Below are 72,089 nucleotides of genomic sequence, written 5' to 3'. Positions count from 1 at the left end.
AGACCAATTAAGCCGGCCCTTATTGGAACACAGAGGTATGATGCATAAAAATAATTTTCATGTGCGTTCACATGATTGCGAAAAGTGGTCCATGACAAAAATTGTTTTCCTCGTTATGTTGCTTGTGTTATTTATTCAGGTCGAAAAATATATGGATCCTTACCTTCGAGAAAGAATAAACGAATACATTGGAATAGGATCATCAGACCAAGTCTCGCTAGGATGGAACTATTTGATGCAGGAGGTATTTAAAGAAAGTTATTTATTTAACGTGGATTTTACTGTTACGTATATCTGATTTAATTCATATTTATTTTAATTTAATTGTTTTCAGTTTTAAACCTTTTTATTCTATTATATGCTATTATAATGTAAATTTATTCACTGGAGATGATACTTCCTTCATGAAATGGTTTGACCTTGACTGTTAATTTGTAAACACCAGGTGTTGATCTAAATTCTGACCTTGTTTCAAAACTTGAAGCAACGATTGTAAACAAGTTCTATTTTTGTTTTTAAAATGATTGGTCGTTGTCAAGGTCATGATGGGGCTTCGGGTTTAAGATGTAAACAATTTTGGTTTTTTATTTCTAGAGAAATGATTGGTTTTCGTCAGGGTCACACTGGGTGGACGTGATATTTGACAAGTATTTCTTTCTATAAACGTCTAGAAGACGATCACGTGACCCTTGTTTATATTTTAGAAAACCCATATAACCCATGTTTTGGAGAACTAATTTCAGTAGAAGTTGAGCCGTTAAAATGTTCGTTTTCTGTTGTGCTGTTTGGAGTTATTTCAAATTACTTGGTTTGGAGTTATTTCAAATTACTTGGATTCAAAAGGGTTAATTCTGTTATTTTTCTGGAAAATACGTGTGGTCATGTGAAATTGATGAACAGGGACAGTTTTTATAAAACTTTATTCAGCTATCAGAAACCGGAGTGATAATCCTCAGTTCTACAAGGAACTGTAGAATTCAACGCTACAGATTTCACCATACGTCATCGTCTTCCATCTTGGATTCTTCGCCGGGATTCGAACTTGAAATCATTTTGTTATTAGGACTTCAAATATTTATTCGTGGATTATTCTTGGATTATTTTTGGATTTGATTCTATAAAATCGTAAGTTCATTTTTTTCTCCATTTTAACAGAATTTTGCCAGGGAAATAAATTATTGTATTTTTAAAAGCTTGTTGTTTTCACTCTTTCTTGTTTAACTGTTTATTTGAGCCCGAGCAAGTGACATAAGAGTACTAAGGTTATAATATTTCATACTACTATGCTATGCAAAGAGGATACAAGAGTTTAAACTTAAATAATCCTAAGATAGAACCCGACTATTGTTCAGTAAGCCATTCTCATGCCGGCGCAATGAAACGATTAGAGCCGAAAGAGGCACCAACCTAATGTTTTGCCACTGTCCTATCCCTGTCACTTGTATATCCCAATAAAACTGATTTCTCGAAATTGCGTATAAATGAAACTCGTACATCACTGAAGACTGTTGCTAGAAGACGATATCAGGTTCTTGCTGTGTGGCGATATTACTGTGTCATATTCCTGAATAATTCCCGAAAATGTTTTCAAAAGGATAGTATTTCAGTTGGACGACTGTAATTCTTTTCAGTCCCTGTATGGAAGAGTTTACTGACCCGTTGTAGATTAAGTATGTAGTATGTAGATGAGGAATTAGAAATAAAACAACAATTGGAAGTACTGGAATACGCATGTCATTGATTTCATTAACATCTAGTTACATTTGCCAGACAACCAAATATTCTAACACAGAGACGGTCATTCATATACATGTTTAAGATATTCATGCAGTGCAAACTGGTTGCAGTGATTATCTATGCCTTCTTCTCCTAATGTTTCTGTACAATGACAAAAGTAGTTACGTTACAATTTTATGGTGATGAAAAATTGCAATTAGAAACAGAAACATTGATATTATAAACTGCTCAGAGGTTAGTTTATGTCATGAATTCTCAGAATATCGTTGTACGGGATTTATCAATTATGAACGCTTGGGTTAAGTATTTTACCGTCTTGAACTTTTCTTACGAACAGTACCAATTGGCAACTTTGATTATCTCCCCCACCCCACCAATAAACCTTACGTATTACTATTTTCTGTTAAAAAGATATATATATATATATATATATATATATATATATATATATATATATATATATATATATATATATATATATATATATAAAATAGCACAAAACCCCATATAGATAATTATAAACAAGGATTCGGTATATTTTAAGAACTTAGTAGTGTTGCATAATTACAATTAATTGGTGCACACAGAGTGCAAGGTATATTTTTTTTTCCAGTGAAATGCGTAAGATAGGATGCCGTTAGATCTCAATTCATTAATAAAGAATTTGGTTCTCTATATTTAAACTCATTTTAATTTATTACATTTTACTCGAATTAAGCATATATTATATAATTTAAATTTATCCAATTTAAATTAGAGATGGGAAGAGAAAGAAATTAACACAAACATGCAATTTTCTTTAAATTGTGTTATTCGAAAAAATATATCAGTAACATTATTTATTTTACGTCTGGTTTTTCCTTTCAAAGAAAACAAATGCAAAAAAAAAACATACCGTTAAAGAGGAAAAAACACCTATAAATTTCGGCTACTTTATAAATGTGGATTACAATTTTTGTATGTTTATTAATATTATTATTTCAAACTTAATGCGTAATATTTGAATTTGTCAGATATATATCTCATCTTATGTAGTTTGCATGATTTTACTTGATGTGGTGTTCATATTCCTTTAACTGTCCTTTTCGGCTTGTGCTTTATTTTGTGTGAACTTTTTTCTTGTTCATGAGTGTAGTTCTTCAGTGTCCTACCGCTGTAAAAAAACAAGTTTTTCTTTCCGAGGATAAAAATATGAATTGAATGATTAAATTGGATGCTGACTTCATGTAACTGTTAACTGACAACTTTCATTTCATTAAGAAAAGGTGCACTGTTTCACTGGAACAAAACATTTTGCAGATTTTAAGTTATTTTTCAATGTGTTTTATGGAGTAAATTATAAGTAATCCAATGATATTTATTCAAAGCTTTGTACCCTGGGAAACCTAGAATATACTTACTCGATAATGCAATTGGTTAAGTGATGTATTTCCGTTATGTTTTTTGTGGGTTTCGTTGTTGTTGTTGTTGTTAGTTTCATTGCTGCGGTGTAGAATCACCATTAGATTTCTTTTATGTGTCGTCTTACGTTCAACAACATGGAAAATGTCCCACTGGATGTTGCAAGATACTTCCCAGTCTACTATGTATTGCTGTGGAGGAAATGATGGAACGTATACAAGTAAATAGAATATCTGGCAAGCGGTAAAATACTATTAAGCCATCTACCTATCTGTCCATCTCTCTGTCTATCTATCTATCAATATATCAATATATCTACCTACCTACCTACCTATATATCTATCTATCTATCTACCGACCTACCTACCTATCTATCTTTCTATCTATCTATATGTCTGTCTGTCTATCTATCTATATATCTAATTATCTATATATATCTATCTATCTCTCTATCCATCTGTCTGTCTGTCGATATATCTGTCTATATGTCTGTTGGTCTATATATCTATCTGTATATCTGTCTATCTATCTATCTATATCTACCTATATCTATCTATCTATCTATCTATCTATCATCATTAAACATGTCACGGTGTGTCTAGATATCGAGGACAGCAGACACACACACACACACACGGTTATGTATAATGAGCGAAATAAGTAAGTTTGACAAAAGAACATTTGTTCTCCATGTATATTTAATTTGTGTACACCCATAGATATGAAAAAGCTAGCGATCATTATGACACGTTAAGCGTCGAATAATAATCAGGATTTTCTGATGTGACAATGAGACGAGATCGAACAAGTGAGATCAAATTTCTATGATATTGATTATTTTGTTAAATACCTATCAATTTCCAGATAATTTATTAAAATCACCATATAAAACTGAAACAAAAACAAATCCGTAACATTTCAAAACCGATAGAATGAATTTCATCCTAAATCATGAACCGAATTTCAGCTGATGTGCGCATAAATATCGCAGTTTACGAATGAAGCGCGTGAAATCACAGTCATTACCACTGCAATCAATGTTAGTAACACTAATTATTTAACGCATGGGAACAGATGACCTTAATTTGAGATTTGCAATTACTCGGCAGTTCTAAGATTTTGCATGTCAAGTGAGGTTAGGTATTGTTGTTCATTCTTGTTCAGTCGTAACCGGGAAACATCGAGTAAAAGTAGTCCTAGCCTCTTGTAAGAGGATGGTGATACGGAATCGCAAAACGAGAGTATAAAAAATGACCGTACAGTTCTGGCTCATTTGCATAATACACACACACACATACACACACACACACACACACACACACACACTCACACACACACACACACACACACACATATATATATATATATATATATATATATATATATATATATATATATATATATATATATATATATATATATATATATATATATATATGTGTGTGTGTGTGTGTGTATATGCATGTATGTAATACATCTATCGCTGTTTTACTCAACATACATACATACATACATACATACATACTTTCTTCGTGTTGTGACAGGCCTTGTTTTTTAATTTTAAATTATACCTCACAGTAGGTTTTGTAATAATGTGGTACGACTCTATGGTCTTAAACTAAGTAACAGAGAGAGAGCAAAAACCAACAAGTTTTGTAAAATTCAACAAAAAATATATTTCCCTAAAATACAAAGTGACTATTTTGAAACAACTTAGAGTATTGTGAGTTAAATCCTAAATAGTCCTAAAAGCTCTATCACAAATCCCAAACGTATACAATATTACAAATGAATTCCAGTGGTGTTTCATATGAATTCCAATCTTGAAAGTGCTGATGCACCAATAGACTAGGATGTGTGCTTATGTGGCAACAATCTTGATATATCACAATGATATCAATAATATCGTTGAATGCATTCACAATAATCCCAAAATAGTAATTTAGTCCTAAGATCAAAGAGTACTTTGTAATTCCAGTGAATAATTTAAATAAATAAATCCTGTAAAATATTAACTGAAACACAGCTTGAACTGATGTTAAGATATGAAATGAGTAACTCTAATATAATCACCCTTAATATAAAACCTAAGACACAATTTGAGGACCAGGATGAGGATCGTCTTACCGGAATTTCCATCAAACAGTAAATAATGTCGTTGCTAGAAAATTCCAAGGTCAGAATCATTGCTCTATATAGAACTCAGTCCTAGGTAAACATGCTAACCAACAAATTGTGATCTTAATATATAATCTACAATCATAGACAAATATTAGCTATGTAAGGTGTTGTTAATCAAAACAAAACAAATTTTTTCAGTTAGGTCCAATTTCTACCCTCAATTGTAGACAAAGGTCAATTACTCAATATAAATTTTAAAGTTAAATATACATAACATATAATAATGGACGAAAGCCAACACACAATACATGTTAAATATACATAATAAAATGCGAATTACATTTGCGAATATCGTATCTGTATCTTACTGGATAATCGTGAAACTAGAACTTGTCATCTAGAGGTATTGGACTTGGGTGCCTATTGTAATCCCTTGTTTCGATCTTAATAAAATCTATTGTGCTCTCCCATACAGAGAAAGACACAAGGAATATTTGATGTTTATGTGAAGAACGAAATTAGTGCAATATATGTGTTACACAACACTGTATTGACTTTACTTGCTGCATTGGCTACACAGCGACCGTATCATGTACTATGTAGTCAATATCAATATGTCAAGATTTAACACATCAACACATTGTTGCTTCAGTTTACGGAGAAAATATTAGATAGTGAAAGAGCAAATTATATGAAAGAATAGTAGTACGCTTGATTTAAATCTTTTAATATTAATTTTAAATGTACATCTCATATGTGAGACATTTACAAAGAGATATTAATCGGTTGATTAATTGTTTTATGTATTCAATGTGACATTACTACACGAACGAACGTTTAGGGCTAATGCATTAGGACCAAGGGTTCCTACCTTAAGACACACCAGGATTCGAACCTGCGCACCCACTTATTGCTGGCCAGGCATGACTATTACTAAGCACTTCACAGCACCCCTACCCCCAGCAATTAGAAAAACATATAGAAAGCAGTAAAAACATAACAAAGAAAAGTGCATCGCATGCTATCTAAAATGCTGTTTAGATAATATTGTCATTAAAATACAGATATTGAGAAGTCCTAATAATATCAGTCCTCATAATTGGTTTATAAAGTATTTTTTATCAAGATTAAACTAATACAATTTGCATTTAATTATGGTTAAAAAGAAACAAAATTAATTAAAAACAGAAAACTGAGGAAGCAACATCCAGTAATCTAGTAAACAAAAGAAACAAAAAATGCAACAACAACGGTAAAATATTGCAGCACAAATCATCAAAACACTTCCATTTGGGATAGTGTATAGAACAACAATTAAATGTGTTACCAAAGTATTGTGCAGTTCTTATTATAAACTATATCTCCAGTTCAGATATTTTTGTTTGCTTTTGCAATTACTGTACATAAAAAGAAAAATTGCAAAATTGAACCTTCAAGGAACTGCCAAATAGGAATTTTGTCGTTAGGTGAGTTATTAAAGTAGATTTTGTTTTACTGTGTTTTCGCCATGTTTTAATATTGAATTATCAATATATTTATTGTGCAAAAAGGAAAGTGTGTAATTAATGCTATATTTGCTAAAAGTAAACATAAAAAATCATTCTATAGCACATACTAAACGGCTAAACTATGTACTGATATTTTTTCTCTTCAAAGTGAGAGTCTATATTTAATTCAAAGCAACGCATGGATTTTACAGCAATGTTTTAAATACTCCTTACCTTTCGCTTAGAACAAACCAAATAGTGTTTGTATTTAAAAGTTATAATTTTAAAATATATGGACATGGTCGTTTCTTAATTTCTTTTCCCGAAGTTTCCAAAGCAGTATTGATTTCTTATTAGCCATTTAAAATAACAATATTGTTGCAATATATTGCTAATGAATTACAACTTTATCGGGGGAACACTGATAACCTAAACGTGTTTACTATCAACAGCATCATTGGAACCAATGCCGCTGCAACAGGAACAGGTTATTCAGTCGACAGTACCGACCCAACATAACATCCTTCCCGGATATGGTTCTCTAAATCCATGATCAACACCATCAACACGACAACCAGCACTAGAATCAGCGCCACCACCACAACTGTAATAAAATCAACATAATCGATACAGCAGAGCTTCTATACCATGAATTTACCACCAACTACAATACAACATCAGCAGTGCTACCATTATCACAACATCAATCACTACCAAAAAAAAAACAATTACATCCAATAATACAATCAAACGAACTCACAAAAGCAAACGAATTATCATGCAGCCATTTGTTCCAGGAGCAGCGAGACCTGTGCTTAAATATTTATAATGTTGTGTCAGCAAGATGGAATATAACTAATCGTTCATGTTTTAATATGTAAAATACGATGAATGAGTTTAATTTTGAGGTCTCTCTTCAATTAGGACGCACATGCTATATTTGAACTTAACTATGGGCTGAACCCGATAACGATGTGTTTCCAAGTGACTAAATCTTGCCAGTTCTTGTTGGACAAATCCTGTAAATGTTTTATCATGGCTATTATGGCATGTGCTTTTGTTGTGTTCATCAATAACACAAAACGTCTTTCGAAAAGTCAGCTGCTTGATGTTTCCAAGTGTCGAATCATACACCTTTCCAGCTACGTACATTAGTATGTCGTACATTTTTTGGTGTAACCTACTATCTGTGCAACATCGTGAATCTTTTTTTATAAAGGAGGACGCAGCCATACTATTTGAGTTGTGGTTGGAATTCTGGTAAACCATAAATGATAAAAATATAGTACGTACAGGAGAAATATACATCTTTAATATTGTATGGTACAACCAATAATATTCACATGACAGAAAGCACAGTTTATATTTTCTTTCTTTCAATAGTAACACACGGCCTCGTTTTCATAGTCAACTACGTCATGTTTCCAAGAGTAGAATCAATGAAATTTCCATCCATGTACACTTTTTTCAGCAGTACATATGTTGGTGTAGCCGACAGGATATGCGCACCTCTTGGGAAGTATGAAGAATAGATAACGTACGATAAATCTTGCATGTAAATTTCATAAACATGCACACACGCCATACGCAAGCACACACACACACGCACGCACTCATGCTACTCCATGATGATAAAACTACGGATTTTTTCCATAGGGTTTCCGATTTCGTCTCCGGACAGATTCATAATATTAAACCTACTGATATTTTTAACAGAATTTTCAATTTTATCCCCAGTCACCTCGCACCCCACACCACCCCCAACCCACACACACTTACGAATGTTAATACTATGGAAAATAATTTAATAATTTCCCATCTTGTCTCAAGAACGTCCCACTACACTACTTACGTGTCGTTCTTCATGCAACAACACGCACAAAAGTGCTTTCGTTTTTTATTCATGCCCCAAGACCATTGTTTGTTTTTGCTATTTGTAATGATATTATTCATTTATGCTTCAAATTATGTGTGCATATTTTTACCGGTTTCATTACGCGATATACATTCGTTACGCTATTTTATTGCTGGATTTGCCGAGCAATGTTTAGAAGAATAGCTTTAGGACATGATCCTACAGACGAAAGAAGACGGCGTAATAAATACTTATTCGCATGCCGTACTTTAACCAACTATAACACCTAAGAATTTCCATCTCTTTAAAGAAAAATGGAGAAATGAATGTTATCAGAGGTCTGTTGAGTAGTTCATTATTTGAATAACGGATTGAATAATTCGGTCAGTCATTAATTTAATTATTTTACTCTCTCCTGTCCTATTGAAAGCAAACAAACCCAAAATATTCTATGGGCAAGCATTTTGATGCTTTTATTTTTCACGAATATAGTTAAATAATGAAGGTACTTCAAAACAAAGATTTTATAGCATTAAATGATCATGTTTGAAAATAACAATAGGTACGATAACTATGTGAGCTTTGGTCTGTAATATTCTGACAATTAAACAAAAATGCACAGAAATGTTATGATGAAAATCATAAAATCTGTACTCAGATAGGTGTCAAGTTGGTAATAATAATAATAATAATAATAATAATAAAAGCATTCGTACAGCTATGAAAAGTTTTCACAAGCCTTTATTATCATTCTGTTCATAGCTGTATATTACTAAACACAGACAATTAGAAAATGCATAAAATGTTACTGAAAGTCTGTCATATACAAGCACTTAGAGCTCTCTAGATAACATATACATGAGGCATCGAATCATTGATGAAGACGTTATCACAAGACGTATATTGGCCTAAATGTAATCGTTAATATATTTTGGGTAATTGGCATGACAATTTGTTTTGCAGCCGATGAAAGAAAACAGAAGAACTTAACACATAAACGGGATTTATATTACACTACTGTCCTTAATTTTAGGCTGCAGTTTTTCTTCTAGTCTTTTAACTTTAGTCTGAATAATTAAAAATCATGTGATATTTTTATTTCGTATCATTTCCCACTTGTTCAGTCCATAAAACTGCTCATTTTTATATAATTTTATTTTATTTTATTGTAATGTCCTATTGTCGGACGGAGACGTTTTGCAAGGGAAATAACTCATTAGAAAATTTAGTAATATTTTAAAATTAGCCTCCCTTTAAATTAATATTGATTTCCTGCAGTAAGTATTCGTTTATGGCATCTAATGTAGCCTCTGAATGTAATTTAGATTCTGAAACTAAATAAACTACAATTATACTAACTAATCATATAGTATAAATGAATGATTGTGATTGGTTACACTATAGTGGGTGTATAATGTATATGTTGTAGCGGAAACTCCATTGGCTACACTACCCAGAGTCTCGATATTCTAGAGTTCTTTATGATAGGTCGTTGTATTTGGAGTGATACCCTGCTGAATCTGTCTGAGGACTGGCGCTCCAGAATGCGACAGATTTCTACATCAGGCGAGTTAGCGTCTTATTCCTGGCTTCTTTTCGCCAACTGAATCACTGACTGCTGCTCTGAGTCGCTGAGTCATTGAATGTGTGTCCAGTGGTAGCCGACTGTGTCGTCGACAAGGTCGTGGTCACTAGGTCGTCGACTGGATCGTCGTCTGTGTCGCCGAGTCGCCGACTATGTAGTTAACTGTGTCCTGAATTGCGGACTGTGCCGCAGAGTCATCGTTGACTTGGTCGAAGAGTCGCCGACCGGGTCGCAGAGTCGCCGACCTTTACATAGACTTGGTCGCAGAGTCGCCGACTGGGTCTTCCTCTGGTCGCCGACTTGGTCGCAGAGTCGCCGAATGGGTCGCCAACTTGGTCGAAGAGTCGCCGACTGGGTCTTACTCTGGTCGCAAAGTCGCCGAACGTGTCGCAGATTTGGTCATAGAATCGTCGACTGTGTCTTTCTCTGGACGCCGACTGTGTCTGCGAGTAAGTCGTGGTCACGCATCGTTACTAGCTCAAGATCAACAGAGAGAGAGAGAGAGAGAGAGAGAGAGAGAGAGACGAACAGTGCGAAATTATGAGAGAAGAGAGACCTTCAGTACAATGTGTATTGTCGCAAGATTTCTGTATTTATTGGACGAGCCTTGTAGCGCCTGTATCCTGGTCGACGAAAGACTTTTCCCTACACTTTTCAGATTCCCTGGCCTGGCCCTTTCCAATCCAGCGAAATACGACCAAATATGCTTGCTCTATTGGGTGGTTATAATAATTCACTTGCGGCTGGGGGGGGGGATGCGTCTTCACACAAAACCGTTTGATAACACACCACCATTCGAGCCACAGATGGCACGTATGTATACTCAGGCGGAATCACGTGCCCCAAACTAAGACGCCAGATGGCACTACAAAGGCCGCTAACATTAACGAAACGAAAATGACATTAACAAAACGAAAATTACAGTCCATGGGTTTTTCTTCTTACACTATATTTGTGTGAGAATTACACACCCACATTAGTGGAACCAATCATAATCATTCATTTAAACTATTTGACTAGCTGGTATATAACCTGCAGTCATATTTAGATTATTTACTGCCATATCTTGATCTGTTCAGTAACTACATTTTTTGCGAATTGTTTCAGGCTATGACTTATTTGAATTTTATGCAATTTCCGTAAGTCCAGTTACTAAAAGAATATTGTTTATAAAAGATTGATAGTTTTCATATAGATAGATAAAATATGCTTTAGATATTTGCATTTTTTTTGTCCTTGCTTATAATGTTTTTTCTTTTCATTCATTTTGCATTTTATCCCTGTAACTGAAGGAGAAAGATGAATGTTTCTTTTGTATATGTATGGAGTTGATTTCTTTACGGTATATATGATTCAGATGGTTGTGTCTAAAATTGTTATACAGAGCCATGTTATTAATAATCTGATAATCCACAACTATATGCTTTTTTTGCTCAGGAATTTATACTTTTGTAAAAAAAAAAAGCTGGAAACACAAACATTACACAAATGATCTTCAAACTGTTGTGGATTAGGTGTTGGAAAAAGTGCTCTACATATTGTTTACAGGATATACATTTCACTGAAGATAAAATATGGTATATGAGAGATCAATGCAGTTTCCAATGTCGCTTTAGTTGCCATAGGTCCAATTCAAGAGAAGTCTGCATTTTATTTAATATAACTTTTGAATATGATATAACAAAAATGGCAAAAGGGATCCTGATGGGAATTTAACTACACTTGATATAAAGATGAAATTATTTCTCTCTAATTATTATATATTGGGCAAACAATGATTGTCCAGATATTACAATAGTATTAAAGATATCATAATAGAATACGAAAGTGATTCGAGTGTCATTTATGGCGATTTATATTTGCTAAAGATCTGGAATTAGCTGCTATAACTATAAAGATGTACTGTTAGAAATATAGTTTGGAGTACGAAATATATTTTGGGCTTGTAGACCCACTTACAGAACAAAATGCATATATAGAGAGATATAAATGGAGAAGAAAAAAAAAATATTTTGAGTCTCTCATGCCAAATGTAGACAAAAATAACAACTGATTCTTCAAGTTATAGATCTGACCTTTTTATGATAATCTTCAACCTTTGAAAAAATGATTTGAATAGAGGTAAGGGTTTCGGACATTTAATAACAGCCTTCTGGAAGATGCTAAATATATAAATGGAAGTTAAAGGATAAAATTATAATATGTTTCATTAGAAAATGTATCAAACAAAAATATGTGTGTGTGTGTGTGTGTGTGTGTGTGTGTGTGTGTGTGTGATTTGGATTTTTAACGTAGCTTTAACAATTTTAAGTCATATCGCTACGATGTCTGCAGTGTGGCAGTTCAAAGTGATATGTAGCACTGGGGCATTATACCACAGACATGTAACATGATGTCCCACCAAGTCACATTAACCTGACACCAGGCCGACCAGTCCTAACACTAACCTCTTAATGCTGAGCGCTAAGTGAGGCAGCTGTTAGTACTATTTTTGTAAGTCTTTGGTATGACTCAGCCGGGGATCGAACCCACGACCTCCCGCATCCGAGGCGGACGCTCTAACCATTAGGCCACCAGAGCGGTTACCAAAATATATAGTAAAACTATATCGGACAAGTTATTTCTATAGGATTTTTGGATGTAACTTTGTGGCAAAACCATTTAATATATTTTATTAAAAAAAAGAATTGTAAAATTAAACAGGAACAAGAACTCACTCATGAACTCCAGTCTTCAAAGGATACTAAAACAAAGGAAAAATAAGGTAAATTTCGAGGAAACATCAACCGGTCAGAGGCAAAATGAGTGGGGGTGGGTACCAAAAGTAGCACTTTTGCCACCTAGAAATTAGAAATTATGTGTCAAAAACACTTACAAAAATAACTAAGGATTAAAATGAAATTTTAACAAATTAATTTGATGTTGCCAAAGAAGTTCAAGCTTTTTATGAAGAACTATATCAATAGGTACATGCGATAAAGGACATTGATTAAGATTAAAAATTATCTTCTAGACAGAGGCTTTTGATTGTCTCAAAAATATAAAGAAAAACAATAAAGTCAATGGTTTCACGGCAAATTTTGTAAAAATCTTCTGGATCCATATTAGGGCATTTGTAGGCAGAGAAATTAGCAAATCATAATCAGCTCGATCCTTTTCAAGGAATTATAACTTGTATACCTAAGGAATATAAACCAAAACGGTATTTACGAAACGTCTGCCCAATACGATTACTTCGTGTTATCTACAAATTAACATCAGGATGCATTAACAACAGGATACAGTCAGTACCGAATGGTACACTATCTGTTGACCAAACTGGATATGTCAAAGGAAGATGCATTGGTGAAAATACGACGATTACATGCGATATAATTGCATATCCCTGATGAATTGCACTTGTCGGTGTCTTATTACTAACTGACTTTGAAAAGCCTTTGATTCCACTTTTTTGTAGACAAGGGAAAATCGTATGTTAGAAATGTTAATAGGTGTTAAAAAAAAGTAATAATATAATTTTTAGCCCAATGAACACAGTAAAGTTTGGAGTTTGCCAAATTTAAGATATGTAATGAAGCCGCACAGGCCTTGATATTACAATGTTATAATTCCACAAGGGGCCCGGAGTGGCCGAGTGGTCTAAAGTGCTCACCGTTACGGATCACCACCATCTCACCTCTGTCTGCGTGGGTTCGAGTCTCGGATTCGGCTAATGTGGTTATGTGAGAAAGCTTGCCAGTAGCTTCTCGTGGATCGGTGGTTCTTTCTGGGGTTTTCCCAAGTTCTTCCTCCACCACTGATACTGGCCGCCATATATAACCTATCTTGTACTGAAAATGGCGTTAAACTCTACAACAACAACAACAATTCCACAAACCAATAACGGGAGTACAGTAATTTAACCGCGTCATGTTCTATTTCCAGTCTGAAACCAAATGAAAAAATTAGGGTTTATATTGTTACATTTGTATTTATCAGATTATAATAAATGAATTTTATCCTAAACAAGTGTTTTAACTTTAGATTAATGAAAACATAGTGCAGAATAGGGCGGCCCATACTAAAGTTCTTCCTGCGAAGGAAATTTTCTGGGATTTAACTTTGAAAACGGTAGATCTAATGTTAGACATTTTCTAGTGACACATTGCAATGCCAAAATAAGACTACCCCATGCATAAGGTAATATTCCTGACATACACAAAACTAACTAACCTCTAGATTTTATATAATCAATGAAATTTAATCTATTCTTAAATATTGCGTACAAAAGTTACACCGAAGGGGGAGCATGATGTCTACGAGAGGGGGGGGAGGGGGAACAATTCAGCATCATTAATAATTATTATTATTATTGAAACAAGCCAGAGAGGTTTCTTCACCGAGCGATTTCAACTCTAGCGTGCATCCCGCTATTATTCATATGTTTACCCAGATTCCAAAGACTTCCATACAACTACTGTTACAAACTGGAAATATCAATTTGTCCAAACCATAAATATTTTTACTCTAATTAAATCAAAGACCACAAATATTACAACTTCCCAATTGTCTATCAACCTCACAACTGCATGGTTTTTCCTTATTAAATTTCCTTAACGTACTGTGATTATTTCACGCTGTGAAACTATACAACTCAACCACCTAATACAGCAGCTATTTTTACTACGCCACCTTAGGCCAGTCAAATCATGAATTGAAGCCACAGTTCGTCTTTAACTCTACACCATATTTATCACCATAGCAACAATAAACGGCACCAGCCAACGACGGAACAGTCACTTTTCGTTTATTCCATTGTATAGTTTACAGTCTTCAATCATAAATATTGCACCGGGAGTCACTCAATCAATTTACACAATTCAATTTTAATAGCGTATACTGAGTGATAGGGATACTCATGAGGTACTGACCTGAATTCACCAAAAGTAAACATGACGTCATGAGGTCTCACTAACACGTAACGTTTGCTCCTAGTCAATTGTTCGTTCTGAGGATTATTTCCTGAGTACCGACCTCCCATTATCAAACAAGTAATCACAAAAATCTAAGAAATCCTTAAAATGGAGTACTATAAATTATTATTATTATTATTATTATTATTATTATTATTAATTTGCCATGTATGAAATATGCGTGACATGGAAATAGCACTATGTACCCGAACAAGAGTCCTGTTTTAAATAATGCCAAAGTTTCATTCATCCTGTTCATAAAATATAGCAATGGCTGGTTTTGTTTGGTGAACCGATAAAAAGTAAATTTTTTAAATTCCCAGCAAAACAAGGAAACAAGTCTTCTAAGCTCAATTGCAGAACAATAAAACACTGCGACAATTAAATCCTTTGAATCAAAGCGATATGCACTCAGAATATTTACCTATTTAGAAATTAACTTTTTCTTCTGTGATCGCGTTTCCAGTGCATATAAATTAACGAATTTTGGAATCACGTTAATGATAGTCTTTCTTGCTATTAGGTTTCACTGTAATATTTATGTGTGCTACTTTCAGAAGACACTAACATCAGGCAAGCACCCTTATATATTGTATTAAGCGGTAACGGGTTATGGGTTGGATTGTGCCAATTATTGTATTAAGCGGTAAAGTGTTATGGGTTGGATTGTGCCAATTATTGTATTAAGCGGTAACGGGTTATGGGTTGGATTGTGCCAATTATTGGTTCAGGTTCAACAAAATGCAAAAAAACGTAGACATTTCAATAGCAAGTCATAATGAGAGAGAGAGAAAGAGAGGGGGAAGGAGGGAGGAAGGGAGAGAAAGCAGTATTAACAATCATATTTAATACTTTATAGGCAGTCCTAATATTAAAAGCAACACTGAGAAGTCTACTCTACCTCGTCAAACCATTGTCTTACCACCTGAGCGTCGCAGGGTTAGGCAACCATAGCGTTTATCTATGAATCTCGAGGCACATGTCCAAAATTCTGGTACGAAATTCTTTTCGAAATCGTTTCCACATTGAAGAGTCCACAAATATAGACGATATACAATATATTTGGCAGGGTATAGCATTTTGAAGAATGATAAAATTACATTATGAACAATCAAGATATATTATCCATATCCGGCCAGGGAGTTAACTGACACTTTTTAGAAATTTTAGAGGTTGGATCTTTTTGCATACCTTGCATGTGCAGACATTTAACAAAATATATTGATATTGTATGATTTTTCATTGTGAAGTTAAAACAATTGATGTATGTCTGAGCCAAACAGTGTCGCAGGATGCAGTTACACAGTGCCGTTGTGGAAAATCAAAATTGAATACCAAGCGCAGACGAAAACATATCGTGCATATCACGATACTTTGTAAAGAGTTAAAATAACCCAATGCAGGGTTTAATTATTTATGTGCATAAGGCAATTCAGACCATCCTTAACTCGTTTGAATATTGCTACCATATCGCAGACCCGTCACCGACCACCTGGATTACGAATACACAAGACAAAACAAAATATCTAATGGCCGCACCAAACGACACCAGTGTTCATTTGTTCCTTTAATGATACCACTGACATGCACATGAATGAGTATACTCATGGTAAACTCTTCCAGATATACCGAAACATTAGATATTAAAATAGTATTTCCTCTAGATAGACCCTGACTCGTGGCGCTGAATGATTCACACTCCACATGCATATATAGGAATACAGATTAGAATCAACATTTTGGGGCTCATCCTATTCAATGGTCTTAAAATATTATGTTTAAGAAGGTTTACTGGTATGTAGATGAGGCTGAGAAATAAAATTGAAATGGAATCTTCGACTAATAAGTAATGAAACTGATTGCGTGCATAACTGTACAAATGCCACCTGTACTGGCTCACTTTATTCAGATTATTTCTTCAGACGGTAATTATATGTTTGGAATAACATTTCGTACCTCCTCCGTTCTGAAAAGGTCAAAGGTTCCAACTTAAATACCACTAATTGTATAGATGAGTTTTTGTGATTACTTCTGAAAAAAGTTTTAATTTCTACAGTATATTGGGATCACAAAGTATTACCAATCCAGAGTATGTGTTATCTGCATGTACGTATTCGTTCATAGCATTGTTATTTGTTAATAATTATTTGTTTGGTTATTGGGATCTGTTTTGGGAAGATATTTCGCAAAACGAGTAATTATCTCATCAGAATGCATACTTTATAACATACAATATTCACGAGACTTTTTGGTAGCTTGGATATATTTCGTAACATGTACCCTCCTCATTTTCTTAACACGACGACTTCTCGCAATATTTTCACGTGTAGATGTCTGGTCAACTGAGGTCGAAATATTTGTGAGTATTAGATGTCTGATGTGATGTTAGACACCCTGACGTATTACAAGATAGATTTTCTAGTGGCATCTGTGGGATACTAGATAGTTTTGTTTGCTTATAGTTAAAGTCAGACTAATGGAGAGAAGATGCATACACGTAACTGGAATTCTACAATAGGAAATATGATCAGATATTGCTTCAAGTTTAGGTTGCATTTACACTTGAGATGGCATTGTTCTCTATGAGTCATTGATGTTATATTGTAACCTGTAGGACCTAATTTTATGGTGAGTGGACTATATTTCAATAAAGAAGGATTGGATCTTCCTATAAGTGAGTAACATATTTATCAGACAGAGGCAAATAGCACTGAACATTGAACTAGAAAATCAATGTTTTGTACTTAATAATCTAACATGGACGAATAACAAGTATAACATTGATTTTGTGATGTGTTCCTACCCAAGTAGGAGTCATATATATATATATATATATATATATATATATATATATATATATATATATATATGTATGTACGTTTCTTATGTTACGTGTTTAGGCTCGAATAAACAAGAATCCAAGATGGAAGGCGAGGACGTATACTGTATCCTTTGTGGTGTTGGAATGTCTACAGTTCTGTGTTATTCACAAGAAATAACCCGGTGTTTAAATTTCCCCATAAAATTTAATGAAATGTCTTTGCCCAATAATTCTGTTTGAGCAGTCATATATTTCCAGAAAAAAATGTATTAATCCTTTTGAATCCAAATAATTCGAATAAACATTAAAATAACTCCAAACTAACAAAACAAAAGAACATCTTTATGTCCCAATGCTTTTTAGCCCGACTGAGAAAAATCTCTATGAACGATGATTATACAGTAACTCGAAACGCAAAACAAATTCCCGGATGAGGGTACACTTTCCAGAACCTTCGAGAAGTATTTACGTATAAAAGCACGTAGTCTCAGTAAGCATCTATTTTGGGAAAATGTAGGAAATGCTGGCGAGTATACTATTTTAAAAATGCACACACGAAATTAACTTTTTCAAAACATGGCGCTACCTTATGTTCTCAGATAAAAACTATATCTTCTTCAAATTGGTATTACTGTAACGAATCGGTTAATCAAATTATTGTCTGATTATGTCCTGTATAGATCATTATTACAAACACTTATATATATATATATATATATATATATATATATATATATATATATATATATATATATATATATATATATATATATATATATATATATATATATATATATATATATATATATATATATATATATATGTATGTATGTATGTATGTATGTATGTATGTGTGTGTGTGTGTGTGTGTGTGTGTGTGTGTGTGTGTGTGTGTGTGTGTGTGTGTGTGTGTGTGTGTGCGCGTGTCCAATTTATGCCTTGCCTATTCATGTGACCTAGCCCAACCAACGAAAAGTTACTTAATTCTTCTGGAACCGTCAAAACCCCATCAGCAGTGAGAAATTAATCCTAAGACGTCATTTAGTCTTATTATTAAAATTATTATTAGTAATTGTCAACAAATACGCAAGCATCTATTTATAGATCCTATGTAATTTTACGCTCTTAACGGATCATATGTCGTAGGCAAAATCCAGCTGTAGATATAATGTACAATTTACAGCCATATATAAAAATTACGAACATTAAATAAAGTCATGTACCAGGAGTTAACAAATATAGATATACTTAACATAATATTAACGGAAAATAGTATTATTATTATTATTATTATTATTATTATTGACTTGTTTTAAATTTTTGTTTGGTAAAGTTTAAGTATATAAGAATCGCACTACGAAATTGGTGTTAAAACGTTTCTTTCTGTAAACATTTTCATATTGAATTGTGCACAATTGATATATGATATGTAAGTTAATTCGGCGGAGTACTGCATATTAAACGATGACGGTACATTATCCATATCAAATAAGGTAGTTGGCCCTTTTTAGAAATATTTTTTTTATTATTTTACATTCGCAGGAATCTAACAAAGCCATTGATATTTTAAGACTGTGCTTTCTGAAGATAATAAACTGGTTAACGTATCAGGCAGGCAATGTCAGCGTTGGTAGTTAAAAATATTTTTAAATAAAAAAAGGTTGAATACCAACTGCAGGCAAAAACATGTTCATGTCATGGGAGTTAATAAACAAATAAATCAACCAATCAAAGACCCCGATTTTTCACTTCCCCTGAATACTGATAGCACTCACAAGCCCGACCACGTGGACCTATGTACAAGACAGAAGGCGACATAGGACGGCCGCATCAAGAAAGACGTATGTCACTATCAGGTGCATTACGTTAACCATGTTTTCACAAACCTTCAAAGCCCACAATAAGGTTTGTATTCGCACTAGTGGACCTTTTGCTAGCCTACTCCATATGATAAAATGCCTTCCAATGTTTCGTAAACTTCAATATTAGATTATATTTTGCTGAAATGAGATAAAAGAAGACCTGACTGTATGATTAGGTGGGTACTTGTTAAACAGATAAGAAGCATAAGTGTAATGCACGTGCTGCAATTACTGAACACTGCTAGACAATCAAACTATTTTAATCTTTTCGAGCTCCTCCTATTAATTTTTCTTAAACTATGATGATTTAGGCATTTACATTTATATAGATCACAGTGGGTACTGAATTTGAAACGGAATTCCTCTAACAATTTCTCACATTTATAACGTAAACGATGACACATTATCTGGGGCTTATAATTACGATTACATGTTATTTCCCTGAGGTATTTTTGGGCTTGATTTTGTCTTCTCATAAAAATGCTTAAAGCGTCTCAGTCTGTCCTGGGCGGAAACAAAATGAACTACCCTTGGATTACAAGTCCGACATTTTACCAAACGAGCACCAAGGTATACACGGTCCGTCTCCACGACTTAAAGTTGCTTGTCATATCGATCAAAATTTAGAGTTAGTAATAGCAAATTGTTTTAGACCTATGTAGCGAAGGTACAAACACGTACTGCAAATTAGAAGAATTTATATCTTGACAAGCCGGAGAAGAATTTACTTATCATTTTGTGATAAGGAGGAATGGATGATCTTAAATTCTTTTGAGTTGTTTTTCCTTGGTGTTCCGGAAATTTATGTCAAGCAGGAATGGTTAATCTTAAATTATCCCAAGTTGTCTTTCTTTATCGTTGTGGAAAGTTGTATCGTGGATATATATATATATATATATATATATATATATATATATATATATATATATATATATATATATATATATATATATATATATTCACTTATAATGGTAAGAATATATAGTCCTCAAATAGTAATTTATGTCTCAAATATTGATTACCACTTCCACCAACGATAGTGCAGACCAGCACATTTAACGATTGTTCTTTAGACATGTATTAATAAGTTGAAGTTGTAGTCAATAATGAAAGTTAATATTTTTTATATAATACTGTAAATATTTTCATTTTATATCAGAGACAGATAATATCAGATAAAAAAAATATATGATTTGGTTTCAGTTTAGTAAGAGTGAGTGAGTAAGTAATTTGGATTAATCGTTATATGAAAAACAACACTAACATGTCCTCTCTACCTCGCAAAAGTATTCAATTTTTTGTTCCTTTTTCCTTTATAGCAAATTAGAGTCAATAGATAAAGAAACACTTGTAGAATCAATCTTGTAAAATTAAATTAGTAAAGTCGCACCTGTTACTGCATAAATATTTTATGTATAAACCCACCATACTGCAAAAGTATTTGAATTTGGTATGGCAGGCATAAGTTTTGTTTATGAATATTGACTTGTATTAAATTCGTTATTGGTAAAGATTATGTATAGAATGGTCGCATTTCCAAACTTTTGTTCAAGATATTCTTTCTGTAAACGTGTTCATATAAAGTGAGCACAATAGATGCATGATATATAAGTCAGTTTGGAGGAGTATTGCACATTAAACAATGACGTCACATTATCCATATCAAACCATTTAGTTAGTTGGCTCTTTTAGAAATATTATTTTATTATTCTACATGCGCAGGAATCTAGCAAAGCGATTGATATTTTATGAATGTGTTTTCTGAAGATAATAAACTGGTTAACGTATCAGGCAGGCAATGTCAGCGTTGGTAATTAAAAATATTTCTAAATAAAAAAGGTTGAATACCAAGTGCAGGCAAAAACATGTTCATATAATGAGAGTTAATAAACAAATAAATCGACCAATCAAAACCCCTGATTTTTCTAAACTAACGACAATGCAGACGATTTTTACTTCCTCTCAATACTGCTAGCACTCACAAGCCTGTTCCCGACCACCTGGACCTATACACAAGACAGAACACGGCATCGAACGACCGTACCAAGAAAAGACCTATGTCACTATCAGGTACATTACGTTAACCGCGTTTTCACAGACATACAAAGCCCACAATAAAGTTTATATTCGCGCTAGTAGACCTTTTGGTAGCCTACTCCTTATGATAAAATGCTTTCTAATGTTTTGTAAACTTCGATGTTAGATCATAATTTGCTGAACAGAGATGAGAGAAGACCTGGCTGTGAGTTTATGTGGGTACTAATTAGTCACATCAGAAGCATAAGTGTAAATACATGTGCTGTACTTATTGATAACTGCTAGACGATTAAACTATTTTAAACTTTTAGGTCTCCTCCAACTCGGTGTTTTTAAATCATGCTGATTAGGCATTTACTGTTATGCAGATAGTACTGGATACATGAATTTGAAATGGAATCCTCTACTAATAAGATATAGAATTTCTTACATGGATAACTAAAACGGGTGACGTGGACTGTGGCTTCGTCTTAAGACTACATCTTATTTCCCTGAGGTCTTTTGGCTTAACTTTCTCTAGACATAAAAATGTTTCAACCTGCTCAGACTGTTCTGGGCGGGATCAGAATCAACTACCCTTGGATCGAAAGTCCAACGCTCTACCAAATGAGCACCACCGGTCCTCCACGCTAATATAAAATAAAATGTGCAGGCTTTATAAAGTTACACTGTCCACCTCAAAGACTTTAAAGTTGTTTGTAATATCGATCAAACATGTCCAGAGTCAGTAATAACAAATTGTTTTGGACAGATACCTGGCTAGGATAGAAACATGAACTTCAAATTAGAAGATATATTTTGACAAATAGGAGAAGAAATAAAATGTTGAGGGTTTACTTATCATTTGTGACAATCAGAAATGGATAATCTTAAATTCTCCCGAGATGTTATTCGTGGATGTTGCGGAACGTTGTGTGGTATATATATATATATATATATATATATATATATATATATATATATATATATATATATATATATATATATATATATATATATATATTCATAAGCAATTTAGAATTTAGTGATTGAGTGTATATGAGAAAGGTAACAAAGGTTAAGACGATGTCTAGGAAGAAGATGAAGAGGCGGTGAAGAAAGAAAGGAAGGCGTAGAGTAAAAAGTAACAAAAACACAATGATGATAATGACCACGATGAAATTACAAAGGAGAATCATATCGATAAATGAACGAGTATCTATGGATGCAGAGGGGATATGTAGGTAGATACAATATCAGCAGAATCCCAACATTATGACTTTCGGTTTGCCGTTTGAACGCAATAGACTATGTTGTGAACACAACTAGTCCCACGGTTGAAAATGGATAGGAATGAAATTTTGTAAATGATATGGTCGTTTTTTTTTTATAGATATTCGTATCGACAAATGACTGTCTGGCCACAAGTTTTACTGGATTCGTTGCCGTTTTCATCTTACAGCGGAATCGATTGTATAACATAATTTTTTAAAGCAGTTAAATCTAAGAGATTTCAATGGATCACCATGGGACTTTGAAATTGCTATGTTCATCGTCTGAAGATGTACATATCTCAATATCGATCTGCTCGTGCATTGTTTGCTACTGCTATTGTTCCTTTGGACTTGGAGCTGGATGTAATGTATAATAGAATTTCCTGAAGGTAAAGGGTCTCGCAGTTTTCAATACATATCCAAAATACTGTCTGCACGCTATGGTCGTCATCTGAAAATCCGCGTTCCGGCAAGACATTAGCTCTCACATTATGTTCGAGTTAATGCAACTCTTTGTCTTACAGCTTTTGCCTCTACCAAACATTGTTAATGAGACTGTCTTCTTTCTTCAGATCTTATGTTCATTATATTCTTCTTCTATATTATCGTCATCATCATCATCATCATCATCTCATTATTATTATTATTATTATTATTATTATTGTTATTATTGTTATTACAATAAAACTTGATTGATAACATCAAAGGGAAAATATCGATGAATTATTTTGATAATATAAACATTGCATCTCAGACCTCTTTTGTATGAAGACTTATTACTAGCTTGTTGTAGTTTTGTTACGTGCGTGCAACACGACTGGCTCATAAATTTGTTATTCTAGTGAGATCTACCGAACCGTGGCCTCGTCCTATTGGGAGCAACCCGTTTCATCCAACACTTCCGGTTATATCAAATTAGGTTCAGCGAAAAAGCATTGGACAATCGTTGAAATCTTAGATTATTGTTACGATAAATCAAGGTATATATCAAACATAACACAGCATGATGTACCATTCGTACGGTGAACTTTGAGTGGTTCTTTCTTTCCACTACTCAAACATTTAGGGAAAACATCTGACCTAAGAAAGACATGGGCGCAATGAAGCATTTTTTATCGTATGGAAGAAAAATTGCACTGACTTCGAACATTTTATTTGGGGTATGTCTAAATCTCTTATTTAATTCGTATTACTTAAAATAAAATGATATTATTTCAAATGGTCTCGTTTAATCAAGTTATTGTGTGACCTCCAATTTCATATATTGTATTTATTGGTAACTGAAAATCTTAGTCTTGTATATTTATTAATTTTCTTTATGTTTTGATATGGGAACGTAATACATATTTCCATAATGTTTACTTGCATATTATCCATACAATATCGATATATGACAATATTCATCGGGTCTTACTATCTGTATGTCTTTTCCCTGCTACTTATGTATATATTCTCCTCTCTACAAATAAGAGCAAATATTTATAACACAATTTCAGGTCCTTTCATTAGCAATGGCAATAGCCGGATTTGTCCTGCGATTTGGTGACCAGTCGGTGAATGAGGCAACCCTGCAGAAAATCAAGGACAGTGCAAGAGATGCCTTCGGTATGAATCGTTTAGTGTACAATGTGGTAAAGGAAACATATACTGAAGTAGAACATGCATTAATTTTTAAGATCATTTTTGTGTAATATCAGTAGTTGGTAGCAAGAAATTAAAGTTTCGTATGGAGTAATAAATTTTCAAACTGGTCAAGTGGTACACATGCGCAACAGTAGCAAAAACAAAAGTTATTGGTACATTCCTTATTGTGGTGGCAGAAATTATAAATATGGCTGACACTAATGAGTTTGTCGTTTGTCTGTTTTATCTGTGCAAAAAATGTGAGATTACTGAAATTATTTAATTTTAAACAGCAAGCTAAATTTTCAATATTCGTTGATGAGGGAAATTAAATGTCTTTATGGGATAGTGTATCAAAACAAGCAAATAAATCATTACAAATAAGGAAACTTATCCAGGTCTTCATAAAGATGCTATATTATTCATCCATCACAGTGTATGATACGTTTCCGGATATTAAAAGGAACTTGACTTTCAGAAACTTTAAATTTACGTCTAGCTGCACCAATGAAACTATTAAATTATAAATAAAACCATGCTATTTTATAATTATTTATTACCAGGTGTATATGACCTTTCCACCAATAACTTCCAGCCTATAACAAAGAGCGTGACGCAAGCATTTGGAATTTTCCTTATCGTGACTGGGGTCGTGTCCGCCCCACTCGTAGTGTTCGGATTTTATACATTTCTGCGGAAGAAGAGGAATTTTCTGTTTGCGGTAAAAGAAGAAAGATATTGATTCATCATCATCATCTTCTTCTTATTATTATTATTATTATTATTATTTATTATTATTATTATTATTATTATTACATAGAAGGAAATTAGATTTGTGTCATATATAGAGGACAGGTTGCAAAGCCCCAGTTATATATGATGAAGCAACTATTTATCTATGGGATACGAGAACACAGATCTTTGCTATGGTTTTATTCCGATTTGTAGGAGAATAATATAAACATATTTTTATCTAAATTTTTTGTTGTTTCTTTTATATATGATCCCCTTAACGCAAGGAAGGTACAGTTGTCATATATATATATATATATATATATATATATATATATATATATATATATATATATATATATATATATATATATATATATGTGTGTGTGTGTGTGTGTGTGTGTGTGTGGTGAGAGACAGACACATAGAGAGAGACAGAGACAGAGACATAGAGAGTTATAAGCAATCTAGAGTAGGTTTATGCAAAATTAGAAATTAGTGTATGTACGATTACAATTAAGCCTGTATAGAATTGTGTACATCATAAAAAATTTCATGCTCCTCTTAACGGAACCATTCATCAAGAGGCTTATTATTGGTCATTCTTTGCAGTATGTAATAATCCTTGGATGTCTTGTGGCAGCTCAATTCTTTGTGAATTTTCACTTCCTGAAGAGTCCAGAAACTGTAAGTAAACGACATTTCGTACACAATTTTATTTTAAAATCCTTCACTGTGCAAATTATTTTAGTGTGGACAACGTCATGCAAGATAAAATAAGATTATGATTCTTTATTTCAAAATCCTTGGTCCATGGATTTGATAAAATATATACCTCATTTAAAATAATCTGTTACAAATCCATATCTAAGTTTTAAAAAATGGCTACAGTGTATAAACTCCAAACATTTTTTTCGCATGATATTATTGTCAGCACTGAAACAAGTTTTATGTAAAACAGTGAGTGCCTTACCAATCTGCTAAACTACAGTCTGAATATACCTACACGTTTGTTTGTATCCCATGCCCACCGATTTCAATAACGGAAATTTTTAATGTGATAGAAAAGTGCACATAACTTAGTCAATTCGTTCATTTTTTTAAAATTTCTAACCTGAATATGACCAGAGAGACCCTAACACTGGAATTCTCTGCGCCTTTCATGCTTAACGGACTTTTCATGCTAACACGGCGCCATGTAGCGTACGATATGGACGAGTTGATTTCCTCAGACAACATTGTGACGTAGTTCATCCTATTTGGTAACTGCGGATAATTCCATAAATTACCATAACGTTGAGAGTTTACAGTTATATCCCTTTGCACTCATGAACATAGAAATCACACCGCTTGTTAAATCCACGTGAAAGAAAAATTTGTAGTTGTAATTATTTTCTTTTGCTTGATTCGACATTGTAAATATTAGAAGCAGACGACATTGTGTTTTCTTACTATGTACATACATGTGTATTCGTGCATACACATCCTCGCTGAAAATGGACTTGTCCAGAAAGTGGAAATGACTGGCGAGCAGTGTTGTCATATGATAACGGTGTTAGGGTCGACCTGGGCATAATCAGGTTTGAAATAATAAATCAATAAATGAACTGACCAAGTTCTGTGCATCTTTTATCTCATTTGATCTTAACGTTTTCTAACTCGGATCGGGGGTACAAACAAACAGACGGGAAGTATATTCAGACTATAGGAAAATGTATGCTACATAATTATTTCAAATATACACTAATACATTATACTCTCTGTTTCATACTTTCTGTCTGCAATAAAATCACGCATTTTCTCAACAGCTCATTTGAAGACATTTTTACAAACATTGTACCGGCACTGTTCCATCTATGTAGGCATAATAAACATCGTAAGCTAGGACTATAACGTAAACTTACTGATTTCGACCATGAGTATTACAACGTAAACTAGTATTGACCATGAGTGTTACAGCCTAAACTAGTATTGACCATGAGTGTTACAGCCTAAACTAGTATTGACCATGAGTGTTACAGCCTAAACTAGTATTGACCATGAGTGTTACAGCCTAAACTAGTATTATAAGGTAACTGTACTTATTTCAACCATGAGTAATACAACGTAAAATAGTATTATGACATAAAAGTACTGATTTCAATCATGAGTATTACAACGTAATATAGTATTATGACATAAAAGTACTGATTTCAACCATGAGTATTACAACGTAAACTAGTATTATGACATAATAGTACTGATTTCAACCATGAGTATTACAACGTAAACTAGTATTATGACATAAAATTTACTGATTTCAACCATAAGTATTACAACGTAAACTAGTATTATGACATAAAAGTTATTGATTTCAACCATGAGTATTACAACGTAAACTAGTATTGACCATGAGTGTTACAGCCTAAACTAGTACTGACCATGAGTATTACAGCCTAAACTAGTATTATAAGGTAACTGTACTTATTTCAACCATGAGTAATACAACGTAAACTAGTATTATGACATAAAAGTTATTGATTTCAACCATGTGTATTACAACGTAAACTAGTATTATGACATAAAGTTACTGATTTCAACCATGAGTATTACAGCCTAAACTAGTATTGACCATGAGTATTACAGCCTAAACTATCATTATAAAGTAACTGTACTTATTTCTACCATGAGTAATACAGCGTAAACTAGTATTATGACATAAAAGTTACTGATTTCAACCATGTGTATTACAACGTAAACTAGTATTATGACATAAAAGTTACTGATTTCAACCATGAGTATTACAACGTAAACTAGTATTGACCATGAGTGTTACAGCCTAAACTAGTATTGACCATGAGTATTACAGCCTAAACTAGTATTATAAGGTAACTGTACTTATTTCAACCATGAGTAATACAACGTAAACTAGTATTATGACATAAAAGTTACTGATTTCAACCATGAGTATTACAACGTAAACTAGTATTATGACATAAAATTGCTGATTTCAACCATGTGTATTACAACGTAAACTAGTATTATAACGTAACTGTACTTATTTCTACCATGAGTAATACAGCGTAAACTAGTATTATGACATAAAAGTTACTGATTTCAACCATGTGTATTACAACGTAAACTAGTAATATGACATAAAATTACTGATTTCAACCATGTGTATTACAACGTAAACTAGTATTATAACGTAACTGTGCTTATGTCTACCATGAGTGATACAGCGTAAACTTGTATAATAACATGAAAGTACTGATTTTGACCATGAAATGCGTTTCGTAAGAGCAATCTGTTTTTATTTATGTTTATATTTCTATTCTTGTTGCAGTGTGATTAAATAGATGCTCTTTTAGTTCCGATTTCCTTAAAAATATCACCAAACTCTAAAAGAAAACATTTTTACAGACCATCAGAAATCACTTGATTTGTAATTGTCATAAATTAGGTAAGAACCATATTTACGGGATTTGTCTGTATTAAAATAGATGCTGATTAATGGCAAAATGTTTTCAAAAACAATGTACGTTTTTGAATTTACCAGTTATGCAATTAACCTGTTCAAAAATGTATTGAAATTATTCTTATACTTGCTAAGAATAATGCGGAAAGTCACCAGTGCCAACACTTTGCTTTACTCCCATTTGATCTTATCTCTACTTAGGTGCAAGAAATGATGAAACCCTATCTTCGTGAAAAAGTCAACGAATACGCAATGATCCATTCACCGGACCAAGTCTCGCTAGGATGGAATTATGTGATGCAAGAGGTTTTTGGAAACAAATCTTCTTAATTCTATCTTTCATCTACTTTAAGGTCGACTGAACGAAGAGTTGTCACAACTCATGCTACGAATGTTAAACGGCGAGTTTAGATGTAAAGTTGTCCATGAGGTGGTGAAAACGGGAGAATCAAGCAATATACTCTCCCACGTACATCTGGATCAATCCAAGGACAATATAGACGCACAACGTATATTTTGTCCCACTGCGACACCCAGACCCATTAAAAAATAAAAATATATTGATTTCTTCCTGCATGGAATGAAACTCCCCCGTTACTATGATCTGTTGCAACATAGCACGATTATACTTTTAAACTTCTAGGCTCTTTCTGTGTTTTAGAAAGCTGTCTCAAGGTGCCAAACTTTCGATAAGGGAAACAAAACAAAGCATAGTATAAACACAACAACATTTATAGCATTGAAGATATTGGGCGATTTTCAAGGATTGCTGTTGAATATATGGTTATAAACTTTTGTCTGCAAATTTGTTTTGGTCCATGTCGAGTTTTTGCTTACAGTATTTACTTACCTGTTGCATGCAAAAATCATTTCTCTTTGTCACAGATCTTGGTACCTGAAGAACAAACATCCGTTTCAATGAAATGCATGATATCGCTTCTAAGTCTTGACTTAAAAATGTGTTGCAAAGAGTGCATTGTATTAGTAAATCTAGAAAATGCCGTTACACAAGGCTGGTAATTCATATCGATATTTTAAATAAATTAATTCAGTTATTCTTAAGAAGGTTACAGCGTTTATATGTGTTTGGTCTCCTACAGTCTTTTTACGATGGCAACTTATTCACCTTGATATTTCTGATAATAAAATATAGAAATTAAAAACCCATTATGATCAGTATCATAACCTACAGTAATAAATTATTAGTTATTGTTTTCAAACGGGCCTAAGTCTTAAAACCGCAGTCTAATAATCTGAGAGACTTTGTTCTCTCTCTGATCAAATGACGGCTGCATAAGCGTATACGTCAGTGGCGGAGTGACGTCGGAGGAGACTTGCGTCAAACACGTAACTGTACTTGTTGAAGCTAAGGATGACATATCACCTGAGGTACTGTCCAAGTTCTTTGAGTTTATGGTGTTTTAAACTATTTTATTAAGGTGTTAAAGTTGTCACATGTTTGGATGAGCTCTATACATTATATATGCACATTTGTAGTTACAAAATCTCGGAACTTTGGCTTAAACTTCTAGAATTAAGAGCTAAACTCGGCAGTGTTATATAACCCATGTGACCAGGCTCTTGCATCGTTGTATGTGGTAGAAATGATAGAGAATTAAAGAGAAGATATAATGACCAGAAAAAAACAACATTTTTGTATTTGTAAACATGGTATTGAGAAAAGGATATGAGATATTAATGTTTGCTTTATGTAGGGCCACAGTTACTAGAAAAGCCAATTGTGTCGATTCGACGATGTACATTTAGGCATAGAGAACTTGAAAAATAAAACATGGATTTTGAAACATCACAGATTTAATGCTAAATTCGTTTCCTTCCAGTATCAGTGCTGTGGAGTAGATTCATCGGCTGACTTCAAATCGTCTGCTTACTATCCTTCGTACTGTCCCTATTATGGCGAGTATAATGCTGTACCCGGCTGCTGCCGAACTCTTCCGTCTTCGTATTCTCAGTCGAGGTGTTATTATGATTCACTGAGAAAGTATTGTGGTGGAAACTCATATGACACTAATATGTGGAAAGATGTAAGAACACACACACACACACACACACACACACACACACATAACCTTATTATGAATTCTCAATGAAATATCCATGGATTTCTTTTCAAATTCAAGTACTCAGGCCTATTCTTTCGTGATTGTTATTGTTGTTAATTATAAATGCTCTGATAATACACAAATCATTTTCTAATATTAAGCATTTTTTTACATTGGTATTCATCATCATTATCATTATCATACTTTTCGTCCAAATAGTGATCAAAAACAATTCTTACGAAAGAAGACAGAAACAGGTTCATTTAAAGTGACTATTCAAAATTATGCATGGTATTTTTTTTACAGACAGTAATGATGATACGCGAATATTTGCAAAGTAAATCTCGAACATATTTTATATTTTTTAGGGATGTTCGACAGCCTTTCTTGGGTTTTACTACACAAGAAACATTAAACTCATATGGTCAATGATAGCTGTTGGTTTGATTGATCAGGTATGTATGCTTGGAGCAAGAATGTATGGTTTAGGTTCAACGCTTATATTCTTAATATATGTTTTCAATCAATTACTGCAGTGTCCTTAAAATGATTTGTTAACTTTAATCGAAAATTGAAATCAGTCTAGAGACAGTATGTATGTATGTATGTATGTACGTACGCATGCATGCATGCATGCACGCACGCACACACTCACGCACGCACGTACGTACGTGCGTATGTATGTATGTATGTATAGCTTGGAATAAATGCGAGTATATACAAGAGATAAACACCCTTCATTGTGTTTAGAATTAGGATGAATGGAAATGTGTGTCAATCGGATGTAGAAAATGACTTGACTAGATAAAACTTTTAAAATGCATCGTGATATATTGCTTGCATGAGTCCAAATTTATTTTCTGAAATTGTTGTTGTTTTGTTATTTTACGTGACTTGATACATAGTAAAGCCATTTATATAAATTGTCTTGTTTCCTCGTACATGGTCACACTGACGGAATGTAACAAGTCTTACATGGACAAAGCTGGATCCTACGACATACAACACTGACGGAATGTAACAATTCTTACATGGACAAAGCTGGATCCTACGACATACAACACTGACGGAATGTAACAATTCTTACATGGACAAAGCTGGATCCTACGACATACAACACTGACGGAATGTAACAATTCTTGCATGGACAAAGCTGGATCCTACGACATACAACACTGACGGAATGTAACAATTCTTGCATGGACAAAGCTGGATCCTACGACATACAAATGTGGGATATGATACTTGATGAATGACAATGCACAAATAGGCAAAACAAATGGTGGAAACTTTCGCGTCATAAAATTAAATTGCCAATTTTGATGTGATAATCCAAATGGATAAATTTTTGTATTACAAGCATAAATGTGTTTCTATGCGGTTCATTACCGGAAGGAAATATCCTCCGTATAAAGGCCAAATTTTAATGAAACAATCGTTTATTTGTCAGTCGTTTGCAACAGCGCTTTTATCTCAAGGGAGACAACCACTATTACCAGCGCACTGTTTTAGTACAATCTTCATAGACAACAATGGCAGCTAAGACAGTTATATTCTATCAGTAAGTATATGTATGGTCCCTTAGTTTACCGGCTGATAGTGTACGGACTTCAAGATGATCATAACATTCCGTACACGTTTGCAAATAGCATGTTACTAATAATGCCCGAGAGTAAAATATTGCACCGTTATATATTTCACGGGCAGACCAGGGTCGAAATTGTCCTTCCAAACCATACTGTGAACGATCAGCGTGGATACTGACTGATCGACAGCAGGTCTGTGCCAACGTCGTTCGCTGTAGGGCTCTCGTTTGACGCATGTGTAAATTCGCTAAATAAATTCACCTCTGTCAGGTAACTTACTACTTCACCAATATATTATGTTTCAGATATTTTTGTTTGTGTTCGCCATTATTCTACTCAGAAAGACAAAATGTAAAGTTGAACCAGCAACCAATCCCACAAAGGAAGTCTTGACAGCAGGTGAGAGTTCGAGGCAGATTTTGTTGCATAGAACAGACAAAAAATATCCAGAACCTATTCCTCATATTTGTTCGTAAATGCATGCTTTTATGAAGACGTTTCCTTTTATAGAAAAAAAACAACCCAAAATAAAACAAACATTTTATCAAGCATAATTACTTGTTGAATAATTACTAAAAATATAATTAAATTAAGCAAGATACACTTTGTAATCCAAAACATGCATTTATTTGACAATAGTATTGTAAATGCTACGGAAATTTCATTTGGTCCAGCTATCAATCAGATAGCGATTTCTCCCTCTTTCAAACTTTTCATTTAATAATTTTAACATTTATTTATTTATTTCTGCCTCATGTTTCGTGAGCAATATTGCTTACTTACGATTCAAAATATTGTCTAAGCAGTTTATAAATCTATTTATTGATTACCTATTATAGGGGACACTCAGACAACCCAATATGGATTACAATCAACAGCACCTTCTGCCCCAGTGTCCTTGCAACAGCAACAAGTAATTTCATCTGCAGCACCGACTCAGCATAGTTTCCATCCCAGATATATACCTCCAACTCCAACATCAGCAGCAGCGGCACCACCATCAACGCCACAACAACAACCAGCAATATCATCAATGTCACAGACTCAGCAGAGCTTCCATCCCGTGTATGTGCCTCAAACTTCAACAACATCAGTAGCAGCGCCACCATCACAACCATTAATGCACTTAGCTGTACCTGCCCAATCTAACCTTTATCCCATGCAGCAACTCCTCCCAGGAGCAGTGATGTCTGTGTCTACATCTCACGACAACGCCCGCAATACGATGCCAAGTACATATATTCCCATGACGACTTTGCAAGGCCACACTACACAAGCACTGTTTCCGACACAGGTATCTCCAGCCGCGCAGCAACAGAACTATGCACCTATGACTCTGGCAAGCAACGGTATGCAAGCACTACCTCAGACACAGGCACCTCCAGCCGCGCAGCAACATAACTACGCACCTATGACTCTGGCAAGCAACGGGATGCAAGCACTATCTCAGACAGAGGCACCTCCAGCCGTACAGCAACAGTACTACGTGCCTTTGACCTTGCAAGGCAACACTATGCAAACATCACCTCAGACAATTTGACCTCATGCCACACAGCAGCAGAACTATGCGCCTTTAACTACGTGGTAAGCCATCTTGTACATAAAACACTGTTAGATCAGACTGTGTAGGGGAAAAGCTGACTCGGTTTATCTACCAAAGAGCTTCCATCAAGGGAACAAAGAGAGACAGAGAGAGAGAAGGAGAGAGATATAGAGACAGAGAGACGTTGATATTCTGTTCTTACATGTATTGTTGATTTTTCCTTTTATTTCTTTCCTCTTTGCAGACTGAAGTAGCTGAGAAGATGATTGTTATTGCTTGGAATTCTAACAATTAGTCACTTATGATTGTGGGATAAAGCAGATTCCTTGCATGTACATAAATAAGTTGAAGTACATTAAAAAGCCATTGCAACGCAAAAAAATCTTCCATTAAAAAATTGTAATTGTATATATTTTTAACCCTGTCACTTTACCCTGATGTTGATGATATAAGACGGGTTTTCTCTCTAAACATTTGAAATATTTGGACACTTTGTATACAGTCCGAAGTCGTCTACAATTATTTGGTTCTTTTTTGAACATTCAAAGTACATCCCAGGTTTGTACATACTGAATTTTAAATTGTGCGCCAAATTACACGTACGAAGCAATATTGTTGTCTTCCATTCAAATGATACTGTATACATTTGCCAGAAAATTTTAGTCTTCAGTTCAATAGATACTGTATCCATTAGTTAAACGAATTACTGCGTAATTTATAAGGGTACAAAAGCTAAGGTATTGATGAGTAAGCACGGGCTCCTACAATACAATACAATAGGTATTATGCTCATTATTTTATGGATACCGTAAGCTGTATAAATAATTACAATTACAGTTACAATTACAATTTAGATATTCTTTAAGCTGAAATGTTTTTATGTGCACATCGAATAGAGCAACATATACCTACCTACTTACCTAAGTACCTATCCTTCAGCCTGCCTACCTACCCACCTACCTACAGACATCCATACCGACAGACAGATAAACAACAGACAGACATATATGCATACATACAATGTTATTTTTCTGAAGAATCATCCAGCACATTTCATTCTAACGAGTTTAAGAAAAAATAGATAATCTTTGATGTTCCCTTTCCATTCTTCTCTAAAACTATAATCTTTCGAAATCAGTTTTCTTTTTTATTTAAAGCCAAATTATTCGTGTCTATATAATAAAATATGATGGAATAGTTTAATTGAAACTTTTCTCTGTGGCATTTTAAGTTCTTCTAGCAGTGACATCTATGAAATATTACCTTGACCTTGATAGTAAGCCAGTGCCTATATTCTTTTTGCATTTCCATGTACTAGTATTCTTTATTATTTTGTTCATTATTTACTTTTAAAAATATGGCAAATCGCTAAGACTAATAGACATTAAATTATTTGTAAAATGGTCTTATTGCTCCATCCCAAATCGGTGGGGAAAAAGGTCTCATAAATTCTATATTTGAACGACAGGTCCGGAAAACTCCATCCGAGAAATATATGGGTGAACACAATTTAATAGCTAGGCATATTTATATCTTTTCTCTGATGTATTAAAACTAAACTCAATGTCGCTTAAAACAAACAGACTTTGTTTTGTCCTACTAAACAGTATTCTTTGTACACTATTATATACTAGACATTTTCAAATATTTTCAAGGTAAAACTTACGAAAGGGTTTACAAATTCGGTTATATTCTTTCTACAATGTGAATCACAAATTAAATGAATTTAATCTCATGTATTTACCATAAGCTTTTGACAGTCGTTTGTATTCCTGCAAACTATTAAAATCATAAATTATGAAGGATAACTGATATAAATCACCTGTATTTAACACATATTTGCCATTACATTTAACACACGGAATATGTCACAATTATAAATTTTACCATTACATGTTTAGCTTTATAAGGAGAGACACATATCATATTTGAGCGTATATGAATTTATTATTGGCATCATTTGTCTTACAAAAATGTCATTTTATATGTAATTTTTATTGTTGTTTGTTTGCTTGTTGATTTCTTTCGCAAATGCATGTCTCGTCGAAGATATATTCGCTTAAATTAAAACAGAGCTGTATTATCTCAGACACCAAAACAATAAGCATAGTCACGTATTTTATCTCAGACACCAAAATAATACGCATAGTCACGTATTTTATCTCAGACACCAAAATAATACGCATAGTCACGTATTTTATCTCAGACATCAAAATATTACGCACTGTCACGTATTTGACTACGGTTTGATCAAACAAAATTATAGCTGTTTTATATGTAAAATTACCACCTTTCTATTTCATTCTGAATAAACTGTATTAACTATTAAGTGCCTGCTCTCTCTCTCTCTCTCTCTCTCTCTCACGTCATTTTGCATGTTACTCATCATCCCCTCCCTCCAAGAAACGAGAGTTGTCAATGTCATACGATTCGATTTCAAACTGTACGTCTCGTTTTGCTTTATTTGTCGCCATCGTTGTCTTAATTCCTCTGCTGGAACGATGGATTAACGGGCATGTATCTAAGTTCATATGTATGTTTTTCTGGTTACTTGCATTTCTAAAACATATGTATGTCTTGACGGATGAATGTATACGTCCTGTTTTTATCATCTACCTAGGTACAGAAAATTTAGTAAGGTTCCAAATAACCGTAATGTCAATATGTTTTCCACTTTCTACACATCTTTGGTAAGATTGGTAAACCACAATTCATCCCATGTATAAGTCTATCCAAGAAGAAACGTATGACACTATTAAAATGATATTATTGTGTGATGCTCGTTTTGGAGAAAGATTTCCCTGTAGGAGCACACTATCAGAAACCAGCCCGGTGAAGTCTCATTGTTTATAAAAGGTAGGACCTGTGTGGCGGAAGCGAAAAAATGAAAATGATTTTAGGTTCAAGCCTACCGTTGCAAATAATTGACAACTCAGTAGGTTTCCTCTGTACAAATATATTGTAATATTTATGTTTTGTTTCGGTAATTAATTTCAGCCAAACAGCGAGCTACTCCCATTATATTCATTAGGAATTTTAATATACAGCCCCACCTTGGCAGGTTCCGGAGCTCGTAAAAAAATTAGTTCACCGTGACCTAGACTCAAGTTTTACTTTTATAATACTTACTAATATCCAACAGCTGCCCTACCATATAAATCTCGCAGTCAACGTTCTAAAGATATCAATAAATGTGCTATTCCGAGTATACCACTCCCCACCCTGGCAATAACCATTCCCGTTATAGAAATACATTTGAGTGAGCGATACGATACTGTGTGTGTGTGTGTGTGTGTGAGAGAGAGAGAGAGAGAGAGAGAGATGAGTGAAACGGAAACTAGACAGGGAATAAGGAAAACACAAAATACGTTTGACTGATCAAATGTTTTAAAAACAGAAGACTGACTAAGAATATACCAGTTAAGAGATCAAACAATCACGTATTTCAATTTATACATTAGTCTGAGGTTCTAAATGACTAAAAAGCAATGGAGATTATAAAAATGGGGGTTACTAAATGGACCGAAATGCACATTTCTTTCAGTAATTAGGTCTCAGAGCGACTTTTTTTTCAGCCGCGTGGCAGATGAAGTAGATGGAGGTTTGTCAATGTCACCGAGAGAGAAGACAGTGAATACTAGAAGAAAAAGCTCAAATTATTGCGCTGAATATGGATTATAAAAAGCTGATAAACACTCAACAATATTTTGCCCAACATCTTCAAAGCATTAGTTAAAATACATGTTTCAGAATCTATCATGATTTGTTATTATAAATAGATTTGTGCTGTGAGAGTAACACTCTTTGAGTAACCTAGAAATAATTGTCTTTACAGGGCAACTATTTCACGCGTGGATCATTTTTATAAATTAACAAATAAGTACAATAGGTTTTTAACTTGAGCAAGGTAGTATCATTGCCGTGCAATTGAGAACAAGTAATCAGACGCCTCCGCATAATCATTTTCAGGGGGAGGGGACAAAAATGTAGTGGTTAGCTATTAAGTTTTAATTATGTAGGCAAAAATATGTTTAGAGGTGGAATCGGGATGGTGGTGGTGGGGTTGACAATTCATTTAAAACAACAGTCAAAAGGTAAGTTAATGGCCTGCAAACTGAAGCTGCGTATCCTGCCAAACGGTGATATGATAACATTGCCAGTTGCATATAGCCGCCTATCTACCTGAGTGACACAATAAACCAGGTGTTAATAGATGTAGTTGTAACAAGCAATTGACTTGAGAAAGCCATCAAACCTTCAACGCGTTGTTTATTTATGGACACATAGCTTGTTATTTTAATAATGTATTTATTAGAAGTTGGGTGCTTTCTTACACATTGATTAAAATGATGCTATCCAGCATAGTGCCCAAAAGGGTGAAAAATTGGACAAAAAATATTTTAAATATTTAAAGATAGATGCTAAAAATTATCATTATTAAAAAAATCCAAATTTAATCTTAAATAGTTTGTTTAGATAATTTGGTCAAACTCTCACTTCTTTTAAGTTTGGTCAAACTCATTTATTTTCAGTTATTCATTTAAGTAGTTTTAATTGTCGTAAGGAGAAGACTTCCTTATTTGGTACTGTAGTAAATTTAGAGTATGTGCACTTGGTTGTAGTGCCCCGTTTTAAGCAATTCTTAGATTTGTGTGATTACTTGTTTGATTATTGGAATTCGGCGCCATGGAAATATTCCTGGCCCGAACTAAGGAGCTAATGAATAGGAGCAAACGTCACAGAGTGAAGTGTTAGTGTGTTTCCATGATGTCCCGGTTCACTAGTAGTGAATTCCGACCAAAATCGAATGAATGTCCCTGTCGTAAAATAGTACATATTAAAATCTAGTGGTATACATTGGTAGCGTGACTGCAAGGACAGTACTTACGGTATTAAACCGGTAAATTACACAAGGGAATAAATAAAAAGGGACTTGACAGACACCGTTTATGTCGCCATGTGGGCGAAAATGGTGCAGTTATATCGGCGAAATGTGCCTGGAAAGCATCCATTGACTGGCCTAAGGTGGCGGAGTTAAAATAGTTCCCATTGTTAGGGAGTACTCATATATGTTCTAAGGCTTGAACGGTTGGTAGTACGGAAACATAATGAGGCCAAAACACGCAGATGTACGGTTGATAGATAGTTGGCAGTTTGGTTTATCTGTGGTCTTGCATTAATTAGAGGAAAATTTAGGTATAGAATGGACACGTCGGGCTTTCTGATTTACAACTGAGGTTGAAGTCTTTGGAAAGTCGGGGAAACTTATGACTTCTAGCGAGAATCGCGCCAGGGTTTGACAACCGTTCGGTCAAGTAAATACCCGTGTGCGTGTAACAGTATTTAAGTGTACATACATGATCGTCTAAATTAGCAAAGGTTAAGAACACTTTAATTGATAGTCCTGACAAGTTTATTCTTAACAGTAACTTTTTTTACATCTAGTAGTTTTGATATTTTATATCCAAGATATTACCTAAAACTTACGATTGTAATTTGACGCCATGTTAGAAATAGTCTTACTAGTAATAGGTTTTAAGTGATTTAACTATTTTTCTGACAAATACACTAGCTTTCACGAGAAAAGAAACAACGTATAATTACAAGCTCTTGATTATCTTCCGTATATGATAGGCTATTTTAGTATCGTCATCAAGAAAAGTTTTCACGAGAAAAGAAATAACGTATAATTACAAGCTCTTGATTATCTTCCGTATATGATAGGCTACTTTAGTATTGTCATCAAGAAACAACGTGTATTTACAAACTCACTATGCATATATTTGGGCATGCCTTTGTTGAACTATTAATCTCGATCAACATGCAATTTACATTAGGCTGAAATTATGCTAATGTAAGGATCACATCGTTCGTGCCTTGCTAAAAGCAGACAAATAATTGGTCCGGTATACAGACAGATAAAATTTGCTGTGTTTTTTCAAATCGCATTGTGTCAGTCGATACTGAGATCGACTCTGCCGAATTTAATGATATTCTATCTCCTTCGTCAGCACATTTCAATACATGAAAAGAATTTCTTGCCAAAAATTCAGAAATAGGATTCTTCTATTCTGTAACTTGGCCAAAAGTGTATAACATTAATTAAACTATTTTTAGACAAATACATCATTGACTTTACCATTTCAAAAAAAATAAATAAATGTGTAATTAACTATCACAAATCTCACATCTACAATGTTTTAGTAGTCTAGTGTAGTTACTGAAAACATTATTATCCGGAAAAAAACCTCAGTCAAATGTAGTTGTTAGGTCATGCGTGAAAAATCATCCTTCAAAGCCCGCTAAAACGCAAAAGGTACAAAAGACCCCCGAAAAATAACAGCAAAAAGATACATAAATAATATAAACAAACTTCTGCAACAAACCTAACAAACAAAATTACAAAAATAAAAATAATAAAAAAAAAACAGCACTGAAGCATGTAAACCTCGTTCAGTCTCATTCGAAAAAATTACATCCCACCATCATTACACAAATACAAACAATTCAAACAACTCAAATTACACCCCACAATCATTACACAAATACAAACAACTCAAACAACTCAAATTACACCCCACCATCATTTCACAAATACAAACAACTCAAATTACATCCCACCATCATTACACAAATACAAACAACTCAAACAACTCAAATTACACCCCATCATCATTACACAAATACAAACAACTCAAATTACATCCCACCATCATTACACAAATACAAACAACTCAAATTACACCCCACCATCATTACACAAATACAAACAACTCAAACAACTCAAATTACATCCCACCATCATTACACAAATACAAACAACTCAAACAACTCAAATTACATCCCATCATCATTACACAAATACAAACAACTCAAATTACACCCCACCATCATTACACAAATACAAAGAACTCAAACAACCTCTAAAACAGAAGAAAATCTGTCAAACCATTCTAAAATGCAACGAAAATCACATAAATATTGTTATTGTCTTTTAACTTACAAAATAAATTCAGAATAAACGCCTACAATGCCTAAAACGGCTCATCATAAGACCTACAGACCTACAGAACGCACAAAAGTTAATTTTATTGTACTTTTGCGAGACCGAAAATATTATCTTTTAATGGATGCAAAAAACTCGTTCTCGACAAAAGTGAAAGCATACAGATCTCGGTTTAACTTAGAGACATTGATCATTGATCTGCATGTAAATTCCCAGACACCTGAGACAAACATCTGATAATTGGTTTACATTTATGGAGAATTGTCCTTATTTCGATAGCTCCATCCTCAGGGATGCGATCAAACATTTAAAAAACAACACAGAATACCCTGGACAATGTACAAGCATGAGACTATTTCTGTCTTAAGTAATATTAAGGTTTCGTTTGTTTATTTTCTTTACCTGACTCGGTAATGATGGAGAGCTGATGAAGCAACGCGAGAGGTCTAGCTGAATGAGATTACACAATTCGGACGTAATGTATTGCCCCGATTGTACCGACCACTGTTCGTTGAATGGTCGTTTAGTGCGTAAGCTAAATTTAATTTAGTAGCGTCAATCTAATATTTTATTCTCTATCTAAAAGTGAGAACATTTTAAATGTGTGTTTTTGCTGCTTTAAAGTTGCATCAGTTTTCACACAATTTTGACTTCGACCCTAAGTTTAGTTCAGCAATGTGGGAAAAAAGAATAACTTCATAACGCGATAGCGCTATATGAAAATATTCCACATATTTTATTGTATCCTTGGATGGAGTTTGATTTTATCCCACACGGATGTATATGAAGGTCACACTATTTGGCGAGGTATGGGATAATAAGGAAGACATTTTGTGGGCCGACAGTATAGTTTATGAGTGATGTCTTCGGTGATGACTCTTTCTAAATTTCAGGAACTGAATAAAAAAGGAAAATTGAAAAATGCAAGCATGTTTCTTTGTTTGTTCTGATTTATAACTGTTTGTGAATATTATATCCTCGAATTAAAAATAAAAAATCGTTTACCTGATTTAGAAATAGGCGTATTCAATGCCTTTTGCGTCCTTATTGGCATGCCGTCTCTCCAAAAGGTAAATCCCGGTGTTTTAAAAGCGATACACGGCTAAGAGAAGTCCACGATTTTTGCTTTTTTGTATGCATTGTGTTAGTTTAGTAATATAATGAACAGAATTAGGACGATATATCTAAAAATCTTTATTTCCATATTCTTGTTGATAAAAATGACACGTATGCCAACATAAATCCAGGTGTGTGACTAAAAGAGTTGCTGAACTCGGTCATTTTGATGCCATCATGAACATGTACATTTTGTCCGTATAATATGTATAGCTTGCAATAACTTACTGCATCATTATGCCATATAATGCCAGACCACTTGATGAAAAGGGCCGTTGGTGAAGATCCATCCGAAGTACATATTTTGTTGGCTTATGTTCACATTTGAATGTGCGTATTTCATTTTTCTCGTGTACGTTAATAAATCTATCAAAGCATATACTATATAAGACATAAGAGGGTTTAAAATACTAAGGTATTAAAATCTTCCAACGGGTCATTTCACTTTCTAACTTAATAAAATATTTTGAATATCGATTATCAATTATTTAATCAATATTTTCAGGTATAATGGTCCAATAGATATAGACTTTACTGTAGAGTAAATTAGTTATATTTGATGTCAGTGTATTGTTTTCATTTATTTTAACGTCACTGAGCTTACCTATCTATAATTCTACGACAATACCGACAACAATTTGCGTTCTATTTTACTGTGTTTCTTAGAGCTCATTTCATACACTTTACACACACACATCAATCAATCAAGCAACAAATCAACCAGCCAAACCTACCAATTATAGCAACATGCCAAGAAGCGTTTGTAAAGATGCAAAATGTAGTCATAAAGCATAAGGACAAAATTAAATCTAAAATAAAATCAACGACCCTCCAATTCATTTTCAACAATTAGCCTTAGATGATCTTTCTGAAAGTCTGTCAGAGACTCATATGAACTTAGAAAACGAGAAATCCGATTCAAGGTAGATAACTCTCGTTGCTTTGTCACAGATGCCAGACTTTTATTATATAATTTTCTGGAGTCAAGTTGCTTGGAGTTTGGGTCCTTCACGTACAAAATTACAATTCTTCCTGAAATCGAAACATTATGCATTAGTTCTGAACTCGTTACTTTCTAGATAAAAATACAACTGCTAATAATATTTATTATTGTATTTGAAAGTTACTATTATTATCTTGGCTATATTTTGGACTGCACAGCAAGACTGTTGAAAGCAATAGAATATTTATTTTTAGTATTGATCAGAATTGTTACAGCTCCATTTACACCTCCATTCCATCAATTATGTAAATATCTTCTAATAACATACCAATTTGTTGACAGATGGTATTTAAATCTTTGTGAATTGGTATATTGTTTTGATATGATTCCAATATGTCAATACTTCATGCATACCGTCCTCATTGAAATATAAATTTGATAAGCAGGTTGGTGATACATTTGTATAAGTAAATGCGACATTCTTTACAAGAGAACAGGCAACTGCTCTACATTATGTGTGAGCGGATACTGTTCTAGACACGTTATTCCAAAGAAAAAACGTCTGAGATATCATCCGATATTAATATTACTGATTTACGTAACGTAGGCAATACTGAAAATGTAAGTGTTGGATTCATATTTCTTTCACAGGGAATAAAGACCACAAAACCTTCTCAAAATCTGCTCTTGTGTAATGTAGTAGTCATATTTCTAACAATTAATTAGATGTAAAACTAGTCAAATGAGTAATTGACCATTTAACTATGTCACACGAAGAATCATGACTTAAAATGGCTTTCGACTGTCTTGGTATTGCAAATTTTACTGTCGGAGATTTTATGTTCTTCTAATCAAAAAGCACGTTGCCGTCACAACTCCGTTATAGTGTATGTATGCGGATAAATTATTTTAACTTTATGTCCGAAAGTTGTTATTTCACATCTCCATTTGGGTAACACTAAAATTACATTTGATTCAAAGTTTTTATAAGAATTACATGTTCAGAATGATTTCACTTTGGTTTCCATTTCTTGTTTCTGCTGTCCAACGCGTCAACCTTACGTGCAAATGTTATATCATTCTCCACCATGTAGTAGAGGAGTTTCGCTTTTATGTCTAACATGCAAAAGCTTGATGCGTCCATAGCTTTGAAATGTAATGTAAGAATGTATGAACAAACTATAAGGCACGATTCGTTCAAAAGATACTAATGCCGATAAAAAAAAACAAAAAAAAGCACAAAAACATGGGAAAAAAGAAAGATGGATGATGTAAATTAAAAAGAAAGGAAAAGTCAAAAGAAACAAAATTCATCTGAAGATTTGTACCTACCGCTCATTTTCTGTATGACCTGAACTGTGGTCAGCCTGAGATCACCAAGTCCTAATGTAGGGTCCTCAATGATGACGTTTCTAATGGACAAATGAAATCTTACTTATAATTACAAATTTGTGTTACCATGGATTAGGACTACGCAGAGACTGAAACATTGTTGAAATATCCGTTGTTTTCACTTTTACTTATTCCTTTTAATATTACATAATCAGAGGCGTAGCGGGGGGGGGGGGGGGGGCAGGGGGGTACATATGTCCCCTGGCGCCAAGGTACAGGGGCGCCAAAATGAGGCTTACAACGTTACATTATAATAAGTAAACAAGGGTGATATTCAAAAATGTGATTAAACGGGGAGGGGGCTGGGGCGCCAATTTTATAGTTCGTCCCCGGGCGCAAAATATCATAGCTACGCCTCTGTACATAATAGAAAGTTCTTTGCAATAAATATTCTATTATATGACCTAAAACAGTACGTTTAAACATGAATGAAAGAGCGAGAATGAGAAAGAGTGTCTGATTGGGGACACAAAGAAACGATTAAAAGTAACTTAGATGAGCATTCATTTATTATTATTAGTAGTAATAGTAGTTGTTGCTGTTGTTGTTGCAGTCGTAGTAGTAGCAGCAGTAGGAGAGGAAGAGGAGGAAGAGGAGCAGCAACAGCAGAAACTGCTACTACTACTACTATTACTACTACTACTACGATGACGACGACTTCTACTGCTACTAATACTTCGAGATTATAGTCATTATAGTTAACACAACAAATCTCGACCGAAAAGTTCTCTAGATTTTGACTGGTGTCAAAACTAAAGCCAGGATGTGTACTAGAAAGAATTGTTGAATCATTTTGCTAAACAGAGACATAAGCCTTATTTGCATACCTCTCGTTGAAGTCTACAAACAAAAAGTAGAGGGAGACCTTCGGTATTTCCAAGATGTCTTCGTGTCTCTGTATGACGAATCCCACAAGTTCCTGATTTAGCTGTTGAGTAACAGACTGGGTCATGCGCATGTGCAGTTGGTGAGTCCCCTCACAGAAACTAATGATACAGAGTTTCTTTTCTAAACGAGGATGGGTTTGCACTTTGCTCAAGATTCTTCCTGCGGTCTGCAGTGGAAACACATATTAGTAGCTATGTAAAAACATTCATTTTAGTACACCATATTTCAGAACTTTATAACTTAAATGTTTAGTTTGGAAAACTGACAAGAAAATTTTATATTAATTTTCAAATATTATGATCAACGCAGAAGTGGTACGGTACTACTACTAATGTTATATATGTGTGTGTGTGTGTGTGTGTGTGTGTGTGTGTGTGAGCATGTGTATATGTTCATGTATATGAGTAAATTGGTAAATTCAACAGTATATCTGTTATGTTCATCCTTTGTTCATTCAAATGCTGTTTTATCGTATTCTCGATTGCTTTTCAGGTAGAAACATTGTACTATCAAATTAATTTTGAAAATAAACCATTTGGTCTGATAGGTATGTTACTTACATTATTCTTAGTAGGGCGAGAGATAAACTACTTAACATCTTTATACAATTTTTAATAAAAAAAACACATTTGTAAGACTGAATTAATCATTGAACACCCTTCACAGTCTTAGACTGTATGTACAAAAGTGTTAAAATTGACAGTAACCTATACAAGAGAGCCCTTGTAAAGTATGTTATGAAAGTGAATCATTAAACTGATGCAATGCATAAAGTGGCCCGTGCAAACTACAACAATGAGTTTCACATGGTCAGGACGATATAATATACAAAGCATCCCGTTTTAGCTTTTTCAATGAATCTCAAATAATTAATTAGAAATAATATGGTCTGGTCGGCAGAAAGCATGAACAAGTTCCTTTTCTTCACTAAAATATTTCTGATGGGCAATACTTTATATCTCAGAGGGAATTTGATGTTTCCTTCTGAACAGTGATGTAGATCTTTATTATTTTTATGATCTGATAGCTTCTGATCTTGTTTGCTGTTTATTTACCATTATTCGTTTTCTTAGCTTGATCTTCGTCTGACGTATGACAAAAATTTCACATTCACACATATCAATGCATATATTACGATGTTTGAATTGCAATCAATGTCCTGTTTAGCTATAAATATATTACCATTTTTAAATGTCATCCAGCTTTCTTTCGTTATGCTAGGACATGTTTTGCATCTCTTCTACCATATTTGGTTACCCGGGAATCTCTCTCATGGAAGTGAAATTTAAACTTGGAAAGAATTTTTCCAGCGTGTGGGTTATCTCTTACTATTAATAATTTTCATTTTTTCCAAACCATTTCCATTTTACCACTTCGTCGAAATAGACATTCACGTGTTCGTACTATCGGGACCGGATTAGTGCTCCGTGGATTATAAAATGTAATTGAAATGTAAATATTCTGATCATTGCTAGAGTTCCCCTTGAAATGTAATTATCCTGATCATTGTTAGAGTTCCCCTTGAAATGTAATTATCCTGATCATTGCTAGAGTTCCCCTTGAAATGTAATTATCCTGATCATTGTTAGAGTTCCCCTTGAAATGTAATTATCCTGATCATTGTTAGAGTTCCCCTTGAAATGTAATTATCCTGATCATTGTTAGAGTTCCCCTTGAAATGTAATTATCCTGATCATTGTTAGAGTTCCCCTTGAAATGTAATTATCCTGATCATTGTTAGAGTCCACCATCCTTTTTTATGATGCAGCTTTGAAAATATAAGGCTTAGAACTTGAATGTTTTAATGCGTGTGAAGAGTATATGGAGGATGAGAATGAAATACACTGTAAAGTCGTAATGACGTCACTGAGCTATACTGAAGCCAATCAAAATTACTACTTGAACCGAAATGTAGAGACAAATTCTTTTGAAGAATAATAATAGTCATGGTCACGATCGCTCCTTGTATTAACTATCTTAACAACTTTTACGGCAAAGTCATTAGCCCATACGTGACGGTTATAAGCACAAAAATAAGAAATTAAAAGGAACCAAAACCAGATGACCAACCAGTGAAATAGCTATGGGGGGCGGGAGTGGTGTACAAGAATTTTTTTTTAAAATGTCGAATGACTATGAAATTGGTTGCATGCTGGAAGTAGATATATAAATATTCAATTAGCTTAATAACTCTTTCAAACACTTGGAATTAGTTCCAGGGAAATGAACTCCTACGAAAATGATTTAAGAGTTAGAGACGTTGTCAATAAATTATTGCATGGTACGATAACCAACAGTACCAAAACTACTTTAATTTACCGATTCCCCGCACACACCAAGTAAAAAGCAAACGTTATTCGCCTTAGAAATTCACAGCTTTTACATGTCAAATCTAAACCAGAGGAAATATTTGTTTTGTTCACTATAAGCAGAGGTTTCACTCCTAAATGTGTAAAGTTTGAAAACAAAAAAACACAGAAGAGTGACGGGAGAAAGCAGACTTCAGGCACAAGAAGAACGTTTAAAATGTATGCAGAGAAAACTACATATGTTTTAATATCATAAGAACCTTCATTTACAAAGAGTACAAATAGTGACGATGAATTAGTACAGGCGAGTATTATCAAAAGAAACAAAAACAACAAAAAACTTGCCATTTGTGGATTTAACGTTATATTTATGCGCATAATTTGTTTTTCGTATGACTTTTACTACAAACAGTTTAACATGAACCAACAAGATCACATTATATGCCTGCCCTGCGCTTAGCAGTGCCCTCTCAAGGCGCGTAACACTCTCAATCAACTTGCAGCAACCTTTATTTTATATTTAGACTTATCGTGCCTGTGACTTCGGAATTTCCACCATATAATCTGTTAGTTTCCTTATAATCGTTATTGCAGACCATCACTAGAGTTTCATCAAGGCACTGGCTCGGGAACATAAGTCATTTTAGAAATCGATTTAGTTTTACCCACGGTGACCTTGACCTCTGTCCCAACAATCAATAGTCCTCTGCAATACCGTAAGTGCAAGTCCTCACAAACTTCAGTCATTGTATGTGGTCTAAAACTAAAGTTTTTTAAGCAAAAACGTACATTCTTTCATTCATTGTGACCTTGACTTCTGACTATTTTGACCGCAATCTATACATGTTTCTGTCATGCCTCACGCGCAAGCTATACGCAAAGTTTGGTCTAGATCCTTGTTGTCGAGTTAACTGTTTCGTGCAGAACTCATTATCCCCCCCCCCCTTCACAATGTAATTGATCATTTGAACCAAAAAATAAAAAGAATCATTTCTTAATAAATAACTTCACAAAGTATGGAAACTGTTGATGCTTGATTACTGGATGTATTTTACAAAAATTAATGTTTATTCTTTCTTTCACGGTGACCATAGCCTAAGTGATTTCTAAATCGACATGGTTCTTCCTGAGCCCAGGTGCAAGCCAGCGATACAGTTTGTTACATACAGATCAATAACAACTCGATTTACTGACAGGAAACGTAATTGAAAACAGACGGATGGAAGGCCCGCATAACATAATAAGCTCCTTGTTATGGCGGACGTACGAAAACTACATAGGTGTCAGAACGTTAATGACTGACAAAGATTCAATAGGCATCTTTATGGAGATTAAATCCCATACAGTGGAAACATAAGAACACCTCGTTCCATGACACTAGTGCCTATAAAAAGAATGAAATGGTTCGTATCCCCCAAATGAGCAAGAATGTTCCTGGACTTAAACAATCGTGTGGGTTACGTTTACTAATTTGTTCATTCAATACCTACAAACACGAAACAAAAGTTTATAAATAAATACAAAATGTGTAATAAACAATAATCTACAACCGAATATGCAAAGATGATATTTCAATCATAACAAAAATTGTCAGAAAATGGGTTTATGCAGGACAAACGTTTATAAAATGCATAGAATAAAAAGAAAGTGGTCGAATTGTTGGTCTTCAACTACAGGCGTTGTTTGGGGTTGTTTTTGTTGTCAATGTAACTTCATTACTCAACCGATAGGCAAGTAAAATGGAAATTCGAGACGTATTACAGATAGTTTCTTCTGTATTGATTTAGCTCATCTACAGCCTCTCTTTTTACATCATATGTGATGAGATCATTTACCATGGATACGGTTTATATAGATCTACTGTTCTTGCTGCAAAGAAATAAAAACAGACCTAATATTCTATGCAGATTCCTTAGGATAGAGTTGTACGTTTCCACACTCTAAAAGACTTCATACGTTTCATTTTTTGCCCACCCTAGGATGTCTTGCTCTTCCATATTGCTTCTTCCTTCTTTCTAGTTACGTGTTTTCTTAACTCTTTATATATGTTGTACTTTCCATCATAAAAAGAAGACAAAGGCTACTCTTGGCATGCGACTGCTACTGTGTTGCAGATGCTACTGAATTGTCTGATCGCAGATGTTACTATTTCATCATGTTTTAACAACTGGTTGTAGAGACCATTTAGTGAACACTTTACACACCTATACCTGTCAGTTTTTTGCAGGCACTAGTACAAGCCATATGAACGATTATGTCTAGAATTATTCCAACTAAACCACGTCCAATTAATGAAAAATATATAGAGGCTAAAACCGTTCCCGTCCTTTTCACCACATCACAGCTTTTTATGCAGCTTGGTATTTATTTCACGTGCTCAGTCCCCCTGACCAAATCAGTTTTAATCTCGTTAGTTGTTTCAGCCTTTAGGATGTAGCTGCGAAGTGTTTTGTAATTTTCAGCTATTTACTTTAATGCAAAACACACACACACACACACACACACACACATATATATATATATATATATATATATATATATATATATATATATATATATATATATATATATATATATATATATATATATATCAAAGAGACATTGCGCTGTCGTATTTAGAGCATTGTGCTTTTGTTTGCTTTTCTGAATAGAAATGTGATTGTTCTTCAGTTCATAAGTACTCATTTAATGTGTTTGAAAAGAGCGTGAACATTATCACGGTCTTTTGACCAACGACAACAGCATTATTTCTCTGGCTGTATTTTGCCCATTCATCGCTAGTTAAATTCATAAGAAATGGTCCAGGTTGGTGGTGATGATGTTGATAATCCAAGGTCCGTTAGCTGAAGATGGAAAGGTAATAACTGCTTAAAATAAAATATATGCTGTTCATACTGCAAACTATGACCTTCGTTTCTAGGAGCAAGGTATAGTACATTTGAAGATGTTGCTCCAAGTGAACATGCTGGTGTTTCATGCCACGTATTCGACTTGTGCAAGGAAGACATATAAGAAGGCTTTGTAATAGGATAGTTATAATATCAATTAGAAAGAGGTAACATTGGAATAAAACACGACACTCTGTTATGAAACACCTGATGGTAACACAGTTCCAACTTTGAGAAAATGAGACATACCATCAATGCTAGCATCAAACACGATAGTTAGACGGAGTGCAAGAAGGTTTTAGCCACATTAGGTTTCAAACAAAACAAGGCGATAAAGGGTTGTTACACATTGACGTTGTTCCGTCTGGACAACACACCTACGGTGAGGAGACACGTTCAAAATATCGCTCTAAAGACAATCAATCGTATAATATGCCAAAATAGAGATATGAATAATATCCTGTAATAAGTTTTTCTATGAATAGTTAAGAGCAGACTAGACATTGACGAAATCCACGGAATAATTCACTGCGGACACATTCTACACGCAGTAAAAGGATGATTCACTACACAAGTAAAAATATCGTTGAGGGTAAATGCTGAATAAAATGTCAGTTTGAAAGCGAAAGATGTCAATTTGAATGTAAACTGGTATTCGAACATGGTAGGGCATGTTGTTTTGCTCATGCACAATCATGGTAATTCACTTATTTTGGCATTAATGGATCTGATATTAGAATTTCTGATTGGAAGTCTTAAGAAAGCATCCAAACGAAATCCCAAAACAATTCAAGGTAGTTCAGGTATCTTTCGAAAGATCATCGTCGCCAAAGAGGTCTCCTGGATAGAGAACATTAAAAGTGAGGTCTTCTGATAAAAATATCGTTGTCTGAGATGGGTCCCCAAGGCACACTAACAGATGACCCTCGTCGCCGTAATCAATACTTCCATAGATGACCATCAAGCATCTGGTGTAGTCTTCTACAGGAAGTGCAAAGTAATACAAATAGAGGTACATAACATAATTAAAAAAAGTATACTACTGCATTTCCTGCAACCAATATATTATTAATATAATGATGGACTTGATTATTTCTAAACCGCCATGAAACATCTGAATGTCCAAAGAACGAATCGCTTGAGAAGATATGACAGTAATAGGCATTTATCAAAGATCGACTCTCTTCTGTGTGTGTGTGTGTGTGTGTGTGTGTGTGTGTTTGATTTTGGATTTTTTTACGTAGCTTTAACAATTTGTCAGTCATATCGCTACGATGTCTGCAGTATGGCAGTTTATAGTGATGTCTAGCACTGGGGCATCATACCGCAGGCATGTAGTATGATGCCCCACCCAGTCAAATTATCCTGACACCAAGCCGACCAGTCCTAACACTAACCTCTTAATGCTGAGCGCCAAGCGAGGCAGCTGTTAGTATTATTTTTGTAAGCCGTTGGTATGACTCGGCCGGGGATCGAACCCACGACATCCCGCATCCGAGGCGGACGCTCTTACCACTATGCCACCGGAGGGGTACTTGAGTAGATGTGATACTAATAGACATTTATCAAAGAACGACTCGCTTGACTAGCTGTGTGTGATCTGGATTTTTAATGTAGCTTTAAACTTTTTTCAATCATATCGTTACGACGACTACAGAGTGGAAGTTTATATCAATGTCTACCCCTGAGGCATCATGTCACAGACATGCAGCGTCATGTCCCACCCAACCACCGTCCTGACACCAGACAGACCAGTCCTAACACTAACCTCTTAAGGCTGAGCGCCTAGCGAGGCATCTGTTAATACCACTGTCATGTCTTTCGTATATATATATATATATATATATATATATATATATATATATATATATATATATATATGTATGTATGCATGAAACGTGATACATCTGTGTTGATATAATATCACCTGAAATTTAGTGCAGATAACTTTATTTACAAATAGCGGCTCTCAATCGTCACATTTAAATTTTTGCAAAGATAACAATAGACACACGATAATAGAGTCTAAGCACGTTTTTTTTTGAGTTTTAAAAGAAAAATAGAAATGTCCGTTTTTGTTTGACAATCAACCATGTCCGTTTTTATCTGACAATCAACCCCGTCTTCTGCATTACTAATCCTTCTCGCGCATAACCTGAATGATATTTCGTAACATCACGCTATACAAGGCAAAGATCAGTGACCCTGTTAAACAATCCACAAAATTTCAAAGTAATATTCGCGAGACATGAAATTCATGAAACAAACTGAATAAAACGATATATGAGAGCTACTTCTGTGACTCATCTTGGCAAATACCACGCTTACTTGCTGAGCATATATCCCTCTCCGTCGACACGACCTTGAAAGGGAGGCCCCAATTCAAATTCCGTTATATTTGTATATATTGTGCCATCGTGCCATTCCTGCATGTTTCAATTAGTCAAAATACATTAAAAAATTTCACTGTAACTCCATCGCTTGTATATGTGATCTTGGACCCTCAGCTGGTTATAACATGACAATTAAGTATTAAGGTTGGTGAATCTGCATTTAGCATTTTGGGAGAATATAGGGCTACGACGGAAGGACGGACATGGGGTATCACCATTTGCCTGCTAAAGCGTATTGATAACTGTAATTTGTTAAACGCATTAAATATGTACTTTCGTAGGTACGTAGATACTATTCTTACCGAATATGGTGATGGATTCTGATTTGCTCCATCGTGTGCTTGTTCGATGTCAACATTCTGATTGATACACCTGTGGGTGTCCCTTGTCGAATAAAGGTAAATAATCACCATGACAACTAGACTTGTATTGATCATGATTACAACTATCATGGACCCTGCAAAGAAACACCAGTATTATTACATCTGACATAAAGAGGTACAAGATTTGATTAGATGATTATAAATCTAGTCGCTGAACGTGAACTGTGGGGATTTTCAATGTTGTTTTTTCATAGTGAATTCAAAAGCTATTTGAAACATCTAATAATCTTCTTCTTGGGCACAGGGCCACTTAATCTTCTGTTGAATTTCATTAGAGATGAAATGGAACGTCGTTTGATACAAATAGAACATATAAAAGTGTGACAACTGATTCTTGAAATATGTCTGTCTGTCTCTCCCTATCTCTAACACATACATACACACACACGCACACACAGTAAACGATACATACAGGCACCAATACTTCATGATCTAATCACACGTTAAACCGACAGAAAAGTAGCACAATCCTATTTTGATTTTATCAACAATAATTGTTGAAATCTCAAGTCATTTAACTTCCTATTAACATACCTTTATGAAATATGTTCTCCATAATAAAATCTTTGGCCTTGTTCAATACAGTGGTCTCATTAGCTATATGTTTTATCCTATTGCCAAGGGTTTCCTCAGACTGCTTCAAGCCAGTTAGAATTTCTTTGTGCTGGGACAACTGCATCGCCACTTCATTGTTGTTCTTGTCGTGAGACTCTGACAGTCCCGCAAAGTCCTCTTTTAAATTTTGTACAACTGATTGAAGCTTAGACATTTCCGAAACCATCTCGGTATTTTTCTTTTCCAGATCTTGTGACTCTCTCTCTTGTTTCTCCTGAATGTCATGGACTTTAACATCTATTTCAGTTTTCAACTTCAGAACGTCATCTTGGAAAACTTTCTGCTTATACTCGTTATTGGAGTCTACATGACCAAGCAGATCAGTTTTAATATCTCGGACTAGATTATCGAAATCCTCTCTTTTAAAAAGGTCAGCAATGTCACTTTTATAAACTACCAATTTCTCTATCTTTTCCTCAATGCTTTCGAGCCTAAATTTGATCTGTTTCATCTCTTGCACGCTAGAATTAACCCAGGACAAGCATTCCGAAAGCTTTTCTCTGAATTCATCCGGTTTCTGAATGTGTTCGATATATTCCGCTTTAGGATGCTGTGTAGGACAAACGTGGGTATATAAAGCTATGCCGATGGCGATGATGGCAATGAATAGTGAAAGTCCGTTGATATTGCTGCGATTAAGGAAAAAAAGAAAATTGTTTTATTTTCGAAATGCATACCGATCACGTGATCTGCACTTTAACAAGTCATCTAAATACTTTAGAAGATCAATATATTTAGTAAGCAAAAGTCATCTGCGTTTGTGCTCGAGTAGAGAATAAATATAGCTACATATATTAAAAAATACACCTCACTCGTCAAACTTATAGTTTCATATGAGATGTTAGAACTTACTAACTGAGTTTCTATGCATTATTATTGCCGACTAGAATTATCTGAATCTGAAACCAACATCGGAAGGTTTAAAATTATATTTTTCAAGAGCCTATGCAAAATATGTCCCTCAAACAAACGCCTGAGAATTTCATTAAACTGAATTTTATTCTGTATGTTAATACAATAAATTTGCAACCAATATTAAAGAGCATCCCTCGAGTATTTAACTCTCTTCTTCTAACTAAAAGAGGAACGGATGGAGGCTTATAACATGTGCACTAAAATAGATGCATAACAGAGAAAGGTTTTGCTTTAAATATCCATAAGAATGAGTAACTATGAAATTGTAAACATGTATCGTTTGGAATTTGTAACTGTACGAAACCAGTAGTGTTAACTATGTGTAAGTATCGCAAACTGTTTTCAAAACCAATACGCTTTGACCAAGAGCCATTGTGGTTATAAACAACAAAGTCTAGTGGACGATGTCAGGAGACACTTGAAATTTAGGAATAACTATATGAACAAAAACAAATTCCTTTTGGAGTAGGACAATTCAATTCAAGTCAACAGCGTCTAACATATAAAGTCATATACTCCTTTATAGTTAAGTATATTTTTATTCAACAAAAAAAAATAAGAAAAAAAAAATACATGAAATATTGATTCACCACATACATTTATTCCTTTTTTTTTTTTTTTTTTTTGATCATATGTATGCATCTGGGTCTGTGTTTGTGTGCGAGAGAGAGAGAGAAAGAGAGAGTGGGTGTGAGATACCAAGAAAGATAACTCGTACAGCCTTATGTTATCGATTATTCTGAGACTGTTGATTGTCAGACACCATGTTTCATACATAATTTACTGCATTGCAACTACATCATTTATTTTCTTATCATTATTACATTTAAAGCAAACTAAATCTTTTAGTTTTTCTTGATATTTTGACGCTTTGCTCTACAGTAATGGCATAATAAATGCGAGGAGTTCAAGAACAGTTTTCACGTTTTATTACTAATGTGTCCATACCAGTCGCGCTGGTCTTAACAGCTCAGAAGAAATATACTAATATGTATTAAACACCACTAAGAGATGTCAATTCTTGATGATGATGATGATGATGATGATGTTGATTAATTGAACACAGCCATTCATTATGCATTACTTTCTTGCCGTAAACAGAAAGAATTGTAAAGCTGGGACGATAGTGTTTGTGTAGTGGAAATCAAGTTACAAAACAAGAGTACATCGAAGGGACTGACGCTCTACTGACCGAAGACAATTTCTAGGAATCCGAGATAAGACCGTTGCTTCTACTTAACTGTTATTTTCTTAACTATCTCGGATATTCTTGGTTTGCCTATATCAGTGTAACCATCAATTCAGAAGGATTAACGATACCAACAGTTTCAAGATGGTCATCGTAACAGCCATACTGGACAAAATATCGGCACCAATTTCATTACGAACCAACTCGATACTACAAAAAGTATTACTGTACACTCCCCATGTTGATATGATCATATATTGTGGAGAGAAACATTAAGATTTTAAATAGGTATGTTGGTGAAATTCTCCTGTTGATATGACGATCCATGCAAAAGAAGTACCAGTAAGAACATTTTCAAGATGGCTGCGTTTGCGGCCATATTGGATCTCCGAGCAGCTCTATTTTCCTTTAGTCAGAAATAGTACCTAATGCGATTAAAGCGTATGGTTTGGGGGATTCAGGACGAAGCATGAATTTATTAGAGTACTGTCTCCCCAACAGCAACCTAAACTATAACATCTTAAATCTTGATGGTCGTATAGGGGATACAAGCTTTCACTTGAGACAAACCAGAAATTGTGATAAATACATGTCAAGTTTCATGGCAATTCTCCAAGTACTTTAGACGGAATAGTGATATCAAATCTGTGCTAGCGAACAGACGGAACAAGGACAAATGGCCAGGCCACAAGTTCCTCTAGTCTATGACCTTTAGAGCTAAACTATATAATTTAAAATCACTTAACCTACTTAAGTTCCTATTAAAACAATCATTAAGGCACAGCTAACTTTGGTCAAATCTACCTTTCCTTCCGAAACACTTTATCCTTTACTGCCTCTGCTGATTGTGAATTCTGATCATTACTCAAATCAGGTATATTTCCAAAATTTACATCGTTTTTCTCTACATCTTGATCAACTTTCTCTCTCTGCAATTTTGATTCCTCTCTTTCATGTACTTTGCCTTTCTCTGGTAGTCGCTCAATAAGAGATTCATTTTTCCCACGTGACACAATATCTGTCTTTCCACCACGTGTTCTAGTCAAATCAGGTCCGCCTTTTCCGTGTGTAGCAACCAGTGACGGTCCACTTCTACCACACGCATCATTCACATCATCGTCATCATCGCTGTACTCAACGAACTTTTGTGACATTGCAGCCAGCTTCTAGATATGTGTACTGTCTAAATGAACAGTGTTATTCCATGTATATCCTGAGAACATTCATGTCGAATTTATGTAAACAAGTATGTTGATGCAAGTAGTCCCTGCTACTCGCGTAGCGATACACGGTTTTCGCCTGGTACGCGTTAGACAGAAAATAAAAGTAGAACGGGAATTTCCATGTAAAATACAGGAATAAAAATAGATTACATTGCCACGGTCACGCCACAGTCTGGCTGCATATACGCTCAACATATATAACCAACGTTTACATGCTGAAACTAGGACGCCAGTCGGTTTCAGTCACGTGCATGAGGATATTGATTAGGTATTGTGTAAGGTCATAGTCGCAATTCAGTGAGCACTTCATAATGGACCTGTTTACGAAGAAGGTGTTTATTTTTGGTCGATGTAGAATAATATATGCAAGGTTGTGAAATTGCAAGATCCCTTATTTCGACTTCTGGGGCTCAAGATGGGGTCTATGAGAAAGATTTTAGATGAATAACAAAATGTGCTTCCTCTGGTTATTATTAAATGTGAAATGGTTCTAAACATTGTATAAAATTGCACAAAATATAGTTTAAGTGGAATTCAGAGTTCTGATGAAGTAAGCATATAACTGATATTACTTAGCCATAAATAATCAGCTATACATGGTACCATTTTAGGGAAGCAAACATCACGTGTTTCCTGTTGTAAAAAAAAAACAGTCGTCCGTATGCACATGCCACTTTAGTTGATTGCCGTATTTATTACAATGACTATGGCAGCAAACCTTTAAAAATAGTTGGTCGTTAAGTTATGTTGAGTGAGCTGAATTATCATTCCTATTATCACTATGTCGAAATAACTATACGTACTATAATCTGGCTTTTTATTTGTTTAATCTCAGATGATACTACTAAAAATATAGGGTGATATTTGTCCAAGTGATATAGCTCATCTCTAAACAAATACGGTGTTAACTAAAGGTATTAAAAATCCTCTCTTTCTGTCTCTCTCCCTCCCACCTCTCTCTCTCTCTCTCAGCGCTGTGCACGTGTTTGATTCAATACAAGCATTTATAAACAATAATTATAATATATATATATATGTATATATATATATATATATATATATATATATATATATATATATATATATATACATACATATACATATATATATATATATATATATATATATATATATATATATATATATATATATATATATATAGACACACACAATAAACTGACAACGAACAGTGTGACACTAGCATCTAGCTAGCTTGAGCGCTTTCGACTCTTAAATGAGTCTTTATCAAAGGCTAATCGAAAACAAAGAGTCGAAAGCGCTCAGGCTAGCTAGATACATGTACTAATTTCGCACTGTTCGTTGTCAGTTTATTGCATTTATCTTAATCAATCCCTGACACACATGATCCCTTGCTGGATCCAGTGCACTTGAAAGGATTGTTATTCGCCATGATTTGTATTCTTATATATATATATATATATATATATATATATATATATATATATATATATATATATATATAACACCTGACTAAAGTGAATATATTCGCAAAAGTTTATTTCTAGTAAGCTACTTGGAAACGATCTTTATCAGATAAGACAAGCGGGAAAAAACAGAAAACTGTATTAAAATTGTATATATATCTCATCCTATTCATATGATGCCAGGCCCAAAGAAACTGGATTTGCAAATATTGTGTGCAAATGATAATTTATTTTAAAGGACAACTATTTTTGCTATAAACAAAATCAGAAAACAATATTGATATTTGATTTGTTAATAAAAGATAAGTAAAATGTTTGTTCACTATCTAGAGCACTGATAGTAATTAGGCCTGAATTATATTTTCTGTAACATATTTAAAAGGACCCAAGAGGAACACCCTCTCTCTCTCTCTCTCTCTCTCTCTCACACACACACACACACACACAATTTACTATATTATTCTTCTAATTTGGGTTACTATTTTCGTTTCGTACCAAAATAACTGATCCGACAAAAGAAATCACCCATGCCATGAAAATTATATCTCATGTTGATGGTTAATGAATTGTTATGTCCCCATCTCTATGCTTGTTTGTTCCGTAACAGTTTTGTTTATGCTTAAAATTTTATAGTTGGAAACGTTGGAGTAGTAAATAGAAGCAGATAAATGTAAATGATTGACTAGACGATAATTACTATCCTGACAATGGAGGAAATTGGATAGAACATCATCCATCGGCCATAGCTTATTGTGGACACAAATATACTCCATTCCAGGGTTTACTTAAAGTATATATTGTTTTCAAAAGATCTTTAAAAGCAAGAACAAATATAATTACAGCGTGGCTTTTAGCAGAATACTTGGAGTTTAATTACCGATTCCCCGAACAAAGACAAACAAAAGAAAAGACTTCGTTACATTATTTCACAGCTTACCATAATCAGGATATACGGAAAATAATCAATTGATTATTACTTTGGATATCACATGGCACAGTTCTTGCTTGTGTATTTGGGACTGGAGGGTAATATCACAAATAATAAACGCTTGTGTGGTTTGAACTGGAGAACAACATCACAAATAATAAATGCTTGAATCATTCATTAGGTAGTACATCTGCAAAATAGTTTCATAAACTAATTGAAGACACCTTCATTTACACCCATGAATATTATTATTTGGTGACCTAATATACTATGACAAAAATGAGAAAAAAAGCATTAAAAATAACAACCTTGTTGATGTATTGTTGCACTAATACTGTTTTGCATCTTAATATTTCAGGGTCCCATGTTTAGTGATACACACGAAGCACTGGTATCGACGTTGTCTTCATCAACAATATTATACTTCAATGTAGCTGCGTTTGGCAAGTTTAACTTAGAATGATAAAATGCTGTGCACCATCCACGAAAATGCAGCGGCATATGCCTTCAGTCATTACCATTCGTCGTGGACGCACACCTCTAGCGAATCATGTGTGCAATTACTCCTGCATCTTTAGTATGGTGTAGACTTACCTAAAATTAGATGAACATGTGCAAATTTCACGAGAATAAAAGAGTGCAAAATTATTGAGACCTACAATTATTTCCTGTATATTACTTTGTCTCCATTACAAACTAATTAAATAAAACAAGCATGAATCTGGAAGGATCTAGGAAGATCGTATTTCGGCACAAACACGTTTTGTCACTTATACAATTTGTTTATTAGTACATATGTACTAGCTAGTAGAGTGCCCATTGTATGCAGTAAGTATGAACAGCCACTACATCTATTATTTTCGACTTAAGTAGGTATTAAAAGAGAAACAAGTTTATATTTTTTAAAAATCAACAAAAAAAAAAAACAACAAAAAAAAAACCCAAACAAAACACAACTCTTGCAAACCTTTGGCACCTTGTGAATATCGAGAAGAAGGAAAGTATATTTCAGAACATATCTACGGCACCATGGGATTCATAAGCGTGCGTGTTACTAAAGACATAGCGCACTATCTTTGTTGCAGAAAGTTTGCAATATATATGCAAACACCGTTGGATTGGTATGAATAACATTGCCTCTTATAATATTTTTCAGCACACATTACATATTAATACAGTGAAGGCTTATCTCAGACGCGATTATGTGGACCATAAGAATGTACAAGCATAAGCGTTTCTTTTTTCTTCTTCCTGATACATGAATCTATCTCTTGTACGATGTCATAACTATGTGAGGAGGATTCAAAGTCCGAAAATGGCCATAGCCATGCAAATTATTTTGGCAACGTTACTGTTTCAAGACTGACATGACTATCACAACAGATTAGAACATCCATAATAACTGCATGACTGTACACGAGCTTTATTAGAACAGCAACCAGGTCAGCTCACTGAAACTGAGCGCTAAATATGTAAGTGAAGTCAGTTTCCTGGTAAAGTAAACAATAGCTTGGGAAAGTACAAATATCGACTTTGTTCGTTCGAAACTAAAAAGTAACTTATTTTTGTCTAGGCGTTGGGTAAATGTAAATGTTGATACATTTTATTAGCTGGTAGGGCACTCAGAAATAAATGAACCGGATTGATATGTACAAGGTGCAGCCTTGGATCAATTGGGTTGATAATGTACAGTCAAAACACAGGTAGATAAATGTATATGATGATTAAATTAAATAGAGTTATATTATATGCACCTTTGGTTCAATATGCATCGTAACTGAGTCTCTTACAGAGAAACCAATTTATTAATAAGCCCCTAATTAAAGGTAAACTCTAATATAAGTAGTTTTCAAGGATCCACGCGCTGATTTCGTCCGATTGCTCCAGAGCCAATCATGCACCCACTTAACAGTTAACATTTGGCCAAAGTCGGGACAAAAGAATGTTATAGTTCAATCTCTTCTGAACATTAGAGTTTGAAAACACTCACTTCACAACTTTGTAATTAATGCAAAGCCCATACCGTTCTGAAATGTAGGTCCTCTTTTACGATTTGTGTTGCCTACAGGTCCGTAGGGACAGATCACGGGCCCTTGGGTAAGAAACAACGGGGACTCTCCTAGTTCTAATTCAAACAAAATTCTCTTTTATAAAATTAAAAAGTGTTCTTCGGCCAGGGCGCCGGGGATATATCCCCGGTTCTCCCCCCCCCCCCCATCCTGTCGGCCCTGTGTGTAGGTCAGACTGTAAAAAACAATGCGCAAACAGTCCTTTAAACTAATCAAGCGCGATTTCTCATAAGTTAAGTAGCTCATGCTTGATTGATAAATAATATAACGCTGACTCAGGATTAGAATGTTTATGATGTCCATGCAGCTTTGCACTGTCCAAAGGTTATAAGTCAATATTTTTTGTCAACAAAAGAGAAACCTTGAATCTTACCATTTCACAAGAGGCTTTTGTGGGTAAAATGTAGGAGTCTTTGTATCGCTTCTCTCTTGTGTTAGATCTTTACCAAATTGGACTTCAGAGTCTTTGACAGATGGATGCCTGACGTAACTGTTTTCATCACATGCTTCTACAGGTAAAAGTAATACAAACGTTTTATTATTATTATTATTATTATTATTATTATTATTGCCATTTGTAAAACGGTTGCACGTGTGCAATGCCCTTGAATTGCACTACACTCATAAAAGTATACACAAGGATTTACACTCAGTGATAGTTCGATGGATGTAGATTATGCCAGAATGTTTTGAATTTTGATCTCCCCACCCCCACCCCGGGGGATAGAGGTGATTGTGGATAAATTTCAAATAAATCCAGAGTTGTACCTCTCACGTTTCTGCGAATTGGCGTTTGTGACAAATGGCTCAGTTGTCAAACATATCAAAACAAGACACTCAGGTGATGCATCGGTGTCTTTATATGACTCAGAAAATTTATCACCTAGTAAATGAAAGAGAATCTATTTAGATCCCTAGAATGGCACCATATATACCGTTACTATGCATGAAAACACAGATGTCACATGCAGCTGATATTGACACTTGGGTCCATCGCTAACACAATGAACTCAGACCCTGAGTCAAAGCTTGGAAACTACGGAGATCCAACCCTTGCGTGTTATATACACTTACTTAAGATAAACATACAAATCCCGATGTACAAGTGATACTGACATCTGTGTATATGCCCATATCCAAAGAAACTTAGCCCTTGGGTAATAACTTGGAAATTGTAACAATCCCCATGCTAGAACCATATTTACTTTTACTGAACATGAACAGACTACTACTACTACTGCTACTATTAATAACAATAATGTGGACTTAGTACGGCGCCTGATCTTCAGAAGCTTTGAACGCTGTACAGTATTACATGAACATAACACAAAAAAAAAAACATAAAACGACACGATTACAAAACAACACCATGATGGAAATAATTAAGTAAGGCAAAATTATTAGCTTTTTAAATCTGTTCTTGTTTTCGAAATACGAAAGTTTATAGCGCACTCTTGAATGAGATCACATTATCCTTTTGTCCAAGATCAATGGGCAATATATCCCACGTATCTGGGCCCTGGTACGCAAAATAACCTTGTCCGTATGAGTTTGTTTTAAAAGTGGGAACAATAAGAATACGAATGTCGGAAGATGAGCGTAAGTTTTTAGATGAGGTGTACACATTGAAAAGCTCAGATAGGTATGATGTACTGGAGCCATTCAACGAAATGTATCATAAGGAACAGATTTTGTGTTTGATTCTGGATCAAACAAGTAAGTCAGTGGAGTTTACAGAGCAGGGTGTAGGTGTGTTCAGGTTGTCGTACTCTAATTATAATCCGAGCAGCCGTGTTGTGAACTTTTGAAGTTTCTATAATAGATGCTTTGATGAACCAGATAGAAGTGAATTACATTATTTTAGTCTTGAAAGTATCAAGGAACTGACACGTGTTTCAGTGGCATCAACCGATAGAAAATTTTGAATGGAACTGATGCGTGTCATCTGCAGGTATGCAAATTGCATATGTTCATGACATGTTGGTTTAATGAGAGAGCACTGTCGAAAATGACACTTAGGTTTCGTACTGACTGTTTGAATTTGAAGTTGATATTACTGTAAAACTTATTGTTTTGAGGTATAGGATGTGAATGTGAAAGCCATTGTGTGGTAATAAAGATGGCGTTTGAAAATGGAGTCTCTGACCATCTTTACAACCCTGTCCATTGATAAATGGCCCAAAAATTAATTAATATAAACACTTGCTAGACAGGAATAAAGGAATACACTTAACGTTATACAGTTAGCGTTAGCCCCTATGCATTGGATCTCTATTTGAGAGATTGGAGTGGGGTTGAGGTTGTCAAAACAAGTAGCCGTTGGGGTTGTCTTTTACAAGCATAGATCTCTTGTTTGAAGCTGGGAAATATCTGAATAATGCGGGGCACCGATATCATTAGAAACCCCTATTTTTTACTTATTAGAAAACTTGTTCCTGGGATTTATAAACGCAGTACAGTAACTGCATGCCTGATCTAATTATTAGGTGGATAGACAAAACGTAATGCTAGTCTGACCCCAGTTATTACATACAAGTCCTGCTATAACTTTGTCCTCAAGCAGTTGATCGAATTCGGACATTTGGTTATCGAGGTAGAAAAGAAGTAGTAGGGTAAACTTACGTTGTGCTTGCCAGTCATCGCTGGCATGGTCTTGATCTGGCTGTTGTCCGCCGTGTTCCTGAGTTAGAACACTTATGTTCTGGTCCTTGGGAGTTCCTTTGGTTCCTCCCGAACGTGTCATATCATTGCTGAAATGATTCATTATTTATTATCTCAGACACATCTTTATACCTCTGCAAGTCAACAAGTTTGTAATATTGATACAAACATTTTCAGTTCTGTCTAGTTGTCTCAGAAATCTCAGATTTTATCAATTATGCTGGCTATGTGTGGTCAAACGGTTTTAACGGAAACTATTTTAAGAACCATCGCAATCCCGGACTACAACAAAAACAATATTTGTTTCAAACGCCGATATTAATTGTTATAAGCATATTATTCTAATGATTTTCAACGTTCATCTTTATTTGCTTTATAATTTTTATCAATTATGGACAATTATACATGTCTATGCAACTTGTTTTCTGTTCGAATGACAGGAGAACAAATACAGGATAGGGATGGAGAAGATAACGACTATGCAGTGGACATGAAACGAACAGAAGTAATAACAAATTACCAGGATTTGCGGGATGATTCCTTTCCATATTCTTTAAAGTCTTTGTCACTGAAACTTCGCAGAGTGCTTCTTCCGTATTTGAAAACAAATCTACTAGTGTGCAAGTGAACACGTGCTGATTGACAAAATATTATCTAATTGAGATGATTATATTAATTTATAAATGAATTGCAAGGTAACATTTGGACGCATACTTGAAACATTTCTCTGGTGTTAGACTGCTTACAAACACTCGAAAGTTATGCGACAGACAATTCTAAGTGGCAGAATAGGTACGATATTTAGATCAAATACTAGCACTACGTTCTTTATCAATAAGTCATTATAACGAAGTAAAGAACAATGTATCTTATCTTACTATAAATAACTAGGCGCAACCAAAACAAAAAGAAAAAGCCCGGAACTATCCACTTCATATTTGGAACCGATAATGTGTGGCTTATTTTAGTCATGGTTTCTTTTCTATCAATGCGATTAACAGAGCTGAAAATACTGCATCCACAAAGCTGTACTGAATCCTCAATTATTAAAGCAAGATACATACGGATGCAAATGTCTTTTAGTGTCTTGCTCATTCTGATTTTGTCCCTCATGCTTCTGATTTTGACCATTCTTAGATCGAGACGATGATTCTTGCACCAGATTCTCCATCAAGTTATTAATTTCCATACTGGACTCACTTATCGTGTTCGCTGCTTGACTGTCGGTGTCACAAGCAGCTTCTCTTGCTTGGGTGTCTTTCTTCGAATCCTTTTTATTCATACTTGAATTTTCGGTGCGTTCTGAGTGACTGTCACTTTCTCCAATTCGCGTGCCTTCCGTTGAATCCTTATCGTCCATACTTGACGTACTTATTGTGCTTTCTGGATGACCGTTAGCGTCATCAGCAGTTTCACCAGTACGAGCTTCTTCCATCAATTCCTTGTTATTCATACATGACTTACAAATCGCGTTCTCTGTTTGGCTGACGGCGTCATCGATAATTTCTTCAGTTTGCGTGCCTTCCTTCGAATCCTTGTTATTCATATATGACCAACTCATTGTATATTGTGGATTACTGTCAGCATCATCATCTGTTCCTCCAGTTCGAGTGCCTTCCTTCGAACCATTATTATCGATAATATACTCACTCGTTTTGCTTTCCATTTGACTGTCGCTGTCAACAGCTATTTCCCTAGTTTGAGTGTCTTCCTTCAAATTAATATTATCTCTACTGGACTCACTGTTTTTGCTTCCTGTTTGACTGTCATTGTCATCAACGGTTTCACCAGTTTGAGTGTCTTTCTTCAAATCATTATTATCCATACTGGATTCACTGGTTTTGCTCCCTGTTTGATTGTCATTGTTATCAACAGTTTCACAAGTTTGAATGCGTTCCTTCGAATCATTATTATCCATACTGGACTCACTGATTTTGCTCCCCGTTTGACTGTTATTGTCATCAACTGTTTCACCAATTTGAGTGTCTTCCTTCAAATCATTATTATCGATACTGGATTCACAGGTTTTGCTCCCTGTTTGACTGTCATTGTCATCAACAGTTTCACCAGTTTGAATGCGTTCCTTCGAATCATTATTATCCATACTGGACTCACTGTTTTTGCTCCCTGTTTGACTGTTATTGTCATCAACAGTTTCACCAGTTTGAGTGTCTTCCTTCAAATCATTATTATCCATACTGGACTCACTATTTTTGCTCCCTGTTTCACTGTTATTGTCATCAACAGTTTCACCAGTTTGAGTGTCTTCCTTCACATCATTATTATCCATACTGGACTCACCGTTTCTTCTCCCTGTTTGACTGTCATTGTCATCAACAGTTTCAACAGTTTGAGTGTCTTCCTTCAAATCATTATTATCCATACTGGACTCACTGTTTTTTCTCCCTCTCTGACTGTTATTGTCATCAAGAGTTTCGCCAGTTTCAATGCGTTCCTTCGAATAATTATTATCCATACTGGATTCATTATTTTTGCTCCCCGTTTGACTGTCATTATCATCAACAGTTTCACCAGTGTGAGAGTCTTCCTTCGAATCATTATTATCCATACTGGACTCACTGTGTTTGCTCCCTGTTTGACTGTTATTGTCATCAACAGTTTTACCAGTTTGAGTGTCTTCCTTCAAATCATTATTATCGATAGTTGACTCATTGTTTTTGCTCCCTGTTTGACTGTCATTGGCATCTACTGTTTCACCAGTTTGAGTGTCTTCCTTTAAATCATTATTATCCATACTGGACTCATTGTTTTTGCTCCCTGTTTGACTGTCATATTCATCGACAGTTTCACCAGTTTGAGTGTTTTCCTTCAAATCAATATTATCCATACTGGACTCACTGTGTTTGCTCCCTGTTTGACTGTTATTGTCAACAACAGTTTGAATGCGTTCCTTCGAATCATTATTATCCATACTGGACTTGCTGTTTTTGCTGCCTGTGTGACCGTCATTGTCATCAACAGTTTCACTAGTTTGAGTGTCTTCCTTCAAATCATTATTATCGATACTTGACTCACTGTTTTTGCTCCCTTTTTGACTGTCAATGTCCTCAACAGTTTCACACGTTCGACTGCCTTCCTTCAGTGTGCTCTCTGTTTTAATGCCAGTGTCATCACTACGTTATCCAGTTCGAGTGCCTTCCTTCGAATACCTATTACACACTCTTGATTCACTCAGGAGTGTCTCTATGTTTCTGCAAGTAAACAATATTCCAGTATTGATATTTTTGCGATTTCTATTTTAACATAGGTGGCTTAAGCATATAAGATTATCTCCGAAATATTTTCAGGTTCTGTGAATTCAAACATTCCTAATTTTCATCTTTTTCGACTGACCCGCTGTGTTTGAGCAGTTTCTCCATTTTTATTACTATCTTATTACTATCACCGCATCAGTCTGAGAACACGACAATCGGCAACGTTCTTGGTAATGAACGGTTGCACAAATAATTTATTCCAGGATATTTTCGTTTCAGTCTAGTGAAGGAAAAACTCTTAATCTCTAATGCAGAATCAGAATGAGCTCGATGGATACAGTCATTTCTCTCCGGAATTATTTGTATCGTAATTTTAAAAAAGAATACGGTTTTATTAGTGATACTGGTTAGAGCAAATAATTTAGCTGTTTAAATATTGGGATAATGAATCCAGCACATAATGAAGGAGACATGTTCAATGATTATATTTCCTTAGATAGATTTGTCACGCATTCAGGCAGAGTTAAGGGTTACGCATACTTTTCACTAAATATGAAGGGTTTGGAAAAGAACTAATATCTATAAAAGAAACAAATTAGTTGAGTTTTAATAAATGGCATCAATTTATATCAGATTACTTTAAAAGGTCGCAAATGTCTATCACAATTGGTGCGGAGTGTAAAGCTTAGTTTGATAAATGATCGTAACTCGCATTTACACACACACACACACACACACACACACACACACACACACACTGCCATACATGTCTTGTTTTGGACAACGTTCTTTACATGAGGTTTTCAGAGTGATTAGCCTTCCCGATGTGTGGTTCGAATTCTTCTGATCATTAAAGCAAATTTCGAGCATTTAAGGTACAGTCATGTATCTCCTTCATTGTGCAATTGATAATAGTATGGACCTGGAACCAAACAAGGAATAACAATTTACTAGCACATAGCGTATATTCAGATAGAGTAATTCTTTTAAATTTTAATTAAATTCTTTGTCACTGAACTACACTGAACTACACTCTATCCTTGCAAAATGAGTGTTCAAAAGTCATACAAGATTCAGAAGACAACTCTTGTTGATTTAGACAATGTTAATGTATTCAGCTCTTTATGACATTATTATTCTTTTCAATTTCAAGTTGAACTTGGTTGCACACGTAAAGCATTTTACCCTATGTTTGAATGCTTACAAAAAAGGAATATTGTATTTACCATGTTGATGTGACTAAGTTGGTTGATAAAATGGGGTGTTCTCATTGTGAAGGTGATCCTAAGATGGGATTATAATGTTTGTACCTAAATACCTATCTAACTAAATGTATGCATGCATGGAACTGTCTGTCCGTTCATCAATTTATCATCCATCCATCCACACATGTACACACAATGGTGAATGTATAAATATATATGCATACATTACGTTTCCTTTTATACATGTATCTCAAAATAAAACACGATAACTAGATAATACTACAACATTTACGATCTAAATGGTCCCATGTTTGACTAAAATAGACACGGCAATGGTTTTCGTATTGAGCTTTACTTTTGGAGAACGGTCTAGACGCTATCAACAAGCGTAACTTCAACATGGCGAGTATTATTTACTGAATAACACTGCTTGAAGATATCTATTACCTTAAACATCGCATGTACTCAGGGCCGACCCGACCATACGTGTGCATTAGACGGTCGCCTAGGGTACCAGGCTTTAAGGGGCTTCATATTAGACAGAAGTGATTAATGGGATATGGCCTGCACCTTGTGCCCAGGATTATCAAACTTAACAGTCCTTTACCTGCTCTATACATAGCGAATCCCATCAATGTTAAATGGTATTCGAGAGTCAAATCACCTACGTGATAAACTTTTCAGAGGTAAATAATGTCCACTACTGTTTACTCACCTTATTGTCGAATACAATGAGTCACGAAAGTTTGAGCACTCATGTGATGGGAAATATATCATCATATTTTGATGTCCAACAACCAATGGGTTACCACTCACTCAGGACCTAGGCTGAACAAACATGCCGAGCGATAAGCAAAATGAAAGTAGACAGTTACTGCATTATTTTAGTGCTGATTATGGGATTTTTAAGCGGGGGGTGGGGGGGGGGGAAGAGGGACAGGACGGGGTGGGAGAGTGACGCAAGTAACCTTTTCAAGGCGGAGGTGGATGGGTGGGTGTCCAAACTCAATCACACCAGGCGTATACTATACCCCATGCTTGAAAGTATTATAAATTACTGATCTTTTGTCCTTTCGAATCCCATTTTATTTTAATGCATTTCCTGGAATCTGAATTATGATCAATATGTTGGGCGCATTAGGATTTTTGTGACGAATGATATGGTTCGGTGGGGGGTGGGAGGGGACGGGGACTACGATGTTAGTTTGTTAAAATACGTTTTTGATTTAAAGTGCAATTAATAAGCAAAATAATGAAATTGGTGACATAATTAGTCAGTTATAATGGATTCAAGATGGCCGCTATCGCTTAACCGGCTTGATTCAGCTGTTCCGTTTTTGTGCCGTTTTCATGATATTTGTACTTGTTGCCTGTCTTCCTCTACGTTATTGTGTTCATTATGTATTGGCTGTTCAGTTCGTATGTGTTTCTTCATCTCCTTGTTTTGGAAACGAGAACAATGAGACTTTTTCTCAGCTGTCTTGTTCCACTGCTACAACTTTCTTTTGAACAAACCGCCATCACGTGATACTCGCCTGTCAACCCGTTTCTGCTATGATGGACCCTCATTAATTGCTTTAAATGACCACTCCTTGGCTCTCCACACTACATTGTGCTCTATACTAAACGAACTGGGACTACATTCATCATTACCTAAATGTAAACAGAAGCGAAAAAAGAAATGTTGTTTCAAATCTGCCCGGCGTAGAACAGGAAGAAGAATTCCAGTTATCTCCTTTATACCCTTTCCGGGTCGACAATTTAAAAATTCGACCGTTAATTTAGATAACATAATTCAAATCCTTATTAATTCATCAACCTTCGTGTCATCTATCCAAGAGATACCTTTGCGTATTGCATTATTCAATGCCCAATCAGTAGGACCACCGGAAAAGCGCACAGAAGTAGTCAATTTTATCAACGACCAGAATATTGACGTCTTTTTCCTGACAAAACATGGCTAAAAACATCAGGCGATGAGCCCAAATGTGCGAATCTAACACCCACTGGTTACTCCATCAAGTCTTTCCCCCGTAACTCTCGCGGAGGTGGAATTGCTCTCATTACAAAGAACTCCATGATCAAAGGTCTTAACCACACCACAACATTCAATTTCGACCACACATCGTTTGAACTAGTCCAAGCCACACTCACACTGGAGCAAAGGTCAGTCCATTTTTTTTCCTGCCTATACAGTCCTCCTCCTAGTAGAAAAAACAAACTGATTGAATCTCTCTTTTGGAGCAGTTTCCGAATCTCCTGGAGTATAGAAATTCGATAGGTGGCAACCTGATTATTCTTGGAGATTTCAACTTTCACTTTGACTGTCCCGGAAACCCAAACACATCAAAACTCCTAGATTTCATTAATGTTTTCCACCTCAAACAGTCAGTTAACCAACCTACCCATAAACATGGTCACATTTTAGACTGGATTCTTCATAGACTAGATGATAACATTCTACGGTTCTCCCTGGTATCCCATGACCTTGCATCAGATCACCTCTGCATTATATGCCGTCTTGACGTATCAGTCCCTAACCTTCCGCCTTTATCTGCTACTAAGGGAAACCGCTGAATGATAAATAGAACCAAACTAATGCATGACATCCAAGCAAGCCTAACAACTTGCTTACCTCCTACAGCAGAACAACTCGATAACTGCCTGCGTTCATTGCTCGACAAACATGTCCCAGCTACCAAGTGCAGAATATCAATTCAAAAGTGTTCTCCATGGTATAGCAGTGTTAGGGACCAGCTTCGCACTGCTAAAAGAGACCGCCGTAAAGCTGAGAGGCTTTGGCTTTACACCAGACTCACTATTCATAAGCAAATCTATGAAGCCGCTAAGAAGAATGTCACAGATATAGTCCATGCCGTGAAATCAGCCCACTACACTACTAAGATCATGGAAAGTTCCAGCTGCAAAGAGCTCTTCGAGATTACTAACAAGCTAATGTCAAGGAACAAATCTACACCACTTCCAACTACCTTCTCTCCAGTCGACCTTCCGGACATGTTTGCAAATTTCTTCCGTGACAAAGTACAAACCATTAGAGATAAGCTTGACACCACAATTTCAATTGACTGGTCGTCACCATACAGTTGTGATACAGAATTTGAGCGGCAACCATTAGCAGCATTTGAACCTGTCTTTATGGATTTCGTGCGTACAATCCTGATGAAGAGTGC

The 72,089-nt window shown here is 34.8% G+C and overlaps 2 protein-coding genes and 1 long non-coding RNA gene across 3 annotated transcripts; 1 reads left to right on the top strand and 2 right to left on the bottom strand.

Moving 5' to 3' along the window:
- The first annotated feature begins 24,138 nt into the window (after positions 1 to 24,138).
- Positions 24,139 to 35,310, top strand: LOC149794449 (uncharacterized). The gene is made up of 9 exons (XM_089966570.1): positions 24,139 to 24,271; positions 24,608 to 24,716; positions 25,298 to 25,455; positions 26,079 to 26,153; positions 29,125 to 29,229; positions 30,765 to 30,968; positions 31,355 to 31,441; positions 32,878 to 32,971; positions 33,412 to 35,310. Exons 1-9 carry the CDS (start codon positions 24,203 to 24,205, stop codon positions 34,110 to 34,112), a joined length of 1,602 nt encoding a protein of 533 aa, XP_089822696.1. The 5' UTR covers positions 24,139 to 24,202; the 3' UTR covers positions 34,113 to 35,310.
- LOC149794450 (uncharacterized) lies at positions 26,020 to 33,527 on the bottom strand. The gene is made up of 3 exons (XR_016422629.1): positions 33,403 to 33,527; positions 29,774 to 29,818; positions 26,020 to 26,151 (listed from the first exon to the last, which is right to left on the bottom strand). It is a non-coding gene; the product is annotated as an uncharacterized LOC149794450 (long non-coding RNA).
- A 2,174-nt stretch (positions 35,311 to 37,484) lies between the features above and the next one.
- LOC149794448 (uncharacterized) lies at positions 37,485 to 69,736 on the bottom strand. The gene is made up of 9 exons (XM_089968698.1): positions 69,614 to 69,736; positions 65,543 to 67,690; positions 64,440 to 64,567; positions 62,191 to 62,326; positions 53,968 to 54,677; positions 53,353 to 53,507; positions 45,400 to 45,626; positions 44,513 to 44,592; positions 37,485 to 43,269 (listed from the first exon to the last, which is right to left on the bottom strand). The coding sequence occupies exons 2-9, from the start codon at positions 67,408 to 67,410 to the stop codon at positions 43,058 to 43,060; spliced, it is 3,516 nt and encodes a 1,171-aa protein (XP_089824824.1). The 5' UTR covers positions 67,411 to 67,690; positions 69,614 to 69,736; the 3' UTR covers positions 37,485 to 43,057.
- Between the last annotated feature and the right edge of the window lie 2,353 nt (positions 69,737 to 72,089).

The sequence above is a fragment of the Sinohyriopsis cumingii genome, chromosome 8 (assembly GCF_028554795.1).
Source record: "Sinohyriopsis cumingii isolate HCF-2022 chromosome 8, ASM2855479v2, whole genome shotgun sequence".
In the NCBI taxonomy this organism is placed as follows: domain Eukaryota; kingdom Metazoa; phylum Mollusca; class Bivalvia; order Unionida; family Unionidae; genus Sinohyriopsis; species Sinohyriopsis cumingii.
Note: the sequence above shows the minus strand (reverse complement) of the source record. Positions and strands in the feature narration are given on the sequence as shown.

Coding starts and splice junctions, on each gene's coding strand:
- LOC149794448 (XM_089968698.1), bottom strand. CDS start 67,410: ATGGATAATAATGATTCGAAGGAACGCATTCAAACTGTTGTTGACAAT. Junction 54,678..62,190: donor CAAAAGCCTCTTGTGAAATG/GTAAGATTCAAG, acceptor CCTTAATCGCAG/CAATATCAACGGACTTTCAC. Junction 44,593..45,399: donor TTTGTAGACTTCAACGAGAG/GTATGCAAATAA, acceptor TTTGTCCATTAG/AAACGTCATCATTGAGGACC.
- LOC149794449 (XM_089966570.1), top strand. CDS start 24,203: ATGGGCGCAATGAAGCATTTTTTATCGTATGGAAGAAAAATTGCACTG. Junction 25,456..26,078: donor AGAGGAATTTTCTGTTTGCG/GTAAAAGAAGAA, acceptor CATTCTTTGCAG/TATGTAATAATCCTTGGATG. Junction 32,972..33,411: donor AAAGGAAGTCTTGACAGCAG/GTGAGAGTTCGA, acceptor TACCTATTATAG/GGGACACTCAGACAACCCAA.